This window comes from Miscanthus floridulus, chromosome 11, assembly GCF_019320115.1.
Source record: "Miscanthus floridulus cultivar M001 chromosome 11, ASM1932011v1, whole genome shotgun sequence".
Taxonomy (NCBI): Eukaryota; Viridiplantae; Streptophyta; class Magnoliopsida; order Poales; family Poaceae; genus Miscanthus; species Miscanthus floridulus.
The window spans coordinates 77,367,922-77,438,799 of NC_089590.1; the positions used below are offsets into that span (position 1 = coordinate 77,367,922).

At 45.4% G+C, this 70,878-nt stretch overlaps 4 protein-coding genes and 1 pseudogene across 8 annotated transcripts; 4 read left to right on the forward strand and 1 right to left on the reverse strand.

Moving 5' to 3' along the window:
* The first annotated feature begins 19,948 nt into the window (after nucleotides 1-19,948).
* LOC136491283 (uncharacterized) lies at nucleotides 19,949-28,816 on the forward strand. Of its 5 annotated transcripts, none has more exons than XR_010768006.1 (14): nucleotides 19,949-20,265; nucleotides 20,362-20,422; nucleotides 20,518-20,624; nucleotides 21,126-21,194; nucleotides 21,276-21,330; nucleotides 21,407-21,454; nucleotides 21,578-21,735; nucleotides 21,858-22,096; nucleotides 22,285-22,375; nucleotides 22,454-22,634; nucleotides 22,716-22,817; nucleotides 23,107-23,201; nucleotides 23,281-23,548; nucleotides 28,682-28,816. XR_010768006.1 is itself a non-coding variant. In XM_066487545.1 (13 exons), the coding sequence occupies exons 1-13, from the start codon at nucleotides 20,074-20,076 to the stop codon at nucleotides 23,464-23,466; spliced, it is 1,581 nt and encodes a 526-aa protein (XP_066343642.1). In that variant the 5' UTR covers nucleotides 19,949-20,073. The 5 variants fall into 5 exon arrangements, 1 of the variants encoding a protein (XP_066343642.1); XR_010768005.1 differs by lacking the exon at nucleotides 28,682-28,816 and adding an exon at nucleotides 23,997-24,132; XR_010768004.1 differs by lacking the exon at nucleotides 28,682-28,816 and adding an exon at nucleotides 23,734-23,868.
* On the reverse strand, nucleotides 24,562-30,254 carry LOC136491282 (calcium-dependent protein kinase 12-like). The gene is made up of 8 exons (XM_066487544.1): nucleotides 29,298-30,254; nucleotides 28,844-28,987; nucleotides 28,604-28,756; nucleotides 28,380-28,489; nucleotides 25,327-25,494; nucleotides 25,122-25,249; nucleotides 24,767-24,866; nucleotides 24,562-24,696 (listed from the first exon to the last, which is right to left on the reverse strand). Exons 1-8 carry the CDS (start codon nucleotides 30,019-30,021, stop codon nucleotides 24,637-24,639), a joined length of 1,587 nt encoding a protein of 528 aa, XP_066343641.1. The 5' UTR covers nucleotides 30,022-30,254; the 3' UTR covers nucleotides 24,562-24,636.
* Nucleotides 30,255-35,278: 5,024 nt separating this feature from the next.
* LOC136494146 (uncharacterized) lies at nucleotides 35,279-37,144 on the forward strand. The gene is made up of 3 exons (XM_066490302.1): nucleotides 35,279-35,654; nucleotides 35,861-35,991; nucleotides 36,756-37,144. The coding sequence occupies exons 1-3, from the start codon at nucleotides 35,520-35,522 to the stop codon at nucleotides 36,916-36,918; spliced, it is 429 nt and encodes a 142-aa protein (XP_066346399.1). The 5' UTR covers nucleotides 35,279-35,519; the 3' UTR covers nucleotides 36,919-37,144.
* A 4,510-nt stretch (nucleotides 37,145-41,654) lies between these two features.
* LOC136493847 (mechanosensitive ion channel protein 6-like) lies at nucleotides 41,655-45,513 on the forward strand. The gene is made up of 5 exons (XM_066489980.1): nucleotides 41,655-43,930; nucleotides 44,072-44,195; nucleotides 44,307-44,600; nucleotides 44,691-44,893; nucleotides 45,029-45,513. Exons 1-5 carry the CDS (start codon nucleotides 42,030-42,032, stop codon nucleotides 45,312-45,314), a joined length of 2,808 nt encoding a protein of 935 aa, XP_066346077.1. The 5' UTR covers nucleotides 41,655-42,029; the 3' UTR covers nucleotides 45,315-45,513.
* A 20,049-nt stretch (nucleotides 45,514-65,562) lies between these two features.
* LOC136493654 (uncharacterized) overlaps nucleotides 65,563-70,878 on the forward strand; it is a 9,819-nt pseudogene continuing 4,503 nt past the window's right edge.

The following is a 70,878-nucleotide window of genomic DNA, read 5'->3' on the forward strand; positions in this document are numbered from 1 at the left end:
TTCGTTTGGTTTATAAGTTGTACTTTTTCAGCTAATGAATAGTATTTTTCTCTCACAATAAATCAGTCAACAGTACTTTTAGCCATGGCTTATCAACCAAACGAACAGGGCAGTTGTTTGGTTGCATATATGTATTTTTTCTTAGGTCTGGCCTTGCGTGTATCTCGCGTCCACAGCTTGGCTCGTGGGAAATAGATTTAGGGTGCCTTGGCTCGCGCAAACAACATGGGCTTACACGAGAGAGAGAGAGAGCGGCAATGTGCGCTGCCACAGATTAAGGGGATGTTAGTTCACAACTAAACTTTAGTTATCTAAACTTTAGGTGTAGACATTCAACACATGTGAACTAAAAAGCATTGTTTAAAACCAGGCAATAGCAAGCTATAGAGGGCTAAAGGAGCTAAATTCAACGTGAGTACAAATAGTGATACACTGTATAAAATGGACATAACGGACTATAGAGGCAACTATAGTCGGCTATTTGTTACCTTGACTAAAAGTAAACTAATTTTAAGTTTCTAACTCAACTAGCCACTGGTCTATTAATGTGAACAAAAGATGACTATAAGTCCATGTACGAAGAATGTTTTTATTTTTAGTTTACTTTTAATTCATATTTCTAAATATACTCTCTCTGTTTTTTAATAAATAGATTCCTACAGTTGTCTTAAGTAAAAATAAATAAATTCTGACCGGGTTGATAGAAAACGCCGTGAATATTTATGGCATCAAATTAGCATCATTAGATATATCATAGAATATATTTTCATAATATGTCTATTTTATATCATAGATGTTGTTACTCTTTACTATAAAGTTAGTCAAACTCAGGATAGTTTGACTTACACGGATTCTATAAATTGATTTATTTAGGGACGGAAAAAAGTACTAAACTAAAAATGATATACCTAAATTTTAGTATAACTAAATTATAAGTTTTATTAGGTGATCCGAAAAGAACTAAGGTTCCGTTTGGAAGTAGATATTTGGACTTTGGATTTGGATTTGGCATTTGGTACCCTCAAATTCCATTGTTTGGATAATACTGGAATCGGTCCGAGGCATTGGCGCCCAATATCGCAGACCTTTCCCGCACAAAGGAAAGAGCCCGCCCACAATTCTGAGGTCTCCCGCTCTATATTGGCCCGAAATTGCTTCCCCTCGTTTCCCCGACCCCCGCGTGTACCCCTTCGCAACCCATGGCTCTACGCACTCGGGGAAAAAGAAGAGCGAGCAACTCACAAGAGAGAGGCGGAGGCGACGGGAGGTTGACCCCCATGGTGAAAGCGCTATATCCCGGTGTCCTCTCTTGGCATCCTCGTTCTTGTGCATCTCCGACCATCATTCGTCATTGTTCCTCCCTATAGGTACGTCTTCTTGCTACTCTTATTTACTTCCCCTTTCCTGCTGAATCCTCCATCTTTAATCTGCGCCTTCCTCGCGGATTCATCCTTGTTCTCTTTCCCAATCACCTTGAAAGCGTCTAGGCCCCTAGTTGGGTTTTGGTGATTAATGACAATACGTGATTATTGTGACTAACGTATGTTTTGCAGAGGCAATTAAGTTAGGTCACGATAATGGAGATCGATTGGGCTATCATGGTGGTCATGCCCCTACGATGGAAATTATTTTGGTTTTCAAAGGATGAACAACAAAGTTAAGGATTGACTAGTTCTAAGTGTTGTTTGGAGTTAAAAAGACACTTAGAGTAGTTTAGGACTTTGTTTTTCCTTTGGTCGTCCTATTAAGGGGGGTATGGACACGTAGCTTGACCTAGGTGAGTCTAGTGAGTTAGGTGTGGTGCACACTTACTAAATCTAGCACTAGGTAGCTCCTAAAAAGCCCTTAGATCCATTGGAGCAAACTTCATTCACGTATGATTGAGAGTTGAAAGTAAATGGAGGGTCAAATACTAATCGAACGCTGATTCTGATGTGACCGGATGCTGGCGCAGAGTCCGATCAATTCATTTGATCAAGGTAAAATCGTCTGGTGCGACCGGACGCTGAGAGGTGAGTGACCGAATGCTGAGTCCCGGTGTCCGGTTGACTCTAGTAAGGTTCCAGAGAGATCATAACTTAAACACTGGAAGTCGGGGAGAACTGACCAGAGCGTCCGGTCAACATGACCGGAGTGTCTGGTCACCCGCAGAGGCACATAACGGTTCATTTTGAACACGGGTGTATAAATACTTTCTTCATTCGTGTGAGGGGGTACTTTTGCTCATTTCAATAGCTAAGAAACACCCTTGAGAGTGCCAAGAAGAGCAAGATCCTAGTGAGGTGATTGAGATTTGAGAATCCCAAAGAGAGCCCTCATTGGTGAAAGCAAGAGTAGCAAAGTGTGCATCCACCTTTCTCATTAGGCTTGTCATGGTCAAGTGAGAGTTCATGCTTGTTACTCTTGGTGATCGCCATCACCTAGATGGCTTGGTGGTGATTGGGAGCTTGGTGATCATTCGACGGAGCTTGTGGATGGCCCAACTTAAGTTGTGAGCTATTGTGGGTGATTCACCGCAATAGAGTGTTAAAGAATTAACCCGTAGAGAGCACTTGATCCTTGCGTGGATCAAGCAGGAGCTACACCCTTGCGCGAATGCTCCAATGAGGACTAGTAGAGAGTGGTGACTCTCCGATACCTTGGCAAAATATCATCGTGTTCCTCCTTCTCTGTTTACTTTGAGCATTTACTTTGAGCAATTCAATTCTTGTCATTTACATTTATAGAATTGCCATGCTAGAGTAGGATTAGAACATAGGTTGCTAAACTTTTGTGTGGTACATTAATAGAAACACTTTCTAGGCATAAGGGGTTAATTGGGCTAACCGTAGGACTTAATTTTTGCAAAGAAATTTAGAATTAGCCCAATTCACCCCCTCCCTCTTAGACATCTTGATCCTTTCAATTAGTATCGGAGCCTCGTGCTCATGTTTTTAGACTTAACCATCTAGAGAAAGATGTCTCACGGGGATGGTCCTCCTCCTATCTTTAAGGGGGATAATTTTCCTTATTGGAAAATCCGCATAGAGACGTATTTAGAAGCTCTAGATGTTGGAATACTTAGAGCCACCTCACAAGGTTTCCAAAAACCTTGGGATGCTACACACCTACAAGGCGATGAGGTGAATTATGAGAAATGGAATGCAAAGGCTCGAAACATCATCTTTAGAGGACTTTGCAAAGATGTGTTTAACCGGGTGAGGAACCACAAAGATGTCCATGCACTATAGTCGAATATTTATGTGCTCTATGAGGAAACAAAGAGCGAGCGTGAGAAACACTATCATCTTATCATGAAAAAGCTAAATTCATTTGAGATGCTTCCCAAAGAGAGTGCTAATGAAATGTACTCACGCTTGAATGTTCTTATAGAGGAAGTCAATGGGCTTGGACTTACTCAAATACAATCATCCGACGTTGTAAGAAAGATTTTGAGTGTCCTTCCCATTAATAAATATGGGCATATTGTGACCGTGCTTCATCAAGGTGATCTTTTCACCGCTACACTGACACAAATCTTGGGAAAGATCAATGCTCATTAGATGTATATGCACATCATACCTCAAGATGGCTCATCCTCTACAAAGAAGAAAAAAAGACTTAGCATTCAAAGCTAGCCAAGAGAAGGGCAAAGCAAGGCTTGAGTATAAGAGCTCAAGTGATGATGGAGTTGATGATGCTAGTCTTGCTCTCATGGTGAGAAGAACTGCCAAGATACTAAAGAAGCTCAATAAGAGTGGCATCAAATTTGATGGGAAGAAAAAAAAGTTCTTCACTAGCTCTAGAAGGAAGCCAATCTCAGAGATGGATTGCTACAATTGTAGAGAACTTGGTCATCTAGCACACCAATGCACAAAGCCCAAGAAAGACAAGTACAAGGGCAAGAAAGATGACTCAAGTAATGAAGAAGAAGATGAGAAAAAGAAAAACAAGCCATTCAAAAAGAAAGATGGCAAGAAGGACTTCCATAAGAAGAAGAAGAATGAGAAGGCCTACATTGTTGGTGATTGGCTCATGGACATTGATTCATCAAGTTGCTCATCTGATGATGATAGTGATAATGAGAAGGTGGCCGCCATTATGATTGACTCTTCATCATCTTCACCAACACCACCGCTATCATTCTCTACACACCTATGCCTTATGGCCAAGGATGAACAAAAGGTATCAAATGATGATGATAGTAGTAGTGATGATCATGCTAACAATGATGATTGTGATAGTGATAGTGATGATGATGAATTTAAATCAACTTCATATGATGAACTTGTCAAATTGCTAAACAAATATACTAGGATCATTATAAAGACTAGAACTAAGAATGACAAGCTAGAAGCTAAGAATGATTCTCTTTTAGCTAAATATGGTATAGCCAAAAATACCAGTGTTGAGCTTAGAGAAGTAAATAATGTTATATCATCCAAACTCAAGGAGCTCAAATCTTCTAAGAAAGAGCTTAAAGAAAAACATAATAAACTTGAGAGGATACATAATGAGCTCATCACTAGCAATAACATGCTAAAAGAAGAATATACTACTCTTAAGATTAATTATAATAATTTTATCATTGCTCAAGAATATTTATCCAATGAGCCACATGATGCTACTAACAATGTTGTTAAGATTGATATAGCTACATCATATGATGATTTGATCATTGAGAGCATTGAGCAAAGTTCTAGTAGCAAGGGCAAGCAAGTGGTTGAGACCGATAATTATGATGAGTATGTCAAGCTCAAGAATGACAATGAAAGCTAAAGAAAGATCTTGAAGAGCTCAAAACCACCAACACTATAGTGCTAGAAACTCTTGATCATGATGGTGACTTGATTCTTAAGAATGAGAAGCTCAAAGAAGAAAATAAGAAACTCAAGGAAGAGAAAAACAATGATGCACTCAAGGAAGAGAATAGGAAGCTCAAGTTGGAGAAAGAGCATCTCAAGATTGAATTGAGCAAGTTCACAAGAGGCAAGCATTTTCAAAGTGAGATACTAATAAACATCATCATGAAGATGGATAGAAGTGGTATTGGGTACTTGGCAAACCAAGAGAAGAAGGCTCAAGCTCAACAATAACACAAGTCAAAGGCAAAGTCAAAGAGATATTTTGAGTGTGGACAAGAAGGCTACTTTGTCCATGAGTGTCAAACTCCACCACCACAACCCTTGTCCAAGCATGCTAGACCTTTTGCTTTCAATGCTCATTACATGTTTAGAAAGGATTCAAGTGGAAAGATGAAAGTCATGTTCTTATGACCTCCCAACAAGAATAGGCCTAAGAAAATTTAGGTAGCAAAGTCACTTGTTAAGAAGGTAAAGGGCCCTCAATAAGTTTGGGTTCCTAAAGCTTGATCTCTTGTGTGTAGGTGAACTATAAGACCGGTGGAAGTCATTGGGTTATTGATAGTGGCTGCACACAACATATGACCGGTGATCCTCGTATGTTCACCTCACTAGATGAAGAAGTAGATGGATAAGAAAGAATCACATTTGAAGATAATTCAAAAGGCAAGGTTAAAGGATTAGGCAAAGTGGCAATATCAAATGATCATTCTATCTCAAATGTGTTATATATTGTTTCATTGAGCTTCAACTTGCTATCCATTGGACAATTATGTGATCTTGGCTTCCAATACTTGTTTGCCATGAAGGAAGTTGTTGTATCTAAGAAGGATGATGATCAAGTGATATTCAAAGGATTTAGATATAACAACCTATATCTAGTGGACTTCACATTCGAAGATGCTAATTTGAAGACTTGCCTATTCACCAAAATAACACTTGGGTAGCTATGGCATAGAAGACTTGCTCATATTGGGATGAGCTCACTCAAGAAGTTAATGAAGAATGATTTGGTGAGAGGGTTGAAGGATGTGAAGTTTGAGAAGGACAAGCTTTGTAGTGCATGTCAAGTCGGCAAGCAAGTTGTAAATACTCATTCAATAAAAGCTTTCATGTCAACCATAAGAGTGCTAGAACTCCTTCACATGGACTTATTTGGACCAATAGCATACAAGAGTTTGGGAGGAAATCTTTATTATCTTGTGATTGTTGATGACTATTCAAGATATACATGGGTATTCTTCCTTCATGACAAATCCAAAGTTGCATCATGCTTCAAGAAGTTTGCTAAGAGAGCACAAAATGAGTTTGAAGTGAAGCTTAAGAAGATAGGAAGTGACAACGGTAAAGAATTTGACAACACAAACATAGAAGCCTATTGTGATAAAGCTGGGATCAAGCATGAGGTCTCCGTAACATATACTCCTCAATAAAATAGTGTAGTTGAGAGAAAGAACCAGACATTGATCACACTAGTACGAATAATGTTTAATGAGTACAACACTCCCAAAGCTCTATGGGCAGAAGCTATCAACACCACATGCTATGCATCCAACCGCATATTCCTTTAAAAGTTTCTTAGCAATACACCTTATGAGTTGCTCAATGGAAAGAAGCCAGACGCCTCCTTCTTTAGGGTGTTTGGATGAAAATGCTATATCTACAAGAAGCGGCAACACCTAGGGAAGTTTTAAAGACGTTGTGATATTGGTTTTCTTGTTGCTTACTCATCAAAGTCCAAAGCATATAGAGTATTTAATCATACCACCGGCTTGGTTGAAAAAATATATGATGTAGAATTTGATGAATCTAATGGCTCCCAAGGAGCACATGAGAATCTTGATGATGTATGTGCTGAACCATTGAGGGAGGCCATAAAGAATATTCTGGTTGGAGACATCAAGCCTAATGATGATGATGATGTGCAAGTGATCAATCCACCTTCTTCAACAAATGTGCCACAAGATGGTGATAAAGAAAGGAGAGTAGAAAATGAAGACACTCATGTCTCCCATGAGCAAATGGTGGTACAAGCACAAGATATTGATGCTCTACAACCTTGCCCTCAAGCGATTGATAGAAGAAATTCACCTCTACTATAAGCTCATCCATAAGATCTTATCATATGGAGTCCATCAAAGGGAGTAATAACTCGATCTCAAAAGCTTGCTTTATTTATTAAACATCACTCTTTTGTCTCTTGCTTTGAGCCTACTAAGATAGAAGCTCTTCAAGATCCGGATTGGATAAATGTCATGCATAAAGAGTTGAACAACTTCACCCGCAATGAAGTTTGGACTCTTAAAGAGCGACCACAAGGCGCAAGAGTCATTGGAACAAAGTGGGTGTTCCGCAACAAGTAAGATGATCAAGGCATTGTTGTGAGGAACAAGGCAAGACTAGTTGCAAAGGGGTTCTCTTAAGTTAAAGGTTTAGATTTTGGAGAGACTTTTGCACCGGTTGCAAGACTAGAATCCATTCGTATCCTCCTTGCATATGTATCACATCATGAAATGAAACTATATCAAATGGATGTGAAAAGTGTATTTTTAAATGGCTTTATTAATAAACTAGTCTATGTTGATCAACCTCCCAAGTTTGAAGACCCTAGATATCCTAATCATGTTTATAGGTTGTCCAATGCGTTATATGGGCTTAAGTAAGCCCCAAGAGCTTGGTATGAGCGCCTTTGGGACTTCCTTATTGAGAAGAGCTTCACCATTAGGAAGGTCGACACTACACTATTCACCAAGAAGCTTGATGGACATATCTTCATTTGCCAAGTGTATGTTGATGATATCATTTTTGGATCATCAAATGAAGATTCTTGCAAAGAGTTTGGTGAATTGATGTCGAAGGAGTTCGAGATGTCAATGATTGAAGAGCTTACATTCTTTCTTGGTTTTCAAGTCAAGCAAATGAGAGAAGGGATTTTCATCTCTCAAGAGAAATATACAAATGATCTTCTCAAGAGATTCAAGATAGATGAATGTAAGCCAATCAAGATACCAATGCCAACTAATGGACATCTCGACCTAGATGAGGGAGGTAACACGGTTAATCAAACTCTCTACCGCTCTATGATTAGTAGCTTGTTATATTTAACCGCATCTAGGCCCGACATCATATTTAGTGTATATATGTGTGCTAGATTTCAAGCTAATCCTAAGGAAACTCATTTGATTGCCGTTAAAAGAATCCTTAGGTATCTTAAGCACACACCAAGCACTGGCCTTTGGTATCCCAAAGGAGCTATATTTGAATTAGTTGGCTATTCGGATTCGGATTATGCCGGTTGCAAAGTTGATAGAAAAAGCACATCCAGAGGGTGCCATTTGCTTGGTAGATCACTTGTGTCTTGGTCCTCTAAGAAACAAAATAGTGTGGCTTTGTCCACCATCGAAGTGGAATACATTGCCATGGGTGCTTGTTGTGCACAAATACTTCATATGAAATAAACTTTGCTAGACTCGGTGTAGTTCTAGAAAAAATACCTCTTTTGTGCGATAATGAAAGTACGGTAAAACTTGTAAATAATCCGGTTCAACACTCTCGCACCAAGCACATAGATATCTGCCATCACTTTCTTAGAGATCATGTTGCAAAGAATGATATTTCATTAGACGGTGTAAGGACCGAGGATCAATTGGCGGATATCTTTACTAAACAGCTAGATGAGGTGACTTTTTGTCGATTGCGAAATGAGCTCAATGTTCTTGTTTTTAGCAACTTCTCTAGAAAATGAGCTTGTGTTGTCCTTGCATTGCATTGTAATATACAACATGCTTATTTTATGGTAATGCACTTAGGGCTTGTCACATGGTTAAGATAACCGCCGTAAAGAGTATGAAGAAGCTTAACCTTGGATCAAACTTGACAAGCAACTAGATTTACTTTCAAGTATTGCATTGCATATGCATGAATGTTGCTTTGTCATTTATCTTCAATTGCCCTCTTATTATCTATTTTCTTAAAAAGAATTATAGCCTAAGGCAAAGTATTTTTGAAAATTTTGAGGGTTTGAGAGAGGTCACTCACATCAGTCCCAATTGGTGTTTATTTGGATCTTATTGAAGTTGGGACTTGATTGGGAATAGGCAGCATAAAGGACTTTGAAGATTTGCTGGAAAAAGAGTGACCGGATGATGACCGGACTCTGATGTCCAGCGTCTGGTCAGTTCAGAGGAGGTGAACCTGCTGTGATGGAGTGATCGGACTCTACCGTTCAGCGTTCGGTCAGATGGTGGTTCAGCGTCCGATCAAGCAAAGGCCATCAAGGCAGTGAGGACTGGACTCTGGCTGCGTCCGGTTGGGGTTCATCGAACGCGTCCGGCCGCGATTCCAAGGGTTTTGGACCTCTCTGGAATCGACCGGACTCTGGGTGGTAGCGTCCGGTTGTTGCCACTGGAGCATCTAGTCAGTAGAAATCATGTGGGTTCAGGACCCTTTCTTCTTTCCTAATCCAATCCGTCAGGGGCCCCATATAATGCCATCGTCGGCTGACCTAATCTACATCCACTGTGAATCCGCCGCCCCCACACCAACTTTGTCGCTCCTAAGCCGAGCTACCATGCCGCATTACGCCTCCGCGCTGCTTCCACACCACTGCTCGCCTCCAGCACCACCGCACCGCGTCGCGCCTTCTCGTGCCCACGCACTGCCGCACGCCCACAGTGTTAGGGCCACCGCACAACCACGCCTCCCCGTGCTCCCGAGCCGTCGTGCCCTGCTCCCACACAAGCGCTGCCCGCGCGCCACCATGCTGCACCACCACGTGCCACAGCTTCACCCTACACCTGCACCGTCGCGCCCGCGTCGCCCGTGCCCTTCACCAGAGACACCTCTATGCTAGTAAGAAACACTGTTGGTGCCCTAGCCACTGCTCACCGCGCCTCTTCACCGCAGTGCACCGCCGATCCACGCCACATTGCTTCAGTGCAACCCTAACCCTAGGATTCCCGGTGGTTCCCTGATTGTCATTTGTCTTCTTTTTCGGATCACTAGTTTGTCAGGTAGCAAGCCCTCGATTCTAATTTCGTACCTATTGCTTGCTTCTAAGGGTTTCGCATCTCTAGATATATTGTAATTATTTATATATCCTATAACACCCCGGTGTTACATTGTAATGTTTTGCTAAAACATTTCTTAAGCATCTGAATTATGTGCATATGTGTATGACATGAAGTATAATTCGATGTTCAGCACTTGAAACAATCATACGAAACATGAGACAAGGGTTATGTTTCATATAATACCGTTCTAATCGAATTGTTCTGGAAATGAAAAGGGCTAAGGAACATTTTGTGAACGATGATAGTTAGCTAGTCGTGGGCAAGGATAGTTAGATAGTGTGTTCAAAGGTCGAAATGGGGATTCGACGTGAAATCGTTCAGAGCGACGTCATTTCACGTAGGTTTACAACTGGGTCGACGAAGCCACCTTGGGTGACGGTTGTAGAGCGATCGGCTTAGGATGTGGTATGATATCTTGGCTCCATTAGATAGCCCAACATACCCTCTTGTGCATCAAGTAGTTAGTTTGGCTTTTGGAGCATCATGTACAAGTGTTCTGCTTGCTTTAAAAAGCATGCACGTCACTTTAGTTGGCACTAGGCGCGGTCACCGCTGGCCTGGCATGCTGCTGGCTTGCTAGCGCTCTGCCATGCTGGCCATGTTCATGCGTGCGCCGCGTTCCACCATCCTGCCGGGCACGTGCACGGCTCTGGCGCTGCATGCCAAGGCCGCCTGCCACCGCGCTGTTTGCAACCACCGTTGCTGCTCGCCTGTCGTCGCTGCTGACCCGCACTACGCGCCGAGGCACAGTCCTCATCCTCATGCCGCCATGATGCTAATGCATGCTGACCCTGTGCCTTGCCTTGGCCATTGCTGCCCCGCTGGTGTGCGCCACCTCACCGGCTGTTGCGCTGCGCCTAGTCCACCGACCAACCTTGCCATGCCATGCCCTTCTCTGCACTGCCTTGGCCGGGAGCACGCCGAGCCCGCGCTACACGCTGCCTATTGCCCCGCCAGTTCTGTGTCTGTTGACATCATGTTGGCTGCTCATGCACTGGGCGACAGCCTGCCTCGTCGTCACCTCGGCGTTGCTTTCACGCTGCCTCATTTGTCTGGCGCTGCCCGATGCGATGGTGCCATACCACGCTCGTCGCCTTGCCACAGTGACCATGCAGATAGCCATCTAGGGCACATCCCACCTATCCCGCTGTTCCGTAGTGGTGATGTTGGCCCGTGCGTTGATGCCGCAGATGAACCAAGCCAAGCCATGACCTCCCCTTCCCCGCTGTCTCCATGGCCGCCGAGACGATTCTTCTCAATTCACCGTGACCGTAGCATTAGACTCCAATTCGGCTTAGGCTCGGCTTTGTTAGGTATCTAGCCATGTCCCATCCCCACCTTGCTATGTATGCCATTGCACAGGGCCGCAATTTTGTAATCCCGCGTCACTGGGTCTATAAGACCGCATGGACGCTTCCCGATGGCAAGCCATCCACACCGAGCACCCCGTAGTAATTCAGTGCACCCGTAGCTTAGCCTTACCCTCCTAAGCACCCAGCGCACCTTAGCCGTAGCTTCGTGGTAGGCCAGCCACCATCGTCGTGGTCGTGCCATCGCCGAGCACTGTCACCTCGTCGGTGCGCACATGGCCAGCACTACTTGGGTTTCCTCCGGCCAGACCATCATTGCAAGGGTCTTCGTGGGTGGTTACTCGAGCTCGTTAGCTGTTTGGTTTGCTTTGTTGTCGCTGTGGCTTATGGGAACACCTCCACCATTGTAGGTCTAGGCTCATCACTGGGGAGGGATTCTAGGACGACGCCTCTGCTCGTCGAACCGCTTCCAGACACCGTGTGCTGCCTTAGAGGTACTCATCGGCCCCTTAGTTAGGTCTTGGGGACTCGAGTGTTGTCGGCATGGCAGCTCAGTGCTCGTGCCATCGCGCCAGTGCGCGCACTAGTGCCGAGGGGCACCGCCATGGTAAAGAAGGAGGAAGGGGAGGACGTAACCGTAAAAGCGTAGACTGGGTAAATAGTGTCTTAGCGCTCGTGGTAAATGTCAAGTAGTTTGGGGGTGCCTGTGCATAATTGCCATCGCGCGCAGGCCCTCCCCCGCTGTGGGCCGTTGGCCGTCTGGGCCATGTAGTGGCCTGCTATTGCGTGTGGGTAGGATGGCGCACGGGGCTAGGCCAGCGCGAGTGGGCTGGAGAAGTGGGAATCGATTTTGTCATTTCCAGTAAATAAGAGAAGTTTATTTATTTTAGTTATGGGTCCAACTTTGATACATCGTAGTAAATTGCATGGTTGTCCAAAAATAGTAAAACTAAGTTTGTTAGGTTCACAAAGATGCCTTCTATCTATTAGTGTAGTTAGTTCATAGTTAGTTGTTATGATGATAGGCTCATAAGATTTAAGTAGAAAGCTTAGCGTTATATCGATCAATAATTTTAGGAATTATTGTGGTAACCCGGCAATAGCTTTAGCTTTGAAATTGTTACAGTAGGTTTCTTAGGACTTTATATATTTGCTGTAAAATTGGTAGCCATAGAACGAGTTGCTTAATAGCGTAGTTATTATCCTTGCTCTATTGTGTGTATCATAAATCGGCATTAGGAGTAGGAATATTCGTAGTCGCCATAGGAATGTATGTCATGTTCATACTTGTTAGTGGTGGTGGTATGTAGCTTAGCCTTAGTGGGTAGACCTCACTTAGTAGTTTAATAGATGTACTTTTAGGTTAAGAGTTGTTGTTGCCAGCTTATTAAGCAATGCATCATCATTTCATGTAGATCGCGAACAGGTAGACTTCGTACCCGTTAGTGAGCCGGAGTACAACGAGGTGATCAAGGAGTATGAGGAGGAGCTCTTCGCACAGGAGGGAGCCTAGGAGCCCGTTGATACTAACCTTGCTGACCCAGCACCTGCCCAAGGCAAGCCCCAGTGCATAACCCCTATTTTTAAAGGATCACTAAATATATTTATATGATATGCATTTACGTTACAGGCATTTTATGGAAACTACATGCATAAGTATATCTACCCATGAGTCCTACTAGTTCAGGTCGAGTAGTTGCTATGCTCAGGATGACGGTAGCATGAGTAACCTGCCGTTACTCGCAAATAGGTGATTAAACTATGATATCATGATGAAATAATAGAAAGAAAAATGATGACTGGGCAGGGATGTGGATTTGGTACTAGTGGGTGTGAGGGGTTGTGTCCTGTGGCCAACAGGGTATAGCCCGGTTACACTTTTTCCCTGTCTGTGTTGATTAAGGACCAGTCATTGCATATGACTCTAAGCAGGTCACAGATTATTGTCCCAAGCACATACTTGGGTATGGGTGTAGGGAAGACTTGCTGCTCTCTTGTCGTGGATCCGGCTCTTTCTGGACCGACTGATGGGAAGAGGAGGTGATGGAGGTCCTTGCACTGCACTGAGTCTAGAACTCAGGGGCGGGGGCTTAGAGTCCAAGTTTGGACGGGGACCTAGACACCCAAGACAGGAGAGTGGTGGGTTAGTCCTGCTTGTGCCTAAGGTACAAGCGGGGCATGTGTCTTTGGAGAACCCAGCTGGGCACATTGATTCACGAATCGCCAGGCTTATCCGGTACGGCTTATCTTCGGTTTAGCACCGTAGTAAGAACTAGAAGTGGAAAAGGAGAAGGAACATCATCGATTGCTCAACTCTTGCTTGAAAGTAGAACATGTGCTTATATAGATTGACTAGATGAAAACTTAATATGGCTGATGATAATAATGTATCAATAAGGACTCATTATTAGTATTGCTTTTTGCTAAAAGAGAACCAGCAACCATAAAGCCTAGCATATCCCTTAGAGTCGGGAAAGTATTCCCACTAGTCAGATAAGTCTTGCGAGTATATTGTGTACTCAGGATTTATTTACCCCTGTTGCAGGTGATGCTTGAGGAGTACCTTGTGTGGAGGATTCTTCTGATGGGCTCAGATGGAATCCTCGTTATCTTATCGCTAGATGCTATCTTTTAATATTCCGTTGTTTATTATTCCGCACTCTGTACTTGGTATTGTAATAATGTACTTTTTAAGAAACTCTAATGTATGAAATGGACTTGTGTTGTAACTCGTTTTCATTATTGGATCCTTGGGAAAAATGTGGATCTTTCAGGTTCTCCCTCAGGGTGTGCCCGATGGACACTGCCCGCTGTAGTTGCTTTTGGGGTGCTTAGTGTCTGGTGGAAGATGAGTGCCTCCATAAGTATGCTATTTTGGGTGGTTCTGCCACATATCCGATCTATTCTAATGTGTAGTGAGTCAGTGTTTCTGAGGTCACTTTGGTAGTTGACAGTTAACTCAAGACCAAGCTCGCGAGTATGGATCGAGGCCAAGTCTCGGAAGTGACAGTTGGCAGTTGATCTTTGTTAGTGGCAGTTATTCTTTTTAGATCCATCGAATGGCTTGTGTCAAGAATGTTGGAGGAGGTCTCGGTGATGAGGATCTGAGGCTCCCGCCTCGCCAGCCTATAGATGCAAAAGGCAAGATGACAAAAAAGCTAGCGATGAAGAAGCGTAAGTACCCTAATGCAGATACAGCGAGAGCAATCATAGTTGTAGAGGCCATAGAGCACGTAGAGAGAGGAGGTACTAGGAGTGGTGTTGTTATTACAGATCAGCTTTCACCAACACAGAGGGCTACACTTGAGCAGGTTGAGCGCCATCATAGTGGTCTAGCTAGAACTGTCATGGTTGGAGGACGACGTATCGCTATTGATGAGAGTCAGTCTCAGGCAGTGCCATAGCAGCAGGCATAGCTAGCAGAGCAGACTCTAGAGGGAGAGCAGGCTGAGGAGATAGAGCAGGCACCTTAGCCACAGTTATGCCGCTCTGGTCATACCCATGCTCCAGTCACACCAAGGCTAGAGACATGGTGGAGGGGTTCTCGTCCACCACCTAGACCACAGGGTTTGCCTTCAGTGACTCACTTGGATTTGAGGGCCGCCATGGCCAAGCAGGTGCAACAACTCAGATTTGTGGACTTTGAGCAGTGGTTCCTGCCGAGGAGGGATGACCGAGCTTTAGAGGGCTTCTACACACCACTATAGAAAGATTTTTATAATGCATATCTTAACAATAGGGTAGTATTCAGATCTCAGAGGATGTGCAACATTGGGTCTATTGTAGCAACAATAGGAGAGCATATTTGCTCTTATCTATCTTACTTGTCAGGGCTGACAGACTTACTCAGACGGACAGGCTTATATGTTCCATCTTGGGTCCGTGAGTTTTATGCTACACTCTGGATTGACCCACAACATAGATTTATACACTTTGCATTTAGAGGCAGAGATTATATGCTGATGAGCTCTAAGGTCAGAGAGATACTCGGGCTTTAGGAGCAGCCCATTTGGCTACATGAGGTTTGCTATGGATAGACAGCGCCTCCTAGATGCCCTCATGGTGGTTTGGTACCTCTTACAGATTTGGTCCATCATTGCTTCATAGAGCCTTTCGGAGAGGGGTCGAGTAGGACACCCAGTGATCTCACTCCTATTGCTAGAGTGCTTGATGCTATTATGAGAAGGACACTACTTCTGAGGATGGGGTATCGCGAGGGCTTGACTTGCATACAGCTATAGCTACTGAACTCTCTGATGTAGCAGACTATGTTTGACATTTAGGATCTCCTTCTATCAGAGATGGAGGATACCATTATAGAGGGGTTCAGGGGTCACAGACAGCTACCATATGCTCACTGGATTACATTCTTGATCCACAGGGTAGTTATTGTGAGGTCACCTAAGATGGTGGTAGAGTATAGTGGTGCTACTATAGAGTTCTCCACATACAACATGACTCAGATGCTCCACCACAGTGTAGTGAGGACATCTAGCCAGCCATGCCATCGTCCAGAGGTGCTAGAGACTGTAGCTCAGCAGGATGAGACCATCAGAGGCATAGCAGCTATAGAGAAGGAGCAGTTAGATGCTCAGCAGGAGGGGATGGTCGCGAGCGACCCTAGTGATAGCTCAGATGATGACTACCAGCCTACCCCTTAGATGCCTCCACGACGACATGACCATGAGGCTGGTAGCTCTAGTTTAGTTCCACCTGTACCATAGATAAACCCCGCTCTACTTGCTATACTTGAGCAGATGAGGCAAGATCAGGCTCACCAGGCTCAGGAGACCGCTGCTACATTTGCTCAGTTTTAGACTAGGCAGGATGAGTTTCAGCGACAACAGCAGATGATCCAGCAGCAGCAGCAGGCCATGCATTAGCAGTAGCTACTTGGGTATATGCAGCATGTTGTAACAACTATTGGGGCTCCACCACCACAGCCTTCACCCTAGCTTGGTCATCCTGCCACCACTTCTATGACTTCAGCTTTCTAGCTCAGTGGGCTTTAGAGTCAGGGATAGTCAGCACCATAGTTTCCTTCACCTACAGAGTAGGTGTCCTAGTGGTTTGCTTCGCCAGTGCCAGCCCCATAGTTCACACCTCTTCATACGGGCTTTACTCCACCTTAGAGTTTGTCATTGCTCACCCCAGTTTCTAGGAGCCTTGGTGCTTCATTCAGTGAGTTAATAGGGCAGCCTACATCGCCAGAGCTATATGTCCTAGGTCGTTCCACAGTTGCACCTATTACTGGGACTACAGAGACGCTCCATTCATCAGTTGCATCATCAGAGCAGGCAACACCAGATATAGATCCAACCTAGACTACTTCAGCATCGCTTCTAGCTATAGAGGATTAGACTGCTCAGAGCTCAGGATCAGATGATGATGGCACATAGTTCCAGCTCGCTCCTCGTACCTTAGCGCCTGACTCGTTTGCTGTAGCCCCACTGACCGACCCTTAGGTTTTGGTGTTTGACGCCAAAGGGGAAGAGGGATCGACTTAGGGGGAGCGATACATTTAGAGGGAGTCTATCTATTAGCTTATAGCTTATCTATTACATTTGGAGTTTTATATGTGATACATTATGCATTCATGTTTACTATTATGCATTGAACTACTTAAGTGTGATCGTAATTGTGATATTAATATGATTGTGATATTTATGTGATATATGACATGTGTGCTCTCTATTTTGGATTACTTATATGTTATATCACTTATGTTATGCTCATTTGCTTTGCTTTCGTGTTTTACTCTGATGCAAATAAGCTTTATTACTTGTACTCATGCTTATTTCATATCTATTGAGTACATCATGTTGGCTTGGGTCATATAAGCTTGCCTAACTCTTTTGTTCTTATTGACAAAGGCTTATATGAACCAAGCATGTTAAAAACCTCATCTCTTTCACATACTCGAGGTGGTATTGTCATCAATCACTAAAAAATGGAGATTGAAAGCATCTAGGCCCCTAGTTGGGTTTCGATGATTAATAATAATACATAATTACTGTGACTAATGTGTATTTTGCAGAGGCAATTAAATTAGGTCATGGTAATAGAGATCGATTGGGCTATCATGGTGGTCATGCCCCTACGATAGAAATTGTTTCGGTTTTCGAAGGATGGACAACAAGGTTAAGGATGGACTAGTTCTAAGTATCGTTTGAAGTTGAAGAGACACTTAGAGTAGTTTAGGACTTTATTTTTCCTTTGACCATACTATTAAGGGGGGTATGGACGCGTAGCTTGACCTAGGTAAGTATAGTGAGTTAGGTGTGGTGCACACTTGCTAAATCTAGCACTAGGTAGCTCCTAAAAAGTCCTTAGATCCATTAGAGCAAACTTCATTCATATATGATTAAGAGTTGGAAGTGAATGGAGGGTCAAATACTGACTGGACACTGGTTCCGGTGTGATCGAACGCTGGCACAGAGTCTGGTCAGTTTATTTGATCAAGGTGAAATCGTTTGGTGCGACCGGACGCTGAGAGGGAGTGACCGGACGCTAAGTCCCAGCGTCTGGTTGACTCCAGTAAGGTTCTAGAGAGAGAAAATCGTGATCGGACGCGTCCGGTCAGTGCTAACCGGACGCTGACCGGAGCATCCGGTCAGCCCGTAGAGGCACATAACGGTTCATTTTAAACGCGGGTATATAGATACTTCATCCATTCATGTGAGGGGGTACTTTTACTTATTTCAACAGCTGAGAAACACCCATGAGAGTGCCAAGAAGAGCTAGGTCCTAGTGAGGTGATTGAGATTTGAGAATCCCAAAGAGAGCCCTCTTTAGTGAAAGCAAGAGTAGAAAAGTGTGCATCCACCCTTCTTATTTGGCTTGTCGTAGTTAAGTGAGAGTTCGTGCTTGTTACTCTTGGTGATCGCCATCACCTAGAGGGCTTGGTGGTGATTGGGAACTTGGTGATCATCCAGTGGAGCTTGTGGATGACCCAACTTAAGTTATGAGCGGTTGTGGGTGATTCACCGTGACAGAGTGTCAAAGAATCAACCCGTAGAGAGCACTTGACCCTTGCGCGGATCAAGGGAGAGCTACACCCTTGCGTGGGTGCTCCAACGAGAACTAGTGGGGAGTGACGACTCTTCAATACCTCGACAAAATATCACCGCGTTCCTCCTTCTCTCTTTACTTTGAGCAATTCAATTCTTATCATTTACATTCATAGAATTGCCATGCTAGAGTAGGATTGAAACATAGGTTGCTAAACTTTTGTGCGGTAGATCAATAGAAACACTTTCTAGGCACAAGGGGTTAATTGGGCTAACCGTAGGACATAATTTTTGTAAAGAAATTTAGAATTAGCCCAATTCACATCTCTTCTTGGGCATCTTGATCCTTTCACACCTGTCAGCATCAGATCGATTGAGGCTTCTTTTCTTCTCCCTCCATCGATTCACTCTTTTCAAACCCTAACCCCTTTTCTCTGGATTTAGCAGGTTACTTCTGTCAAGTGTTCGTTGTTCCTCATTCCGATTGAAGTATGTAGTGCCTAAAATTGATATGTTGTTGGTGTTCCTAAATGATTTTTTTTCATGCCGCGCTCTTTGAAAATCATGTGTGTGCCTGCCCGTGTGCATTGTAGCTACATTATGTCAGATCTTGAGTTGGTTTCCTTCATTAATGAAGGAAACAAAAGGAGAAAGAGGAGGAGGATTATATTTACAGAATCATGCTTTGAGGCAGTTGTTCTTGGGCTTGCATATCTTAGTTCGCAGCAAGACCCAAGGGATTTAAGACAATAAAAAAACCGAGATCATGCCAACCAACCAATGTCTTGCAAGCAGCATGGGACTCGCCATGCCCAAAGCTGTGGTGACTGGTGGCAATCGGTTTAAACCAAAACTTCAGTTCGGTTTATTCGGTTTTTTAAAATTTTGGTTTTCAAGAAACAAGAACCGTTCGGTTTATCAAAGAGTCCAAAACCGATGATTTCGGTCTCGGTTCTTTACTTCGGTTTTTGGTTTAAAACCGTAAGAACCGAGGTCTCCCTCGACTCCGACTTCGTCGAGCCTAGCAGATACGCGCGATGCGCCGCGCTGTCTCCACACAGATGCGTCGCGCGCCACCTCCCAGTCGCACTGCTAAGCGTCGCGCTGCCGGCTGCGCTCGCTCCCTGCTCGGCGGCAGCGCAGGTCGCACGCGCTCGCTCCCTGCTCGGCGGCGGCGAAGGTCGCACGCGCCTGCTCCTTCGCAGCTCGGCCGACGCACCGTCCGCCGCAGCCTCGCTCGCAGCTCGCCTACCTCGTTGTCCCCTGCTCCGGTGCGACAACGCTCCCTGCTCCATGCTCGGGTGCTTGCGCCGGTGCCGCCCCCGCGCGCTCCTACCACGCGCCGCTCCTAGTCCTAGATAGGGTTTGGCGTGGGTGTGCCGTGTGTGGCTGGGGCTGGCTGTCTGATTGAGTGGGGGTGAGTGGTGGGCTGGTGGGGGTGGTGGCCGTGGGCCGACACGGTTGTGGCTGGGCTTTGAGCCTGTGAGGGGAAAGTTCACATGTCTGTGTACTGCGAATAGCTTCGACGCTTCGCGGTTTGAGGCAGAAACCGAACACCGAGCCGATAACCGAAGTCAGCAGATACGGAAACTGAAGCCGAACAAAAAAAACCGATATTTCTGTTCAGTTTCGATTCGGTTCGGTTCGGCGATCGGTTCTTGGTTTAATGGTGACCTGTGAGCCGATAACCGAAGTCAGCAGATACTGGCGTTCGAGTTCGACTTGGACACTCCGCTCGTGCGTGGGGCATACAGACGAACACCTCACGAGGAGGGAAACCAGGCGTCCAGGCCACTCGTCGCTCCCCTCCGCTCTACTCCGGAAGCTTCCCGCGGAAAGAATGTGCGGGTGCGCGGCCCTCGTCGCCGGAGGCCGGCTGCCACTGCCCGCCCTCCCCCGCCGGCTCCGCCGCCGCCGAGGGAGCTCCGTCCGGGCAGAGGTCTCGCCAGGTGGCGAGTCCCAGAAGAAGAAGGTCGCCGTCGCGGGCGCCGGCTGGGCCGGCCTTGCCGCCGCGCACCACCTCGTCAAACAGGTTGGCCTCGCGTGAATTGTAGCTCGTGCATTCGTGTACTTGTAAGCGTGGCGACTATGTGCAACTTTACGAATTACAACTTGTTCTGATGCTCAGGGGTACGATGTCACGCTTCTCGCCGCGGAGAGCGGCCCAACCGAGGAGGTTGGCCTCAGAGGTATTGTCAACCTTCAGTATACGATATCCGTTTATATGTTTCGATTCGGTGCCAGTTTTGTTCCAGTAATTCGCTCATCGTGGCGCTGCACATAGGATTCTGGCATCCGTACCGCAACATCTTCGCTTTAGTCGATGAGCTGGGGATTTCGCCTTTCACAGGCTGGAATAAAGCAGCCTACTATTCTGCCGAGGGCCTTGCTGTAATTTCTCTGCTTTTATTTTTGTGCGCTCACATGCATTTGTGCATTGATGCAATGGGTTATCGAATGAATGTTTTTTTCTATATTTTTTTCGATTTCTTTTTTGGTGGATTTATTACTTAAAATGGGTCTAGCTGGAAGTTTCTCAGTCTATAGCAAGTGTCATATTGTTTTGCACGGGTCTATTGTGTCTGGATTTAATTGTTGTCCCAGTGGTGACAAGCATCTGAGAAGAGCTTCTTTTAACTGCTCTGATGAAATCAATATTCTGCTGGTGTGATGATCGACAAGGCCTCGGTCTTTTGTTTCTGTTTCTATCTTGTGATCTTGTTTTGTAATCGTGCTCTTTGGGGTGTGGGGTGTTTCTAGGCTTCTAGCTGAGTAGGGTGAGCGGTTGTGGAGAGGTATGGATGCTGGTTTATGGTTGACTGTAAGCTGGTGTCCCCAGGCGTGGTCTAAAAAAAATCCCGATTAACTTAAATTGTTATCATCACCTTGTAGGTCGAATTTCCCATATTTCATAACCAGCCCCGATTACCAGCTCCCTTTGGAGTCTTTGCATATCCAGAAGTAAGTTGTCCTTAGATCTTATATTGGTTATCAGTTTATCCGATTCTAAATTAGTAATAATAGCCTGAATTATCTTTGCAGTTCCCTAATCTTCCTTTGATTGATAGGCTGACATCAATTCCAGTCATAGCTGCAGGTACGGGTGTTCAACTGTTAACCTTCTGTTAAAAATCAGCTCACTCGCTAACCACTTCCGTGTTGCTTTGGTCCAGTCATTGACTTTGACAACACTGACACTGCCTGGAGGAAATATGATGCAAGTAAGGAAGTTCCATTGTCTATCCAGTTAGTTCAGAGTTCAGACTAGTGTACGTGTCACTTGTACTACATGTCTTCATAATGAGTTATCTTTCTCAAATTATTGTTGGTATCTTCCTCTGTAGTGACTGCAAAAGAGCTTTTTAAGATGTATGGTTGCTCTCAAGGGCTCTACAAGGAAGTCTTTGAGCCAGCTATTCAGGCTGCCCTGTTTGCTCCTGGTGAGCAATGTAGTGCAGCTGCAACACTGGGGATGCTGTACTATTATATGCTGTCTCATCAGGTTCTATGCTCTTGTACATTATAAATGATCATTTTTCTCCAGATACTTTCTTAAATGAACATTTATCATCTTATTGTCTCTTTGTAGGTTTAATTTTTATAAATGCATGCCCTATCTTGCAGGAAAGTTCTGACTTCTTGTTGTGCCGTGGTGAAGTAGAAGAAAAAATTCTCTCTCCTTGGCTGCAATCGTTGGAGCTTAAAGGCTTAAAATTTGTAGAAAACAAAGTTCCAACAAGTTTGACTACAGATGCGGATACTGGATGCATCTCTGCTATTGTCTGTGGTGACGATGTATATGAGGCAGATGCATTTGTTTCAGCCATGGGACTCTCTTCTCTACAATCCATCGTCAAAAACAGGTAACACTGTATATGGTCACGCATGAGTCCTGGGTCAGTTTTGCCTTACCTTACCTTACTACATTCAAGTAACGTTGGAAGTCAAGATGGTAAGAAAATATAATCTTGTAGCAGTAGCACTTAAAGGAGCCATAAGTTTCACAGCCTGAATTCTGCAATTAATATATGTGCTTTTCTGACATGTATAGTCCATTCCTACGATCTGATCGGGAATTCAGGAATCTTCTTCACTTATCTACAGTCGACGTGATCTCTATAAAATTATGGTTTGATAAAAAGGTAAGCCAGTATGCATTCCGTCTGATTATTGTTCACACATTGTGCCCCCCAATATAATTTTATGAAATCCATTTACAGATCACAATTCCAAAGGTTGCCAATGTATGTTCTGGTTTTGATGATTCGTCTGGCTGGGCATTCTTTGACCTTACCTCAATACATGATGATTATTATGAAGAATCAACAATTGTGGAGGCTGAATTTGTATGTTCAGACCACCTTTATCAATTTGAAAATATACAACATTTTCAGCCAGGATGTACTTACTCTTGTAACTTATTTTCCCAGTATAATGCTAGCCATTTGGTACTTGTAAATGATGATGATATTGTCTCTGAAGCTTCATCACATCTTATCAAATGCATACAAGATTTTGAGGGTGCTACTGTGATAAGATATTCAATCAGAAGATCTCCTAATTCTGTAATCAACTTTCTTCCAGGTGAATGCTTAAAGGACGACTATTCTTGATAGCTTCCTGTCTATAGTAATAATCGAGTTATTGTTAACCGTTATGGATGATTGATAATGCTATACTCTAGATCATTTCAGTGCATATTGTCCTATTGAAAGGTAGTTGTAAATCAATGCTGTGAATCTGTGATAAGGATCAAGAATCATAACAATAAAATTATACTTTTTTAGCATATGTACATATCAGTGCTAGTTTAGAAATATGTTGTTTCAGAGGAATATTTAAGTTGATACATGGGAAAATGCATTACTTGCAGGCTCCTACAAGTACACACTGAGAGGATCAACTTCCTTTCCAAATTTGTTTATTGCTGGTGATTGGATTGTCAACCGACATGGGTCCTTTTCTAAAGTGAGACATAACATTTCAAAAAACGATTCAGAGTGATGATAAAAAGTTGTATTTATGGGTTCATATTTTCCTATGCTAGGAAAAAGCATATGTGACTGGACTTGAAGCTGCTAATAGGGTGGTAGACTATTTTGACACCGGGGACTTTGCCAAAATAATTGCAGTTGAAGGAGATGAGCCCCATATAGAGACATTGCGTAGTCTCAACAGAAGAGTCAATGAACTGAAGTCACAAATTCCATTCTCAGAATTCTTTCTCCAGTAATTTGGTTGGGCCAATAATTTGGCTGGGATTTTCCTATGTCTGTTGACCAATGCCCATTGTTGTAGGGCCCATATGTAAAAAGGTCAGCCAGTTCTCATTTTATTTGCTTTATATATTTAAAACAAAATACTCTCTTCAATCGAAATGTATGTCATTTAGCCTTTTCAACTTTCCTCTAAATCTAAGTTACCCTAGAACTTCTATGCATCTTTTACCCTTTTCCTCCCTCTTTGCCCTGAAATAAATTAGTCATCTTTTACAATGCAGTATAAATGAAGGGCACTGCGGTCATTTAATCTACTTTCTTAATCCTTGTGCACAAATCTAAAACGATCTACATTTGGAATTTGAGGGAGTATTTCTTCTGCTGTGTGCATTGGCCAGCCAGTGGCCAACTTTTGGCCTGAGATCATGTGTTCCTGGTTACTTTTGTGAAAGACTGAATGAATAGTCTAAAAAAGGCTATATAACATTCTATTAAAAAAGAAGAAAATGTGGGTTGAGGGCACCAATAACTTTTTTATATGCAGCAGCAAAGGTTAGTTTGCAATTTACATGGGAAAAAGGATACAGTATCTCCCCAGCAGTGCAACTTATATGGATTCAATGGAAATATGGATGGATATGTAAACTTATGTGATGTTACTGGTGTTAGCTACTTTTCCAATGGCTTTCAACTGCTTCAGGTGAACAATACCTAACAGAAATTATGTCGTCATATTGCTGTATTTGTTATTATCTGCTGACCCTGCAATAGCATTTCTGAGCTCATATGCTGCACCCATTATGGTTTATCATGAACTTTGTAATTTTGTTCAAGCATGAGTTTTCCTTTCCTCATCCTAATTTTGAACATACTTATTTTAAATAAAGATTCACAAAATGTACCATTAGTGAAATTTACTTTCAGCAGGATTAGTGCCAGTTTTCTGGTAGGCTATATGTCTTTTGCATATGTGTGATTCCATGAAGTCTGAACATTATTTTTTGAAGTAAACTGAACATTTTCTCTCTTGTTGCATATTCGGTTAATAATAGCTGTACATACTTGTCTTGGACCATAGCTGCAGAAGCAACTTGTTCTAAGTTAAACTTGCATTGTTGCTTGTACTTGCCATATTTGCTGAAACATATATATACAACCTCTTCCATCATGAGAACAGAGTTTTCTCAGGTATAACTTCCCTTCCTCATCATTTCTACAAACTCTTCATAGTCGATTCTCCCATCCTGTGAATTCAGAGGGGGGCGATTGTTAAATCTATGCAAATGGATTGGTTAGCAGCAAGAATGTGCTCACCTTGTCTTTATCAACTTCATCCAGTACTTCTTTAATGCTTGCTTCATCACTCACTCCATACTCCGCCATGGCTTGTTGCAGTTCATCTCTTGTTATGTACCTGTGGTTGTTATGTATGTTATCTCGGTTTAATTATATTAAACCTTTTTGTTTTTCGTAATTGAGTTTAACCAAGCAAAACGATGTAATGTGGCAGTATCATGTATTGAGCATTGTTAGTTTGTTATATTATGAACAATTTGAGCAGCGTGTAATTTTATTTTACAAGTTCTGGCATTGTTCAACTGTGTAGGTCTTTGTTTTGGTGATGCATGGAGAGTATACTGCTTTCTTGGTTAGGCAGAATTAATTTTACCCGCTGTCATCTTTGTCAAAGTGTTGAAATGCACGGATCAAATCCTCCTCCTTTTCCAGTTTATGTTTATTCATCATGGCAGTAAGGAACTCCGCGTAATCAATGCTGCCACTCTTGTCCACGTCAACCTGCATCGAAGCATGATTAGTGAAGTATTTCATACACTGAACTTAGTGTGAAAGTGAAATGGAATAAGCAATCTTACTGCTTCCATAAGCTTCTGAACCTCTGCTTCACTAATCTTTGACCCTAGTTTTGTCAGTCCTTCCTTCAGTTCTTCGACCGTGATCGTGCCACTCTTGTCTGTATCCATGTTGTTGAACATCTGCTTCAGTCCCTTGATCTCGTCTTCTGTTAGGTTCTCTGCGATTACCTTACAATGACAGGAGACAATTTGTCAACTTAAACTGACATAGGCGAACATGGAGACAATCATCCTGATGTGTTGGACCATATGGAAATGAGTTAATCTTCAAAGCAAATCAAATCAGTTTGCATGATTGCAGGCACATTTTCTTCAGAGAAGGGAAACTCGTGGGGCTGAGAATGAAGTCTAGTCTCTCTTTACAGTTTGATCAAATCTTTAGAAATGATCTAAGTCCTCGCTTTTGTTTTATTTTCTTTCTCTCTTTTTTTGTCTCCTAGTTGCTCCCTGTGTGGTGCTGTTCTGTCTTGCTTGTAAAGACCTGTGTTTTTTTACTATCAATATGTAGGTACTACAAGCGCAGGTTTCGAGGCAGTTCATGGAGGTTTTGGGTATGGTAGTAGGAATCAGGAGGGAGAGGAAGTTCTGGACTTCGCGGTAGCTTTTGACCTGATGATAGCCAACACTTTCTTTAGAAAGAGAGAATCTCATCTAGTGACCTTCAGTAGCGGACAACACTGTAGCCAGATTGACTTTGTCCTCGCAAGAAGAAAGGACAAACGAGCATGCTTGGATTGCAAGGTGATACCAGGGGAGTGTGTTGTTTCTCAACATAAGCTTTTGGTGGCAGATTTTCGTTTTTAGGTGCGTGCCCGTAGGGATAAACAAGCTAAGATTGAAAGAACAAAGTGGTGGAAACTGAAAGGGAAGACGTCAGAGGTATTTAGGGAAAGGGTTATCAAAGAGGGCTCTTGGAAGGAAGAAGACGACATAAACAATATGTGGGACAAGATGGCAACCAACATTCGGAAGGTAGCCTCAGAGGTGTGTGGAGTAACCAAAGGAAGGGGATGCGAGGCTAAAGATACTTGGTGGTAGAACGAGGAAGTCCAAAGGGCTATTAAGGAGAAGAAAGAATGCTATAGACGCTTGTACCATAACAGGAGTGTGGACAACATAGAGAAGTACAAGGTGGCAAAGAAGACTGCAAAGCGAGCTGTAAGTGTGGCAAAGGGTAGAGCGTACGGGGATCTTTACCAACATTTGAGTACGAAGGAAGGAGAGAATGGCATTTATAGGATGGCTAGGGTTCGTGAGAGAAAGACACGGGACTTCAACCAAGTTAAGTGCATTAAAGATGAAAGGGAGCATCTCTTGGTAAAGGAGGATGAGATCCGACATCGATGGCAAGAGTATTTTGACAAATTGTTCAATGGTGAGAATATGGACACAACCTTTCAGTTGGATGACTCTTTTGATGACACCAATAGGCGCTTTGTGCGGAGAATCCAAGAATCTGAGATCAGAGAGGCGTTGAAAAGGATGAAAGGAGGTAAGGCGATGGGACCGGATGGTATCCCAATCGAGGTGTGGAGATGCCTCGGGGACATAGCTGTAGTATGGTTAACCAAGCTGTTCAACCATATTTTTCGATCGAACAAGATGCCTGATGAGTGGAGAAGAAGTATACTGGTACCGATCTACAAGAATAAAGGGGATATTCAAAGTTGTACAAATTACCGGGGAATTAAGTTGATGAGCCATACTATGAAGCTATGGGAGAGAGTTATCGAGCATCGCTTAAGAGCAATAACGCGGGTCTCTATGAACCAATTTGGTTTCATGCCCGGAAGGTCAACCATGGAAGCCATTTTCTTAATAAGACAAGTTATGGAGCGGTATAGGGAGAAGAAGAAGGACCTACATATGGTTTTTATTGACTTGGGGAAGGCTTATGATAAAATACCAAGGAATGTTATGTGGTGGGCTTTGGACAAACATAAAGTCCCAACGAAGTACGTCGGGCTCATTAAGGACATGTACAGCAATGTTGTGACTAGAGTTCGAACAAGCGATGGAGACACAGATGACTTCCTGATTAGGATAGGACTACATCAAGGGTCAGCTTTGAGCCCTTATTTGTTTGCTTTAGTGATGGATGAGGTCACAAGGGACATACAAGGGGACATCCCTTGGTGTATGCTTTTCGCGGACGATGTAGTGCTAGTTGATGAAAGCCGGACAGGAGTGAATCAGAAACTGGAGTTATGGCGGGAGACTTTGGAGTCCAAATGTTTTAGACTTAGTAGAACTAAAATTGAGTATATGAGATGTGACTTCGGCACTACTACTCGGGAGGAGGAAGATGTTAGTTTGGAAGGTCAAGTAGTGTCTAGGAAGGATACCTTTCGATATTTAGGATCAATGCTACAGAGGGACGGGGATATTGATGAAGATGTTAGCCATAGAATCAAAGCAGGGTGGATGAAGTGGCGGCAAGCGTCTGGTGTCCTATGTGACAAAAGGGTACCACAGAAGCTAAAAGGCAAGTTTTATAGGACGGCGATTAGACCTGCTATGTTGTATGGTGTAGAATGTTGGCCTACGAAAAGACGACATATTCAACAGCTAAGTGTCGCGGAAATGCGTATGTTGCGTTGGATTTGCGGTCATACAAGAAGGGATCGAGTTCGGAACGATGATATACGTGAGAGATTAGGGGTAGCACCAATTGAAGAAAAGCTTGTCCAACACCGGTTGAGATGGTTTGAACATGTGCAACGGAGACCTCCAGATGCACCGGTGCGTAGTGGAATCCTAAGTCAGGATAGTAACGTGAAGAGAGGCAGAGGAAGACCGAAGTTGACTTGGGTAGAGGCAATAAAAGGAGACTTGAAAGGATGGAATATACCTAAAGACTTAGCCTTAGATAGGAGTGCTTGAAAGACTGTGTCTGAACCTTGATTGCTTCTGTTGGGTTTCAACTCTAGCCTACCCTAACTTGTTTGGGACTTAAAGGCTTTGTTGTTGTTGTTGTTGTTGTAATAAATCTTGCGGCACCTCCAGTTTCGTCAAAAAAAAAAGTAGCAGTTATTCTTGTTAAGGAGGTTCACCTTGAGTGCAAGTTGCTTTAGCTTGTTCATTGCCTTGAATTGCTTCATTCTTGATAGGACTGCGCTATCAATAGGTCTGTCAGGTGCACCACCTTTGAGCCATGGATGTTCTGCACATGGAGTCATCCATTTATTTGGGATGAAGTATAAAACGTGGAAATGCAGATGAACTTTACATTCATAATAACTCAAGTGATGTAGGAAAAGTCAGTTAAGAGTGCTACCTAGGGCCTGTACTGCAGTAATGCGCCTCTGAGCATCCCTGTTCAACATTCTTCTAATGAGATCCTTTGCACTTTCAGATATGGAGGGCCACGGGGAGGAGCTTAAATCAAGTTCGCCAGCCAATATTGCATCAAATATGCCTTTCTCCGTTTCTGCTCATCAGATAAGCAAATTCTGTCATCAGCCAATCATACTGGAGGCAATGTAGTCTGTCAGGATGAAGATGATTGGATCTTCACCTGCCCAGAAAGGCGGTGACCCGCATAGAAGAATGTATAGGATCACGCCAGCACTCCAGACATCGATTTCTTTGCCGTAATTCCGGTGCAATACCTCTGGCGCCACATAGTATGCACTTCCCACGATTTCCTTGTAGACTTTACCTGCATTCGTTGGGGAAAATTGTCTAGTATTACCATTTTCCATGGAACAGTTGCATTTTACTTGAATGAATATAATGATGAGCAAAGGCCTATGGCGTTTGAATACTATTCCCTGATGTCTTGCAACATAGCAGTAGTATTTACTTGACTTTCAGCTGCAACTTTTTTGTTGTTGTTGAGGTTCAGCTGCAACTTTTGAGCCCAGCTTACTAAAGCCTTTGTTTTGTACCATGCGGTGGATATCATATCAATATCATGGAGAGAATCATCGTGCCTTGTCCACGCACGCATCACCATTCACCAAGCTAACCTTCTTCGATGAAGACAGAGAGGCCGAAGTCGATGGCCTTGAGCGGCGCGTCGTCGGCGCGGCTGGCGAGGAGGAAGTTCTCGGGCTTGAGGTCCCGGTGCATGACCCCCATGAAGTGGCAGACGTGCACGACTGTGAGGATGTCGCGGCACACGGCGGCTGCCTGGCGCTCGGAGTAGCTCCCCTTGGCCGTGATGCGGTCGAAGAGCTCCCCGCCGGAGCAGAACTCCATGACGACGTGCACGTCGTCGGTGTCCTCGAAGGCGCCCTTGAACTCCGCCACGTTGGGCTGGCCGCTGAGGTGCTGCAGGATGGTGATCTCCCGGCGCATGTCGTCGATGTCGGCGCGGCGCACCAGCTTGCTCTTGGACACGGACTTGCACGCGTACTTCCTCCCCGTCGCGCGCTCCGTGCACAGGTACGTGGTCCCGAACTGCCCGCTCCCCAGCTTCCGCTCCAGGTGGAACAGCGTGCGCACGTCCACCATGGGCCGCTGCAGGATCGGGCCGATCTGGCCGGTGGGCGCCCGCCGGCCGCCCATCGACCCCGTGCCCAACGACGGGAAGGCCGGAAGCCGCGGCGGCGGCGGCGCCCGGAAGAACGGCGGCCGGCGCGAGCCCGAGCCCGACGACAGCGGCACCTCCAGCGCCGTGTGATCGTGGGTCGGCCGGTCCGTGGTGATTGGTATCTCCTGCTCGTACGTCTTGGTGAAGCAGTTGCCCATTATTTCCTTGCTGCTTCTTTCGTTTCTCTGTGTTCCTGCGGACGACGGCGTCGAGCCGCCGTCGAGGTGGTGGGAGATCGACGACGACGAGCGAGGCAGTTTGAGGGGGAGTTTCCTTGTAGTGCTCCTTTTGTGAGCAAGGATGGAGGACGAGGATATGATGGCTGCCGGCAAAGCTTGACGTGATGCTCAGCTGCTTTTGAATCCTTTTGCTAGCTGTTTGCTTTTGGTCCACGGTTTTGAGCGGCTTTATGCCTTGTTTGGCTGCCTCCAGATGGTAAAGAAGATTCGGTCCTTGTTTAGTTTGCGAAAAGTTCTCCTAAAAAGTGCTGCAGTACCCATCATATTGAATCTTGCGATATGTGCATGGAGCATTAAACGTAGACGAAAAAAAACTAATTACACAGTTTGGTTGGAAATTGCGAGACGAACGTTTTGAACCTAATTAGTCCATAATTGAACACTAATTTCTAAATAAAAACGAAAGTGCTATAGTAGCCAAATTTTCAACTTTTCGCGAACTAAACAGGGCTCAATGAACGCCTGAGAATCACGCTATCTTATACGCTAACAGTGCGGCTCAGGTGATTTTTATTCGGTGCCGGAGATGGAGAAACAGCTGGTGTGCACAGCAAGTCCGCCCCCCCCCCCCCCCCCCCCCCGCCGTTTTTTTTAACTTGCTAGCGCCCACGTCTGATCCGGCGCTACAGTCGGACGGTGGGAGCTTGTCGGACTCATGAGCGAGTGCACCAGTGCGTCCGCATCGTCCCGGACGTCGTCTGCGCTGCTTCGAACGTCACCTGCGTTGCCAGTCACTTCCCACACGTATTTTATGTGCAACATATGATATATTTATGAAATATTCAGATGCAACTATTACAACAAAAAAGACATGAAACACTTGAAAAAAACACCTAAAAAATATTTGAAAACCATTGTAAACATATGTAACATCTAGCTGAAACACTTGCAAACATACATATGAAACATCTGAAAACACTTGAAAACGTATGCTTGCAACATGCATATATATGCAACATCCAGATAAAACACTTGTAACATATGTCTGGAACTGATGAAACATTTAAAACATACACTTAAAACACGGTGTATAGCCATTACAACATATGGAACATCTCGATCTAATTTTGCAACATCGATATACAACACTTGCAACATACCTCTGAACACTTGAAACATACTCTTGCAGCATATGCTAGTTAGAGGGGACGTCAACGGCCCAACGTACACCCAAGCGTAGGCCTCCCCTTCCTGCTGATGTGCGAGGTTGATGGAGGTGCAGGCGCATGCCTCCCCGGCTTCCCTTTCCACCATGGGCGATACAACATATGGAACATCTCGATTTAATTTTGCAACATCGATATACAACACTTGCAACATACCTCTGAACACTTCATACTCTTGTAGCATGTGCTAGTCAGAGGGGGCGTCAACGGCCAGCGTACACCCAAGCGTAGGCCTCCCCTTCCTGCTGATGTGCGAGCATGGGCGGATACAGAGGGTATTCCTAGGAATACCCAACTATTTTAGCACACTTCTATGTATATATGTGTATATACTTGTATATGTATATGTATATGTATAATGTCATATTTTGTAGTATTTTCACTCATTGAAGTCCAAAACAGTAAAAAAACAGCCTCTCAAATTGGCTCATATTTTATAGTATTTTTCACTCATTGCAGTTAAAAACAACTGATTTTTTTTTATTGACGTGGAAGTAGGAATACCCAAGTTTGGAATCCTGGCTTCGCCACTGTGTGCGAGGTTGATGGAGTTGCGGGCGCATGGAGGTGCAGTAGCCAGCGATGGCGCGTGAGCAGCTAGGAATGGGCACGGGTGCAGCTAGAGAAGGCCACAACGGGAGGGTGCGCTCCCTGCGATAAGCGGCCCAGCGCAGCTACGCTAGAGAAGACGGGCGACGCTGTCTTTTTTTTAAGACACGGAGGTGAGGTGTGAGCGCGCTCTGAAGTAGTGAGCATAGTGCGAGGCGTCCGGAGGGACGTACGTCCACGTCGTATAATTACCGTTTTTTCTAAATAATCCAACGAGTTCAGAGTTCAGAGTTCAGAGTATCAGACCTTAGCGTGAGCGTGACCTTGAAAAGGAAGGGGCAAGGGAGTAAAAGGAAAACTGGGCTTGCAAGTTCAATCTGGGCTTGTAGTACCCCGTTGCACGCCGGGCCTAACGATTCGGCGCAGGACCTTATGTCTCAGCCTAGGCCCCCGTCGACACGCCCCTGGCTTGGGGCGTCATAGGGTCCGCCCGTTCGGACGGTGAGCTCCGTCCGGCAGCAGCTTTCCCGCCAATTAAATTACACGCTAATTAATTTCCACGCTCGGACGGACGGCTGAACGCGCCGGATTCTGCTGAAGCAAACTGCCAGCGAGGCAATTTTTTTCCTTCCGCTTGATTTGCCCTCCACTTTTTGCATGCAGTGATGTCATATTTTTTACAAATTAAAAAAAGCTATAACTACTAAACCGGGTATCCAAATTAAATTTCGATTAGACAGTTATGTTTCTTATAATAAATCCTTCAAAACAAGACCCCACATGAATAAATTTAGATAAAATTTTATTAATGAACATTTATTCTATAACGATAAAATATTTTTCTTTTATTATTGAACAAAGGCGATGTTCTAGGTTCAAAAAATAATGTTCCACCTTCACAATAAAAATATTCAATATTATAGTTTTTGGTTCATGAAATTGGTATTATAATATACATAAAAATAAATACATAACATAAATAAAAAAAACAATACAATTTAGAGCAAAGCATAAGAAAAAAATAAAAACATGTAATAAAAAAATTAAAAGAACATCAAATGCATACTTTTCAAACATCCTAAAATATACTATAGAACATCACATGTGTACTAAGTGAACATCACTAAATACACCATAGAGCATCACTGGATACATTATAAAACATCGCATATATATTACGTGAACATCACTAAATGCATCATAGAACACCACATGTGTACTGAAGTGAACATCACTAAATAAACCATAGAATATCACTAAATACATTATAGAACATCGCATATATGTTACGTAAACATCACTAAATACATCATATATAGAACATCACAAGTATACTAAATGAGCATCACTAAATACACCATAGAATATCACCAAATACATTTTAGAACATTGCATATATATTACGAGAACATCACTAAATATATCGTAGAACATCACATGTATACCGTGCGAACATCACAAAAAACACCATAGAACATCACATTTATACTACAAGAACATCATATGTATACTACGCGAACATCGTAAAATACATTATAGAAGATTATATGTACACCACATGAACATAAAAAAATATCACATGTATAACACGTGAATACTACATGAACATAAAAAAAAACAACATAGAACATCATAAAAAATAATAAGAAAAAAAGAAAAAGCAAAAAGTAATAAACACATAAAACAGAAAAATAAAATAAAAAATGAATGATGCATGAAAAGAAAAAGAAAAAGAAAAAGAAAAGAAAAAAGGAAAAGAAAAAAAATAAAAGAATGATAAAAAAAAATATAAAACATGAATAAAAAACATAATTACAAAAAGAAAAAAAGAAAATAGAAACAAATGATAAAAACATAATTAACAAATGATAAATATATATAACAAATAAAATAAATGAATAACTAAAATAAGGATGAAAAAAAGAAAATTAAAAAGAAGGAAAAAATAAAATAAGAATGAAAACATAGAAAACTTAAAAAGGAAAATAAATAGAAGCAAGGAAAAACAATAAAAGAAAATCAAATGAAAAAAGTAAATAAAAGGTAAAAATAAATAAGAAAAGAATTAGAAAAGAAAAGGAAATAATATAAGAATGAAAACATAGAAAACTAAAAAGAAAAGAAAAAGGAAGACTAAATAGAAGCAAGGAAATAAAACAAATAAAAAGAAGACAAAAGAAAAAAGAAAGGAAAGAAAAAATAAATAAGAAAAGGAAACAAAATCATTAGGTACCTGTTCCCGCGCGATGGCCTTCTACGCATCGCCTCCCGCGCTTCCCGCGCGTGCACTGTTCGGCTCGTGTCTACGGTCCGGCCGTTCGGAGCGGATGATATCCGCCCCGGCTCTGGCTTCTTTTTTTTCTCTCCTTGTAAGGAGCTCTACGTATCAAAATATAAAAAACGATTTTACCCAGTACAGTTTTAATAACATATTTTAAACTATAATTTGTCTAGTAGCATAGAATTTATAAGAACAAAAACTTGATCATGGGAAAGTATTTCTAAATACATATATAATATAACTACTTTTGTAGTATAAATTTTTTATATAATTAGGCTAGTTGTTAGTCAAAGATAACAAAGTTTGAATTTTGAAATACGTGTATGTCTTTTATTTCAAGACAGAGGGAGTAAAAAACAGCTCCTTGCAAGGAGTCTCCTGTGGGCCTAGTATTCCATCCGTTTAATGTACTCTCTTTGATAAAAAAAACTTAAAATATTTGATTTTGTATTTTACCACTATTTTTAAAAATATATATTTGAAACCCAAAAATGCTAAGAAATTTTGCAAATTTTTTGAATACAAATGTACACATATAACTTACATGTTCTATTGAGGTTTATAGTTTTTTAAGGTTTAATTAACTAAATCTTGTCTTAAAAGACAAGTTTTTGTGACCGCGCATGGAGTATGACACGTAGGACACGGCTAATTAGTTGTATTTAAGAATGGAGGTGGAAGCATTTTTGTGATATAGACCTTAGCTTCATTCTTTTCTGACTTTTGACATTAACAGCTAGTGATCGGGACTATACACACTGATATGCAAAACGCTAAAGTGGTGTGAAGGGGTTCATCTTGATTCTTGAAGCATACTCACCTTCACTAATGTTTCTTTTGACGAAAGTGATGAAGCAGTACATGGTGATTCCTGTCGAAGTCAAGGATAGAATCACATGTATTTCCTATGACCTGCTTTAGTTTGGTCCTGCGAAGCCTCAACTACTAAAACTTGTGGGGAACCAATTGAAAACATAGTGATGAGAAGTGATGTGAGGGGTGCACACACACTAGCCTTTATCTAGTCGTTTTTATTAAATACCCCAACCACCTTTCTCTTCATTTGTTCCTTCACCTTCATTTTTAAGTCACTTGCTCTACCAAGGACAAGTGATGAAGAAACAAAAGTTGCACAACTGATGGTTGAGAAGAGTAGACGGAACGGGACCCAACCCAACCTATCATTCTCCACTAGAAAGCACGGGTTACGGCAGCCATGACCTGTAGGTGGTGATGCAAGATACTGCAGATAAAGATGCAGTACTATATATATATATGAGGTGACCCGGCAACGCCTCAATCTAGCCGGGAAGAACAGCTACAAGGAAGAAAGCAGGCGGTAGAGTGCTAGACCGGCCGTCCAGTCCGTGCCCTCTGCAGCCACCGAATCCTGCTTCCCAGAGGCTACATCTCCAACGAACATGGCAGCAGTCCCGGTGTACAGCATCACAAGAGCGGAGATCGACGAGTTCTGGAGGAGGAAGGAGGTGGAAGCAGAGGAGCGGCGACTCGCTGCCGAGAAGGAGGCTGCAAGAATCAAGGCCAAGACACTCAAGGTTAGTCCATGCAGTTGATCAACTGTATATCTTTGCGTTATCTATCAGTACAGCCAAAGGCAACTGATGTTTTCGCATGATGCCTAACATATCAGAAAAATCATCAGATGAACAGAACAGGAAATAATGGTATACCATATCATGATCATGTTTTTCAAGTCATATTACGGTCATGTGACTTGGTGAATCGAGTTTTTTGGAAGCAGATGGAAGATTACGTGCTCTTCGAGCAAATGATCAGTGAGATTCTCAAGGAGGGGAACAAAGGAGACGGAGCAACCATGGCGCCAGCTGCCACCGGTGGCACTGAGGCACGGATGGTTGGTATCAAACACTGGTAAATTCTTCGAAGGATCATGCTATCCATTCTTCATTTTTTTGAACGAAAGCCGTCCATTCTTTCTGCCTGCTTTCTGTAGTTGCGCTATCGCTAGTGCGCACCTTTCTAATAGCACGCTCCAACATCCATCCTTTGGAAGTCGGATAGTGCTGGCCCAGTGACCCACTCCAATACTGCATCCAATTCCTTAGTTGGATTCCCTATCAGAATGCCATACAAGCTACGGTCCTGGGCACTATCTTATAAAGAGAGAGAGAGAGAGAGAGAGAGAGAGAGAGAGAGAGAGAGAGACTAGCAAGAATATACATGCTTTTTCCCTCAAAAAAGAATATACATGCTTATCAACTAGACTAAGGAACCAAGAGTCAATACACTATGTAGAGCATACTTTAAGCAGCAAGCACATATAAGGGCGTACCCAGTGCAGTGTGAGGGATCTGGGGAAGGGTGTCAGTGGCAAGCTTTACCCTCGCCTGTGCAATGCGAGGAGACCGCGACTCGAACCCGGGACCTTCCGGTCACAGGCGGTAAGACTCTACCGCTTGTACCAGGCCCGCCCTTCAAGCAGTAAGCACATATGTTAAAGAAAATATTTCTGGTGATGTGGTACCAACATGGTTATTTTCATATGCATATAAAATAAACTTTGTGCCATGGTTATTGCTTATATATCCTGGTGCTTACGTCCTTGGAGAAGAATCTTAATTATCCAAGTGCATTTGAGATATGACAGACCACCATCTTTCTCCAACTGGGTGCAGGTGGACAAGAAGTGCTTATGCTTATCTGAATTCACCTGCCTTGTCCATGGATGGGAATGGCAGAAGCAAACATGTTGCCTCATATGTTCCGCAGGAGAGATGTATCATTTTCTGCTCATCAACTCCATGCCAGACAAATGTCAATGCTCTTGCCATCTTTTAGGTGTTCCTGCCAAGGATAAGCTGGGGGCGTGGGGAAATATCAGGAAATGTGGATGTGATTCATGTGTCTGTTATACTTTGGGTTGAATAAGCTGCAACTTATTTCCCATATGGAATTTAATTGTATGCCTATCTTCTAGTACTGCTTGAGAGATCAAGTAATAAGTATGGATAACCATGTTGCTTCACGTATGAAGCAAGATACTAATGAGAAATTGTCATTACAACATTGCTTGCCACTACGTTCTGTCATGTGAAACCTTGACTTCTTGAAGTACACAAGTCGGAATATTGCTTGTATTCAGGTTTCAAAGTATATTCGTGTTGGAAATCCATAAAAAGCTATTAGCGCTAACAAAATGTTTATCAAGCTTGTGAGTCTGAGGGATCAATAACAAAACAAAAAAGAAAGAGTAAAACACATGTACGCTAATGATTCCATTCCTTTTTTTTAAAAAAAAAGGTAAACTGGCGGAAGGGGATGTAACTGTCAGCAAGAACATTTCTTCACGTTAGCATCATCCTAAATATAGTTTTGTTGTTGAGCAAGGTTTAGGTACATGGTACACGGAGAAGTCAATAAAATTGTTTTAAAAAGGTATCAATAAAGTGTCCAGATTCTTAGTCTATTTGCAATATCAAATGTCCCATCACAACTCCTCCCTTTGTTTTCCATCCTTTCCTGTCTCTTCTCTCTATGGTTTCTGTCTTCCTAGGCACTTCGGGGGTGCTGGTCTGTTTCCTGTCTTTCTTTACTATATATTTTTGTGGGTTGTTTCCTCTTCTCTTAATAAAACATGTGCATACCATGTTCTATAAAAAAAAAAAACTTCTCCCTTTGTTTTATTTGCAGTGCCTATACCTTTACATCTATCAATGACGGAATAATTTAACATTTGAAAGTCAGAGAGTTATTGCATTTTAATTCTAGTGGCCCATGAACTTACCATCAAAGTGTTTTTTTTTTTTTGGCAGACTGAGTGTCTCATTCGCTAACAGTGAACCTAGCTACACAATTGTACAGAGGAAATACAATGAAATTTTCATAGGAATGAGAAGTAATCTCTTGCACAACACATAATTTTACCTTGGTCTTGTTTGCTCAGAAAGCTGCATAGTTCACCGCAAAGAAATAGGGTGAGGCTCAAGTGAATGATACGGTAAAACAATCATAAGTACAGGTCAATTGATTGTCTCAAAAGATATCGACATGGTACAAGTAAAGGCAAACCATGAAAACCTAGAAGATGTGGAGCTTACTTTACTCTACAACAAGAAGTCAGCGCCCACCAAACCCCTCTCTCTAAAAAAGGAGGAAAAATTCCACCGAAGTTTCATTTTTTTTAGACAAAACCACCGAAGTTTCATGGGGAATGCAAAATGCAGAGATAAAAATTATGGGGTGATCCAGACAGCGAACCTAGCCACGGTTTGCAGGGGCGAGCAAGCAGCCGCGCCAAGCTTCTTCGAACGAGTCGACGCGCGGAGCGTAGTCCTCGATTCCATTTCCGCCGATCCGACGATCGCCAAGGCCCCCAGCGGCTCGGCTCTGTATGCTCCGGCGTCCCTTCGGCAGTCGGCGGCGGTAGGGAACTTATGCTTTTCTGTGCCGTAGGTCCACGTCAACGTAACGTTTTGTGGCCTTTGGGTGGTAGTAGTTTGGGCTTATGGGCCGTAGTCGTCAACGTGCACCGAAGAAAATCGGCCCGGTCTAATCTGTAAGGCCGAGCGACATGGATTCATCCCTCTCTTTCCTCAAAAAAAAAAAGAAGAGAGAGAGAGAGAGAGAGAAAGAAAAAAAAGAAAAGAATTCATCTCCTCTCTAGCAAAGTAGCAAATGGCAATGAATTCATCTCCTCTCTAGCAAATGGCAATCACGATTCTCGTAGCAGTATTCGCAGTGATAAAAAAGTAGCTATATTCGGAAGGAAAAAAATATTTTACTTTTTCTAAATTATAGTTGTAGTCTGTTTTTACTACTTGAACGGTAAAACCAGACACCTTATCTTTTGAACTCTCGAAACCATTCAAATTATCTACATGCCTTAGTTTGAAGTAGTTTTGAAGATGGTTTTATCTTTTTTTAGTTCAAAAAATTTAGTAAATAGTTGATAAGTGTTTTAAACCACATAAAATATCTCTATCCTTCGCAAAATTGCAATAAATATCATAATATAACATTGGGATAAAATAATACAAATTAAATATTTAGAGCTTGTGAAAATATATATAGAAACTTTAAAAATTAGATTTAGCTCTAGAAAAATAAGAAAAGTATCCATAAAAATCTAGAAAGTTTTAAAACACTCTAATCAATGTCTTAACATGTTTTTAGAAAAAAATCACTACAAAATATGAGATGTGTCCATTATAAATGCAACAAACATTAATATATGATGTGTTCATACTATGCATTAGTGCTGATTGTGTCTTATGTTTATCTATTGCAAAAAGGTTCCAAAACATGTTTAGACATAAATTAGAATGTTTTGAGAATTTTCTATAATTTTCAAAATATTTTCCCATTTTCCCATAGCTAAATCTAATTTTGAGAAGCTTCTAGAGATATATTCACCGGCTCTAAATTTTTATTTGGATTCTTTGCTTCCTAATCTATTTATAGGATTTTTAAAAAATTTTCTAGAAGCTTAGAGACATTTTCCATGATTTAATAACCTTGTCAAGTATTTTATTTATCGTAGCTTTTGAATAGAGAGGGGACGAAAATCATCTTCAAAACCACTTTAAAATAGGACGAGGAGGTAGTTTGAACAATTTTGAAAGTTTAGGAGGATAATATGTCTAGTTTTAGAGCTCGATGTGAAAAAATCATACTACAAGAACAATTCATGAGGTAAAATGCACATTTTTCTATTTGTATTCAAATTCATGCCTTACTAGACTGTGGGCTATATGTGGGCCAGAAAATAATAAAAAGAAAATCAGTCGTGTTATCTATACCTAATAATAAAGAGGCAAAATTTTTATCACTTTTTTTTCTTTCATCTAGTCTATCCGTGTCTAATATGTTCATGGCCTGAGATCGAGGAGTTCTGTGGTTTGGGGAAGAGGATGAGAAAAAGGAAATAGAAGAGAAGGAAGGGTTCTAGGTGCAAAAGTGCAAAGGGAAAGAAAAGGTGGAAGGATCTAAATTGAATTTGAAAAACTCAAGGATTCCTGATGTAAAAGTTCAGTCCACATTGGGTCTTTTGCTGCAGGGCTGAAATCCGTCTCATGGTCTTTTGCGCCAGTAGACTGGGGCGAGCCGTGGCCTTGCTCATTTTCTTTTTTTTCTGTTTTTCTTTGTTCCAGTAAAACAGCAAACTTGTAAATTACGTGGATATTATAAAAATAAAAAAATAAAAAAATAACTCCTCTTGACTAGGTCTACACTCTAGAATAAAATATTTGGTGTAGCTATAGATCTATGTTTTTTTCATAAGCTGATAGAGGATGTTTCCTTAATCCTTTTGCAGTGAAATTTTTATGGTAACATTTTCTATTGATGTGTAATCTATGGTAAAAATTTCATATGGAATGAACGCATATTGACTGAGTTAAAGTTTAAAAGAAAAAAACAATCCAAATAAAATACAACGTAGGAGCACAAAGCATTCGAGCCCACACCACCACAGGTGACAAGTCTATCTCCCAGCAAATAGTGATGCAAGCGGGCTTAATACTCCTACAGGCGGCCCGCACGATGCCGCATTAGCCGCTTACAAAAGTTGTGTATCTGCATGGCTAGGCCCTACGCCTGGTCTTGTCGCCACCGCACAGAAGCGTCTCATTGCATCCGCGTTAGAAATAAGAATTGATAGGAAGATCAAGATTCCATAGCTCGAAGGCCACAACGGCGAGGCGGCCGTGTGGTGTTCACGGAGTGCGATGCAGAGCCAAACTCGACAACTGGGGCTCCAATCTCTACAAGCTCAGTGGTCCTAATATATGTGAAGCATCTCATTGGGCTAATATATGTGAAGCATCTCATTGGGCTAATATATGTGAAGCATCTCATTGGGGGCCAACGCCCACGATGAGGCTATATCAAGGACACTGCTCGTTAGCGGTAGATTAATTGCGGTGCTGGCGTTCCGACCACGCCTCCCCCTATCCTGCATCATGCATTATGCTGAAAACAACAACGTACTGGCACACTTCAAAAAGTAAGGAGGAAGGATGACGTGCCCTGCATGGGCAAGCTAGAGGTGATAGTGGCGGTGCTTGAGGAGAGGTCGATGAGGTGGAGGAGATGAACCACAACTGCAATGGGTGTTCACACACTAAACAAAATTCGATCTTTTGACATAAACAATTATTTCTTTTACACCTAAATCTTTAGTTGAATAAAAGTTAGTATAAGTTTTTTATTAACCCGTTGCAAGGCACGGACAATTTTTCTAGTCAAAGAAAGCAACCGAACATAGGAGGCATGACACGTTGCTAAAGCTTTAAAGGCAACGGGTATCAGGAGGATTGCCGGAGCAAAGGCGACTAGGCGAGAGCAAGATGCAAACCGACAGTTGAATCAAACACACGTGAGAGACCAAGACGAGCATAAAAGGAGGCCAAAAATAGCCACTGCTAGATGCTAGCCCACCCGAGCTGAGCGCCGGGATCGCATAGCCCCAACTAAACTCCGCCCGCCGGTGGTTGCGGAGGGCACCGCGTTCGAATGCTCGCCGCCAGCCACGGTTCCAGTGCATGCCCGCCGTTCCCCGGTATATAGTACTCCCCCGAGGCTCCCCAGCGCTCCCGTAAACGCGTGTCGCGCCCGTCGCCAAGCAAACACCGCCTGGCACCACGACGCGCACGCCGTGCTCCCCGGCGAGCCAAGGGCCACTGCATTTTGTTCGCCCCCGATCGCGAGGCCGGGGCAGCGCGCTCGCCGCAGGTGCATGCGTGCGTGTGCGCCTTCGCGTCCTGGCCCGCAGCTAGCTCCAAAGCAGCAGGCGCGCCCCCGCCCCCCCGCACCAGCGCGGCGCGCATGCATGAGCGTCCGCGCATGCCTGCCTGCCGCCCCGCGTCCCGAGCCGAGTTCCCCAGCTAATATCCAGCGAGCCGGCCTGTTCCCGAGCGGCTGATTCGTTTGCGTTGCCCACTGCCGGGGCCATGGATCAGCACCGGAAGAGCAGCCTCAGGTCGTACGCGTCCAACGCCTCGTCCCGGTCGGGGTCCTTCGACTTCGATCACGACCAGGACAAGGAACGCGCCGGCCTGACCGGCGACGGCGACCGCCGGGAGGTCGTCGTCAAGATCGACGCCGAGCCGCACTCGCCGGTCTCCCTCCACGCGCCCGGCGGCGTGTCCAGGCACAGCTCCGCGGTCAGCACGCCGCGGGCCGGCGGCTCGGTGAGCATTCTCGCGCCGTCTGCGTCCGGGTCGAGCGCGTCGACCTCCAGCGCCGGGGGCGACGCGTCCCGCTCAGGCGACTCGTTCAGTTTCAAGAACCGCCCGCCGCAGTCTCCGGCCAGCGGGGAGTCCAGCGAGGATCCGCCGAGCCGCCTCATTGGCAGCTTCCTCCGGAAGCAGGCGGCGGCTGGCGGCGAGCTGTCCATCGACCCCGACTTCGATGTGGACGAGATGAGAAGGCCACCACGCGCGTCGACATCTGCCAACGCCTCCAGGGAGCTGCGCGTCTCGTTCCAGGACCCCCGGAAACGGTTCTCCCCGTCCACGTCGACGGCGTCCTCCTCCTCCTACGACGCCGGCGACAACCGGAACCAGAGCACCATCGACTTGGACACTGCCGAGGTGCTACGCTGCACGTCGACGTCCACCGGTTCCTCCCTGCTGGCGCGCAGCAAGACGCGATCGAGGCTAATGGACCCCCCGCCGCCGTCGACGTCGAGCGCCCCCGCCGGCGAGGGGGATCCCCGAAAGTCATTTGTCTCAAAGGGGCTGCCGCCCAAGTCCGGTCAGCTCCGGTCGGGTCTTATCGGCAAGTCGGGGCTCATTGGCAAGTCGGGGCCCATCGGCAAGTCAGGTGGCTTCGACGATGAGGACGACGACCCGTTCGTGGACGAGGGCATGACCTCGGACTTCAAGCGCGACACCATGGACTGCCTCCTCATCATGGAGTGGGTCAGCCTGGTGGTCATCGTGGGCGCGCTCATCTGCAGCGTCACCATACCCAGCCTGTCCAGAAAGAAGCTCTCGGGGCTCCACCTCTGGAAGTGGGAGCTCCTCGTGCTCGTGCTCATCTGCGGCCGCCTCGTCTCAGGCTGGGTGATCCGCATCGCCGTCTTCTTCGTCGAGCGCAACTTCCTCCTGCGGAAGAAGGTGCTCTACTTCGTCTACGGCGTGCGCCGCGCCGTGCGGAACGTGCTCTGGCTCGGGATCGCGCTCGTGTCCTGGCACCTCCTGTTCGACAAGGACGCCAAGCGGGAGACGCACACGCTGGTGCTGACCTACGTCACCAAGGTGCTGTGCTGCCTGCTCGTGGCCACCGTGATCCGCCTCATCAAGACGCTGCTGCTCAAGGTGCTCGCCTCGTCCTTCCACGTCTCCACCTACTTCGACAGGATCCAGGAAGCGCTCTTCAACCAGTACGTCATCGAGACCCTCTCCGGCCCGCCGCTAGTGGACGAGAGCCGGATGATGGCTGAGGTGCAGAGGCTCCAGAGCGCGGGAGCATCCATCCCCAGTGAGCTCGAAGCGACAGCGATGCCGGGCAAGTCTGGGCCACCCAAGAGTGGGCGCCTCACGACGGTCGCGTCCAAACGAGGAGGAGCAGGAGGGATCAGCAAGCAGCTGCATAGGCAGAAGACCGAGCTCCATCTGGATGACGGCATCTCGATTGACCAGCTTCACAGGCTCAGCCAGAAGAACATCTCTGCGTGGAGCATGAAGAGGCTGATGAAGATCGTCCGGTACGGGGCGCTGACAACGATGGACGAGCAGCTCAAGCATGCAACGGGCGAGGACGAGCTGGCGACAGAGATACACAGCGAGTACGAGGCCAAGGTTGCTGCCAAGAGAATCTTCCAGAACGTCGCCAAGCCTGGATCCAAGTGAGAATTCGACCACTTACTAGCACATCTCTTTGAAATTTAAATCTTTGGCGGACATTTGTATATCCAAGTAATTAACATACTGTTTGGAGCATCATGGCAGCCTTTGTGATTCAGTTCTGAATTCTGAACCTATTGCAGGCACATATACCTGTCAGACTTGATGCGTTTCATGAGGCAGGAAGAAGCTTTAAAGGCGATGGATCTTTTCGAAGGAGCGCAGGAGCACAACAGGGTCAGCAAGAGGTCACTCAAGAACTGGGTGGTAACGATCTTAGACTCAAGAACTCCTCTTATCGATGCATCTCTCAGGGGGGAAAATAAAATTCGTGGTGCTTACTGAAGATTTCGAATCGCTGTCGTCTGAATGCTGTAGGTAAACGCGTTCAGAGAGCGCAAAGCTCTTGCCCTGACGCTCAACGACACGAAGACGGCAGTGAACAAGCTGCACCAGATGGCCAACGTTGTGGTCGCGGTGATCGTGCTTGCGCTCTGGCTTCTCATCCTGGGGATCGCGACGTCCAAGTTCTTCGTCTTGCTCAGCTCGCAACTTCTCGTGGCGGTGTTCATGTTTGGGAACACTCTCAGGACCATCTTCGAGGCGATCGTGTTCCTCTTCGTGATGCATCCTTTCGATGTCGGCGACCGATGCGAAGTTGATGGAATGCAGGTTACTACTAATTCTCGTTAACGCACTATCTTATCTGCAATATAAGAAGGAATTGCTTGGCACCAGCTGATGAGGAATTTGCATCGTCAGGTGGTGGTGGAGGAGATGAACATCATGACAACGATCTTCCTCCGATATGACAATCTCAAGGTGTATTATCCAAACAGTCAGCTAGCCCAGTTACCGATCATGAATTACTACAGGAGTCCTGACATGGGAGATGCGGTGGACTTCACAGTTCATGTCGCAACACCAGTGGAGAAATTGACCCTAATGAAGGAGAGACTAATGCAGTAAGTACTACTAATGCCTTTTAATTAACCTTATATATATGAATTTCTCGAAATTAGAAAACGTTCGTTCTGCTATTACGGCTGCTGTAATGTACTAGTAATAATCATGCCATTATTTATTTAAAAAAAATTCAGTTACCTTGACAACAAGAAGGAGCATTGGTACCCTGGCTCCATGGTGGTCCTGCGCGACGTGGACGACACGAACAAGCTTAAGGCCTCCATCTGGTGCCGCCACACGATCAACTTCCACGACATGGGGCTGAGGTTCGAGCGGAGAGAGCTGCTGCTCCAGGAGATGATCAAGATCTTGAGAGACCTCGAGATCGAGTACCGGATGCTGCCGCTCGACGTCAACGTCCGGAACGCGCCTACCATCCAGTCCTCGAGGATGCCGTCGACATGGACGTTTAATTACTGAGATGAGATTTTTTGCTGGATACACATCAGATTTTGTTATGAGATTGTTTTGCTAGAGGTAGTAGTTCCTGAGTGAGTTGAGCTGTGACAGCGTGCTGAGACGAGAGGCAACAGGTCTTGCTGTCGCTGCAGCCATCACTTGTGCTTTCCCTGTAGTTATTGTGTTGGTTCCTACTCCATAGTTTAATTTGGTGCTTATGATAAGTGAACTTCTTCTGCTACAGAGAATAATGTTGATTATCTAGCTTATTTAAAATACTGAATTTCTGAAGTTATTACATCAAAATATGCCATGCCTGTTCTCGAAACAAAGGTATTGGTTTCTGTCAGTCGAATATGGCAACTGTTCTGCAGAAACAGACCTGACGGAGTGACGGGAACGCAATGTTGAACACAACTGAAAACACAACAATCATCAGATATGGCGCCTTTTATGTCACCTATTGTTGCTCTCCCTTGGCCGGCCGTGTCCGGAGCAGCAGCTGCCGGGAGCGCACGCGCACCTGCAGCCTCACGAGCACCTTCATGCACCGGATGGCGACGTTGGCCTGTTTCCGCACGTACGCCTGCAGCTTCACCAGGCTCCTCAGGGCGCGGAACGCCTGCCTCGCCTGATCAAACCAAACGGATCGATCGACTTCAGAGCCTCAAGTTTTAAGCAAGCAGAACAGCATGTTTAGCGTGCGCTGCGTACCAGGTGGCCGCGGAAGTAGGCCTGGAGCCCTGGATGGTGGCGGCCGCAGCGCGCTCCCAGAGAACTCCTGGTTGGCAGCTCCGGGTGCCTGGATGGGGGCGGCATCTGTATCTTTTGCAGGCCTCGGTTCGACAGCCCTGGTCGTCATTCCGCAGGGGGAAGACCGCGCGAAGACACGGTTCATCCCTCGCAGGCGCAGCCACCGGCGACGGCGAGGCGGTGGCGTCTCGTGCAGCTCCACGTTTGCGCCGCGACTAAACCGCGCGGCGCCGGATGGCCTGGTGCGGTGGAAGAAGCTCTGCTTATTAGCGCCGTCCGTACCACCGTGGAGGCTGTCATGGCGGTGCCGAGGTTACCCTTTGCGATGGCGCGTGCCGAAGCGCCAAAGAAGGCGTCGGAGGAGCGTTTCCATGTGGCTATCGATATGGTGGCGGTGCCTGTAATACAAGACACTTAACCCATCGTACTTGAGTTCATATAAATTTGGTAGTCCATCGAGTATTATGAAGGATCTCGAATCAATCAATATATAAGCTAAGATCGTATATAATTCAACGTACAAGCCACATGTTACACAAGTTCACAAATAATTTGTCATACATCAAAGTTCCGACACAGTTATTACAACATCAGTTTAGCAATAGCGGAAGCAACATAGTTCTGAACGACATCAACAATAGTTTAGACACATAGCCAGTTTCACAGTCATCTTCAACAAAAGCACAAGGATGAGATGATATATAGAATGACCATGCCCATGGTCCTATTCCTCATCCACTGCAGGAACAAAATAGTTCTTACAGTAGCCGTGGTACATCACGTTATCTGCAACAATAGGAAAATAAACCTTGAGTACGAGAAGGTACTTAGCTAAGTTAGACTTACCCGTTATAAACCAAAAATAAGAGACACCAATGATCATGCAAGGCTTATAAGTGGAGGTGGTTGACATCCTTTGCCTACAATCCCATATTTATCTAGTATCTTTTAACTTTTGAATGATATGTTTATTATTCTTGTTCTATTCTAGATTAGTATCTATCCAATGTCAAACATGTTGTATACCATTAAATCATCACAATAGTAATCATATCAAGTTGAGCATTTTCATAATCCACATAACCAACACTTTCATTAATTACTACGATGAGGGAGCTCATGTTAGGTTCTCACTATCCGGAAGAGACGACGATTCGAATCGATTCCTATCCAGCTGGGGAATTATTCCTAACACACACCCATACTCCCCCGTCAAGGTCGCATCGGGTCACCTTTGGTATAACTCAGATCCAAATCACGGGTAAGACCAGCGCCGCACCCTCAAAGATACTACCAATCTACCAACAAGCTCGGGACTCGAACCCGCCCTTGGACTTACGCCATTGGCTCTCCGCACATCCTTACTGTCTCTAGGGTGCGCACTTTAATTGCTCGTGTCCCCGGCCTGAGTTGAGCTACTCGGCTTCGCGGTCGAAATGACTTATCCGGCTAACTATGTGAGAGGCATGCGTTCAACATGACAAGAGGGCCTACAATGACCGGTCCTTAAACGACACAGACAGAATCACTATAAGTCACCACACCTAACATATAAGATTCCATCCGTCTCCAATGGTTCAACATCATCAGATTATATTCCACGATAGCACAATATAGCCAACCGTGATTAAGTCACCACCTATAGCTCGCAGGTGATAGAAAATCACCGACTTCATCGGTCTAAGCATGGCTAAGTATAATAGTCGATCCTGGACCTACATGGGGTTCAAGATAGATATTTCTAGATAAGGAAAGTACATACAACAAGTGGTTCCTTTCAACTCTTATAACATAATGCATCAAACATAAATGACTTAAGTAATATCTTGTAAAGCATGGGAGACTTAGAATACTCCGGGGCTTGTCTTTTACAAACGTGGTCAGCTAGTGGTCAGGGCACTCTAGGAGATGATCAACTTCAGGCTCACCTTCACCTGGAGCTTCTTGGTTCTGAGCTTCCTGGTTCTCTTCTTGTGGATTAATTTCGAGTTCCACCAACGTGATTTCTTCCGCTGCACCTATTGCATGCATATGAATAAAGTAAGTATCATGAATGCATAAAAAGAATTGTGAATGATATGACATTAGAACATGCATGATTCTATGCTGATGATTATATCAAGTTACTTAGATGATAACCAAGTGATATTCTTATTTACTGAGTAGGTGCATATCTCTTCTCTAGAAATTTCAAGAATCCGTACTAAGTCCATTTCTGGATCATAACACAGCAGCTACAAGTTTAGATCAAAACTAGAGTTTTACTCAACCAAATATTGTGATCTAGGACTTTCTAGAAAGCTTACAAAATTTCCTATAACTTTCATTTAATCACCAAAAGCTTATTCAACCTCTATCCTAGTTAAAATAGGTAAACTTTCTAGCTCTATCCAGAAATTCCAGAGTGTAAGCATTTCGGGAGACCAACTTTTAACAGCCATAACTCATAAACCATTTGGCCTATTGCCCTAAAATTTTGACACAAGCAAGATAAATAAGTTCTCTACACCTTTGTTATTAACTATTTTTACAACAAATCTCATCTTGCCAATGCAATTCACCAAGTGACAGAATCTGTCCAAAACAACCTCTATGATGGAATTATAGAGCAATAATATTTTCACTGCAAATAAGCATTCAACATTGGACATCACCAATTGCACCAACAGTTTATAGACCTCAAATACACTCTAGAAAACATAATGGTCAAGCCCGATTTATTTATTTAAATGTCTTTATTAATTTAATTAGATAATTAGGTGAAATAACAAACATATATCAAATATGCACAGTAATTTCTCACAAAATTACAGTAGCTTCTAAGTGCTCCCAATAGGTTACTATATAAATTTTATATCATTTGAACATGTATAACATCCTCTATAAAAATGACAAGCTAGCAAGGTTTATTTTAATAAAAATAGTTACCCCTATAGAAAATTGTCAAGCAACAGATTTTATATTTTTCTTAGCTTCATCCTAGTACCATAACACTGTACAAAAATTTGCATTGCAATATGTTACATGTTTTTATCCTTATGAATTTCCTCATAAAACATTATTTATTAAAAGATAAATAGAAATATCCTACTCCAATCAAGTTTACTGTCAGTTTAATATTTTTCCTAGCTAGATCATGTCAATACAAACTCAACAAAATTGGAATCACAATTTTTGCATATAACAAACTCAAGTTATGTATTTTTCAAGATAGAAACCATTTAAAAAGTATTTATCTAGCTACATTTTATTCACCTTGAAAAATACCAGAAATAGTGCATTTAATATTTTTATAAAATACTACACTTCATGAAGAATCCAATAAAATTTGGTTCACCAAAATTGGACACTCTAGATATGAATTTTTGAAACATGCACTCAAATCTGAAAACATAAATCAGAAATTCAAACCATCACAGACTGACAGTTGGGGCCCGCACGTCAGACACACAAAAACAGAGCACGGCGGTTGATCGGCGAGAGTTCGCCGTCGGTGAGGTTTCCAACGGTAGCATCTACACCACTGCACTCTACATGTCGAGCCGCGTCGGTAAGTGTGCTCGGTTTGCCCAGAAGCTCACCAGAAGTAGCTCGTCGGCGGTAATGGCGGACAACAGTGGTCGCGCGGTGGTACACTGGTGTCCTTCGGCCACCATATGCTCTGGTGAGGTGCTCTACAACTTCACAGTAACCTATCGGAGCTAACCTAGGTGGCTAGAGTTTTGGTGATGTGACAGCGAGCTTGGTCCGTGTGCGTGGCCACGCGGCGGCGCACGGTGCATGACCGTGCTCTCACCGTCTTAGCGAGATGGCGGTGGGAGAGAGGTCTCCATCATGCCGTTAACTAGACCTAGGGTTACCCTACCAAAGATGCGAGAGGATAGAGGGATACGGTCGACTAGCTCGACGGCGACGAGCTCCTGTGCCACGACGACAATGGCGGCCGTGCATAGAGCGGTGACCCGTTCCGGCACCGACACACGGCGACGTCATCCCCAGATTTAGCCTAAGCTACAAGACTCTAATAGGGTGCTGGAACAAAGGAGATGGGTGTGCGGGACAATGGAATGTCCAGGCCACAGTGTGCCACAAGTGCGGCAGTGCTTCGGTGATGGCGTGGTGGCGGCGAAGCGAAATGCAACCTTACCAAGGCATGATGTGAGGTAGTAGTGGTTCGGGGAGGTAGAGGTGGAGGTGGTGAAGCTGCTGGCGAGCAAGATTGGATGGTGGTGCAGCAACGGCGGCAAGCGGGCATGGCAGAGCGACGGTGATGGCGCGGCAGCGCTGTGCTCCACTTTGCTCAGGCGTGGGCGAGAGACGAGCACGGTGCGAGAGTGAAATGGAGCGAGCAGCAGAGGCACGCGACTTATCTTTCTGTGTTGGCCTAACCAGCCAGGCCAGCACCGGTGTACGACCGCCACGCGATGCGCCTAGCCTACCCTTAGTCGGCCACTGACAGCGGCGTCAAAACGGCATCAGGTCCGGATGAACATGACTAACAGAGCTAATTCACGCGATTGTCACTCCTAAACCATTCGTCTTTTGCAAAAACTTCTTTAACATGAAGCATAGAGCTACACGAGATCTACAACTTTGATTAAATTAGTTCAGTCTAGATCAGTCTAGTTTATAAACTATAGTGCGTCAAACATAGGTTCATTGAAACGGTAAACCACCTCAAGACTTGGAAAATTTCCATGTCAAAAACAATAATTCTATTGCTACTTGTGGACTGCTTTTGAGTATGCTATGCACCGAATTAGGTCTTGATCCAAAAATAAAAGTTGTTACTCTAGTTAAGTACTACAACTTTGCTTAAGGGTGCACTTCCATGCAAAGTCTCTAGCGTATAGTTCAACTTAGATCAAACATGCAACTTGAAAATGATAACTTAAACTATAACCATGACTTAGAGGTCAAATTGGTCCAAGTCATGAATACAAAAGTTATTCCATATGACATTCTAAGCATGTTAAAAGTACTCCTAGGGTCCCACACACATTTTATACATTGGTTAGTTACATGTAAACCCTAGCATATGTAAAGTATTTAGTGACAAACAGATGAGATATAAGCAATTATAGAGATAATATTTGAGATGCTCATGCTCATGAATGATTAATGATGCTTGTGCTCATGCAATCCTAATGCCAAATGCATACTTAACACCTAGGGTGTTACAGTGCCAGTGCCTCAAGGCAGAGATACGAGTCGACGTGGGGCTTTTCAATTTCAAATAGTACGCCACGGATTTGGCTGCAAGGGAACGTGGCAGGATGAAACATAGCGATGAGTTGTGCTATATCTTAAATTGATTGATGATGTACCATTTTTTATACACATTTACTCGTCTGTAGGTATCTAAAATTTTGTGTTTCCACCAGTCGACGTTCTCGGGCGTTGTCGATCGAATATTGATGATCCGGATTGTCCATCTTCTTCCTGGGTTTAGCCTTACTATTCATCTTCTTCCGTGGTTCAGGGTTCAGGGATTCCAATGGCGGTGGCTAGGGTTCTGGCTGCCCACACCCCACTCTTCTTCCTTAACTCTGGTGGGCTTAGAAGGGGGTTGGGGGAGGCAGTCCGGTTAGATAGTGGAGATGGTGGGAGGGAGGCTTAGGATCCTAGTGGCGTCGGAGATGGCCGGACTAGGTCGGGGTGGGGGCATCCATGGCCGGAGCTTGCCACAGAAGGAGGGAGAGGAGAAGAAAGCGGCCGCCACTGGCCCGCTAGGGTTTCGCCGGAGCTCCACGTCCGTGGGAGGACATTGCGATGAGAACGAGCGGAGCGTGACAGGAGTTAAAGGTGATTAACATTTTATCAAAGCATCACTAACTTGTGAGAGTGATGTACCCTTTTTATAAGAAAAACCCCGACATACAAGCCAGGAGTTTCAATTACTCTCCCCTTCCTAGAAATCAACTTCAAAGTTATATAATTTAAAAGTATTTTAAATTTAATTATTTTATAAAAACTAGCAAATATGTTTATATGTTGTGACAGAAGGGGAAGAATTATCAAACGTTCAAAAATGATAACAAAAATGGTACGTATTATATATTTATATTTAATCCTTTCAATAAAATTCAGAAGTTATGATTTATTGTATAATGACCACGCCATCTATAATATGTATAATCTGGGGTTTATTTGCTTTAGTTGTGAGAAGTAAAAAAAGCTGTTGTGAGCTATATTGTGGAAATGACGTAAGCTATTTGGCTATCTCCTGTCTCTAGCTCAATTAAAATAGTTGTGAAATAGCTCTCCATTTTCACCCATTTTGAAAGGCAGAAAGCCAAAAGTAAGGTCCAAGGTGCTTTCAAAACCGTACTACATGAAATTGACTTTTCTAAAAAAGCAGGTTTAGGTTTCACATGTTTGGTTGGTTGTTTATTTTTTTGGCAGCATAAGCACTTTTCATAAGCTCAACCAAACACAACCTTAATATTGGCAATACTAGGACAATGTACTATTAAGCTTTCAAATTAAAATGCAACCTTAAAACATTTTTTTCTTCCATAGCAAACCACAAAAATATTTATTCATAAATATAGCATAACTTTAATTTTTACAATTTAATATTGAGTTTTGTAATCTCATTTGAGGACTCATAAAAATATGTGTCGGGTTCATAAACCCGGGGTCCCTCATGGACCGGCTTCCCAACAAAGGCTCGGCCCAGCAGGCAACGTTGCAAATGACGCACAACTCATGGGCTGACCCAAATACCTAAACAACAGGTCAGAAGGGTGATCCAATCACTAACCGGAAGGCCTGGCCGAGGAGGAACAATGCCCGTTTTTGACTCCAGCCCACCTCTCCAACCGGAGCGCTCATTTCGGTCTCTAGCCCGCCTCCGGACGACCTCTCCGACCGGAAGGCCTGGCCGAAGCACTAGTTTCGACTTCGACCTACGTCTCCAACTGGGGATGCACCAAACCCCTGCTCACTGCTCTTCTCCAACTGACGCATTCAGAGCCAACTGGGACCAACCGACCGGGAACGCCCGCTCGGTAAGGACCAGGAAACAGACGAAGAAAGTAGGGTAGGGCGCACAAGTCAAACCAGAATACCAGGGACCGTACCATGTACACCTACAGAAAATAGTACTCTATGACCTCCCTGGTGCGACAGAACCCAAGCAGTGTTGTAGGGGCCGACATTTTCCCCTACAGTATTGTGGGCGCCATTAACTCCCATACGGTAAGGCTCCCCCCACATGCCTCTAGGCATCGATAGTGTTGTGGACGCCGGCATTGACCATACCGGGTGAACATGGTAAAACCCCTTGCATGCCTCCAAGTATCAATAATGTGGGAGATGTCGATGTCTGCCATACCCGAAGAAGACAACACAACCTCCCATGTGCATCTGACATTCAACAGTATTGTGGGCGCCTACCATCATCTTGTACCCGCCGACGTGGGCAGCAAGACTTAGCAGCATACATACTTTCTCCCTCTCACTTGTAAGGTCATCCCATTCATCTATAAAAGGGGATGAGCTCTCTTCCAATAGGTTGATTAGATCGATCAAGTTCACTTGTACACAACAGCAGAACCACCAGGTTCAAACCACGAGCAAATGCTCGAACACTTAGCACATAGCAAGGCTCCCATCGCTCTTGGTCCTTCTAACCAGAGTCCGACCAAACCTCTTGTACCCCCCATCTTTCTCCCTCTCGTTTGTAACCCCACTGCAAACTTCGAGCACCTAGGCTCAGGAATAACGTCACCGACCAAATCAAACTGGACGTAGGGCACATTGCTTGAACCAGTATAAACCCTATTTCATTGAGTGCTAGGCCACCTCCGATCATAATATACAGCAAAACTATAAATATTTATGTATTGGTCACTTTATGCACTGATAGTTGGCGCCGTCCGTGGGGAAGATGATGTACGTTCAACACTTTTGGTCATCGAATGGCCCACTTTTCTACCACCTTTGCCATGGCGGGCTCAAGCGATATGACTCGCTTCGGCTCACTGGAGTTTTCCGCACTCCCACCTATTGGGATGTGGGTTCCACCCATCTTCAAGCTATCCTAGGCCTTCCTCTTTGGAAGCCTAGACTTTGTCGCCGACCGGCTCGGCGTACTACACCTCCGCGAGGAGGCACTCGTTCCAGCACCTGTTGGAGGGGCATCCTCCATCGGCTTCGGGATGCACGATGACTTCAACGATGAGGCACCTGCGCTTCATTCTGAGGAAACTCTCTGCTCAAACCCCGTTGTGAGTAATGTACATGCTATTATTTACTTGCTATTCTCTATCTTCTACCGATTATTCAGAGGGACCCTATTGTCCGTGCCACGACCTCCATGTGACCGGTTCCCCTACGACCTCACGTCCCCCATGGATGCATACGCCCGAGGGCTCCAAAGGGTGCCGGTGCTGCCCCCTCTCACGTTCAAATTCGTGGGGATGGCGAGCTATGCTCCCACCTGTTTCCTCGACCTCATGGATGACGATGTCGAGAGTGACGGCTCTAGCATTGGCTATGTGGCACCTAGCCACCGTCCATCTCGGGAGTGCACTATGGCGGATGCTCTAGGATAGCCACTGGTGGTAACGGAGTCCTTACAGACTCACACCCCTCTAGACCCTCGTGCAGAGACCCTCACGCTCACATGGGAGCATGACGAGGAGCTACGACAACAGCGGCTGAACTAGCCGCTAACTACGCCAGCATGCTCGGCGCACCACACTATGCCCTGTGCACATAAACCAATGAGCGGCACCTGGGGTCATGCCCGTCGGGTCTAGCGCAACACCATAGACAGGGGGAACAATCCCCCATAGTTTGCTCGAGTCAATCAGAACATCGCCGCTGTGGCAATGCTTCAGCGTGGCCTTCCCAAGTCGAATGACCCCTAGGAATAGTTGATCCACCAGAAGCTCTGGGCACTAGTGAAGACCATCGCCATTCAATAGGCAGAGAGCTCTGCATCGCACACCGACTCGTGGCCTCTCTCCCCACCAGGGGAGTGGGGACACACCAGATGAATCGCTCCACTCGCTCACCGCTATAGCCACTGAGCGCGGCACAGGAGGCCACATCTGTGCCTCGTCTTGACATGGCAACCGCTCTACACCGACCGCCTATACACAAGCAGCTCGAGATAAACCATGACGCTCACATTAGCAACTAGAGTCCTAGCCCAGATGGCCTGGGACCACGAACCTTTGTTCGACGCATCTAGAGAGCACCGCTCTCACAGTGCTCCAATGGAGGCCGAGGCAAAGGCTAGGCCAAGCACCAGGATCAGGACAAGGGCCCCTCCATATAGAGGGGAAAAAGAACAGAAAAGATCACCACCGACCGGCCAACTTCGTGTTGGTCGCCATGGCTGATCACATGGGCAAGCAACCCTAGCAGGACCTTCTAGGCCACTTCCGCAAGCTCATGGAGAGCCTATGCACCAACCATGCCTACCCCATCAAACACCTCTACAAGGACTGCGAGCTCCTCAAGCGCCTTCTACGACAGGCCAGCGGGCCAAAGGAAGAAAAAGGTGAAGAAGCAACGGCCAAGAAAGGGAGCGTAGCGGGCAAGGATCCGGATGACTAAAGGTCGAGGTGATCCAACCAGACGCCTACCGACTGAAGGACAACAACGACAACGTTCTCACCAGCACTTGGAATAGCTATGTTGTTTCTTCCCATAAAATTCAGTCTTATCATTGTTTACTTAATGTTTGCTTCTATAAAAGCGCCTCGACCTGAACACTTTCGGCCCGAGTCACTCAGGGGATCCACGAGGGTGCACTACTACCTCTCTTTTCATTTACTGTCATATGGTAAAAATCCTTCGTACCCGAACAGAAGGGTAGTTCGTTCCTTTAAATTGCCTTACATAGCTTTGCTTTAAAATATTCCGACCGATCGCACCCCGTCTCTACCTACGGTTACAAGCAGCTGAGCCTCGCGGGCCACGCCTAGGCTCCTAAGGTTGCAACCTATGGGATGAACGGGCAAGTACAAAAAAGAAAGAATAAAAAATAAAATTATGCTAAGGTAAAACTAAGGAATGAAAGGGACAAGCTTCCCCAAACGGAGTGACTTCATCACAAAAAACAAAACCGATTGTAGTCATTGAGTACACAAGAACGTTTACATGAGGGCTCTCCCATGAACTTAAACTTTTTACATCTGCTAAACTACTTATATTTTCTAAGCTATTGGGGCTGCTCGGCGGCATCTGCTGTTAGTGCGACCGGCGAAGGCACGGGCTGCTCACTCCCTGGCTGGACGACATTCGGCTCAGTTGAAGGTGGGGCAATGTCCTCTTCTGACCTAGGCTCTACGCCATCCGTAGGCTGAGCGACGTCCCCCTGATGCACGCTTTCGACCATGTCCTCACGGCGGGCATCCATCACCCACTGCGTAGAGACTTGCTCTGCCACCAACCTTGTGTGCGGCAGCAAGCTCTCAGCGAGCGATTGGATGTCCTCTGTGCTCAAGTCGTCGGCATACCCGCTGCAGATAGTGGCAAAGTCCAGGTTCAGGTGGTAGGTCGCCACCAAAGTCAACACCCCTGACACTCCATAGAATTGTCCGTATGTGATGAGGGCCTAGACTTGATCTGGAACCTCCTCCAGCTGGATGGTGGGCGCGCTAGTACATGGTGCCGACCCGAAGACCTCCAAGATGACAAGCAGGGCAACATTGCGGATCTGGTCAAGTTCCCCCTTGAGAGCACGTCGCTCCTCAAGGGACTTGGCTAGTGCCTCCGCATTCTAGCCAAACGTCACCTTGGCCGTCTCTAGGTCCCGCTCCAACGACTCCACCTTTTCGCCTAGCTCTGGAAGAAGGGCGATAAGCTCAGAAACAAGCTAAAGGAAGAAACCAACATGACAAAAAATAGAAAAGGTACATACCAAGGTAGAAGTTCTCGAGGGCGGAGAGTCCCTCTACCTACCGAGCCACCTGCTCACGTAGCCAGGTGTTCGCCACCTCTGTCCCCATCACCTGGCTCCGAAGCGTGAGCACTTCCTGGTCTACCTCTGACCGGGCCTTTTGCTCTGACTCCAGGGCCTTTTGCATCGACTCTAGGGCGTTCCGCTCTGACTCCAGGGCGTTCCACTCTAACTCAAGGGTCTCTAGGGATTTTTGGAGCGCCACCTCGGTGTTCGCTAGGGATTTCCATAGCATCACCTTAGTCTTTGCCTGGTGGGCCTTCGCCGCCTTAAGCCCCCACTCGACGGTGGTCGCCTACTCCACTGCACACTGCTCCTCCACCCGCACCGTAGTCACCTCAGTTGCCCGGTCCTAGGACTCGCGGCAGGCTAACTCCAGCTAATGCTCAAGCTCGGCCATCCGGGCATGCTCCATCTAGAGGGAACAGGACTTGTGGGACGACATCTCCTACAGACCCTGTGAAAATGAGAAGTAAGCATGATGAGGCAACCAACATGAGACTAAGAGGTCAAGGATAAGCATGGGAAAACTCACCTTCATGGTGAGCTATAGGTTGACCTTGACCAACTGCTGGATGGACTTAACCTGCTCCTAGGCATCCTCAAGCTTCACCGATAGCTTGGTGAGATCGGACTCCATGGTGAGTCCTCTCCCTCTAAGGACATCCAAGAGCTGACACTCCTAGGAATCCTAAAGGACGAATCGAACCTTTGATGGATCCTCAGGGAAGGGCCACTCTAGGTCACCCTCCTCTAGCCTATCGGAGGGCCCAACCTCCGACCGAACCACCGCTAGCTCCCGTGATGGCATCAGTAGCTCCACCACATCGTCCGCTTCATCATCGGAAGGGATCTCCATTACCTCAGTTCCACGGGCCACCGACGGGCGTTTTGACTCTGTCTCAGCCGCATCTTCCTCTGGTGCATTCACCTCCGACCGTGAGGGTGAGCTATGCAGTCCTCCGCCCAGCAAGGCAGGGAGCTTGGTCTCCCTCTCCTCTTCCACCGTAGCTGGTGGATGAGGGGCCACATGGGACACCTTCGGTGAAGCCTCCACCATCACCAACGGGATTGCTGCTAGCACTAGCGCCGCCGTTGTTGCTGTACTAGCAACCGACCTAGGGAGCCCCACCCTCGGAAGGGAAGGACTCACCACCACCACCATGTTCCCCCCACCGGCCGCCGCTTGCCGCGGTGCGCTGTAGGGTGGGCCTCCAAACCTCCTGCACAAAACTTGGGGCGATGCTCAACCCCATCAGTGTCCAGCCATTGTAAAAAAGTATAAGTTAGTCATACTCCAAAAAGGACTCAATAGCAGGAACGAAAAGAAACAAAGAAAAATATATCAGGAGGTAAGCGGCACGACTCTGAAACCAAGACAAGACGTCGATGGGCCCGTAGGGCGAGGACCACTCCCGGGCTATGACCCGCGCCCCCTCACTTCAACCGAAGGTGGAGTCATCCCAACCGGCTCCTGTCCGGCCTGTGGGTCACCATGACCTTTGGCTCACGACACACCGATCAGAGCAGTAGGCGAGGGATCCTCCCGCTGTGAGTCACGTGCTGGCACTGGTCTCGGCAACACGTGGGTGCAAGCCCGCTCCTCTGACCACCTGGCTTGCTCAGCCATGCTTGTGGTAGGTGGGGATGAGACCGGCGATGCCACCGAGGGGTGCGGTGACCGCATCCGCTTCGCCTCCCGTTCACCGGAGGCGTCCACGCTCGCCGCATGCTTCCTCGGCACAGGAACCATGGTGCACCTCTCCACCTCCTACTCATTGCTAGTAGACATCGCTGTAGGGTCATGACGCTCCGTCGAGGTCACAATGATCTCCTGGCTTTCCTCCTCCTCAGAGAAAATTATGTCATCCACCTCTGTGGGATCCTCCGACTCAAGCTCTGACTCGACGTCGCTCTTATTTTCCCCGGCCTTCATGCGTCGAGTGATCTCCTTCTCCTTCTCATACTTCTACCGAGCCACCTTGGCTTTTTTCTTCTTCCTAGCATCTGTCGCCTCCTTCTAGGTGGCCTGTCGAGCCGCGCCCTCTGGCCCCTTCGGAAGGTGCGGACAGGAGTTGTAAGCTTCAAGTCCCTACAAAACAGGTGACTCAAAATAAAAAAGTAGGAAAGCAAAGGGGAAAAGAACACGTAGTAAAGAGAGGGGAGCATACCAGTTTGGACACCACCAAGGCATTGAGAGGTCCGGGCTTTCCATCAACCTTCTCTTTGGGCTTCAGCTGCAGCACCCAATCAAGGCGACTCCAGACCTCATCATTCGGCAGCTCCTCCAGCGACGCATGATCGAGGTCCAACGAGCCATCATACCTCCACATCGGTCATGCCCTCTCCACCAACGGAGTGACCCGATGGTGGTAGAGGGTGTGGAACACCCGCACCTCGTTAAGGCCGCACCACACGAGCTTCTGGAGCTCTGCCTCGATGATCTTCACCTTCTTCTTCTCCCAATGGGAAGGGCCCCATGACCAACTTTCCCGCCTCTCCAGCCTTCTACCGGTGAACGCTAGGAATGGAGCCTCCATCGGGTTCCTGATATAGAACCACTCCCTGTGCCATCCCCGATTGGAGTCACAAGGGAGGTACGCGGGATACGAGCCCCCCGTGCTTGATTTCTTTTGTAGGGCGAAGCCCCCCACCGACATGGCCTTAGACGGATCCCCCACCAACAAAGTTCGCCCAGAGAATAGCTGCCGGAAGAAGTCTGTGTGCGGCTCCATTCCGAGGAAGGCCTCGCAGACGGTGACGAAGCCAGCGATTTGCAACACCCCTGTTGGATTGAGGTGCTGCAGCTCAAGACCCCACTCATTGAGGAGCCTGCACAGGAACTAATGCACGGGGTATCCTAACCCTTGCTCATGGAAGGCTAGAAAGGAAACCACCTCGCCGAGCTGATGTTGCAGGAACTCCTCCCTCCCATGAGCCCTCCAGTGCACCACCAACTTCGGCGGTAGAAACCCCTTTATAGCGAAGGCCTCTAGCACCGACTCCCTCACAGCGGATGACCTCTAGTCCGACATTTCGCTTTGGGTTCGTGAATGAATTTGTGAGTTTTCTCCTCTCCCTCGCTCTCTCTCTTTTCTCTCCTAGGAACCGCCACGGCTCTCAAACGCTCTCGGCAAGAAGGAAGATGAGAAGAGGCGGCAGATGAGGAATAGGTAAAGGAATGGGGCAAAAAGCCTTCTCCCTTCTCCTACTTAAGGAAAAGGATGCAGTAGTTAGGGAAGGCACGCCGATCGGGGAAAGGCGAAACGACAGGCGAAAAAACCTCTCCCTTCCCCATTTAATGCAGATGGAATACAATGGGACGTGCCCTGACTGATGAGACGTGCCCTGCCCGACAGAATGGCGCCTGATCAGACGAGACGTGGCCTAGGTATGGCCCACCACTACTACACGCTGGGCGCAAGAATCAAAGCGCCACCACGCGCAGGCGGCTCTCCGCTTCCCCAAGTGAGACTTGGAAAAATCCAAACAACGAGATCTCCGCCAGGAGTAGTGTTTTCCTAAACGCTAAATGGTAAACAGTCGGTCACCTACCGTTTAGCCATTATTCGGGCAAAACGTCCCATTAAATGGGCTAAATGGCCAATTAAACGGGTGATTAAACGGAAACGGCGCACCACCGTGTAGCGTTTACACGGTGTTTAAACGGGCTAAACGACCGTTTAGGTGAACAGTGGCCAGGAGAGACAATCGGGCTTCCTAAAGTCGATCGAATGGCTTAGGTAAGGAGCAAAAGAACGCCCCATATAGGCCATGCCGACTCCATCATGAACGACGAGCACGGGTCCCGGTCGGATATTTCTGATTGGAGCTCTCCAAACCCCGTCACTCGAGTCATCAAGGTAACACTACCGACCCCCACTATTTCTTTATATAATCATTCTTACATTCATACACACAGTCATTCCATACGCCCATGCCCCCCGAATCATTCGGGCCCTGAATCGCCCGGGGGCTCAGGAACTAAAGCATCGCACATGCGGCGAAATGCATCACGACGCTCCGTGTTGCATCACAACGCTCTGTGTTGCATCACGAAGCGGCAGTTGCCTCATTCAACATGAGCAACGACCGACCAGGGTTCGAAGGTCGGTCCACGAAGGGCTTAAGGCCGCCCCACGTCAAACAGAGCCAGGGGAGAAAATGTAGATGAGTCCCGTGCAGCCGTCACCCAGTCTACCCCAAAGCAGACAGGGTCATCTCAACCTTCTCATTCGATCCTAAACCTCTCGCCAAACTCACATAATCTCCATCGAGGGGAGGCCAGCAGGCCACCCGGGTCGATCTCCGGAACGACCCAGTCATCTGCCGGGTTGCAGGTAAAGGAGTAGCGGAATGTCACAAGAGAGCTATGCCGACCCCGTCATGAACGACGAACCTAGATTCCACTCGATCATACCTGTTAGCGTGCTCACCGAGCGCGTCACTCGAGCCCGAGCGATCGAGGCAAGCGACAAAGCTCAGCCCTCCGGTTGTGAGAAACCGAGGACAGGGCAACGCACAAAACTCAAATTGACCCCTACCAAGCCCAACGGGGCTTGGGGGCTCAAAACACCAATGCCTAGGTCTGCGACCCCAAACTCGCCTCATCCTCCGGCTACGCTTCGACTGCACACCAAACGCTTGGGTTTGCAACCCTAAACTCGCCCCATCAGGATCCACAACTCCGACTCACCTGATCCCATGACGTGCATCGACGCCAGGATCCACGAGCTCTATCTCATCCAATCCCTAAACTAATTGCCTTGACTGCGCGGTACTGCAACAATGCTAGGATCCACAACTCTGACTCACCCAATCCCACGGTGCGCACCGACGCCAGGATCCACGAGCTCCGTCTCAACCGATCCCTAAACTAACTGCCTCGATCCCATAGCATGCACCGACGCCAGGATCCACGAGCTCTGTCTCACTCGATCTCTAAAACTAACCACCTTAGCTGTGCAATGACACCTTGGTTGACGACTCCGTCTCGACTAAAAAACACGCACACACGCCCGCTGACAAAACCCCCAGGCAATCCTACTCGAATCACCTGGGGGCTCAGGGGCTACACCTACGGGTGCGCTCACGCGCACCCACTGACAAAACAAAACCTCCCCCGCTGGCAACACGAAACCCCTCCAAACGATTCTACCTGAATCGCCCAAGGGCTACATCCACGGGTGCGCTCACGCGCACCCGTCGTCAAGACAAAAATCCCCCAAATGATTGTATCTAAATCGCCTCGGGGCTAGGGGGCTCATGTCGGGTTCATAAACCCAGGGTCCCTCATGGACCGGCTTCCCAATAAAGGCTCGGCCCAGCAGGCAATGTTGCAAACGACGCACAACTCATGGGGTGGCCCAAATACCTAAACGACAGACTAGAAGGGTGATCCAATCACCGACCAAAAGGCCTTGCCGAGGAGGAACAACGCCCATTTCTGACTCTAGCCCACCACTCCGACTAGAGCGCTCGCTTCGGTCTCTAGCCTGCCTCCGGACGACCTCTCCGACCGAAAGGCCTAGCCAAAGCACTACTTCCGACTCCGACCCGCGTCTCCGACTGGGGATGCACCAAACCTTTGCTCGCTGCTCTTCTCCAACTGGCGCATTCAGGGTCGACTGGGACCAACCGACCGGGGATGCCCGCTTGGTAAGGACAAGAAAACAGACGGAGAAAGTAGGGCAGGGCGCATAAGTCAAACCGGAATACCAGGGACCGTACCCTGTACACCTGCAGAAATAGTACTCTACGACCTCCCTGGTACGACAGAACCCATGCAGTGTTGTAGGCGCCGATATTTTCCCCTACAGTATTATGGGCGTCATTAACTCCCATACGGTAAGACTCTCCCCACATGCCTCTGGGCATCGATAGTGTTGTGGGCGCCGGCATTTACCGTATCGGGCGAACATGGTAAAACCCCTTGCATGCCTCTAGGTATCTACAGTGTGGCAGGCGTCGTGTCTGCTATACCCGAAGAAGACAACACAACCTCCCACGTGCATCTGACATTCAATAGTATTGTAGACGCCTACCATCATCTTGTACTCGCCGGTGTGGGCAGCAAGACTTAACAGCATACGTATTCTCTCCCTCTCACTTGTAAAGCCATCCCATTCATCTATAAAAGGGATGAACTCTCTTCCAACAGGTTGATTAGATCAATCAAGTTCACTTGTACACAACAGCAGAACCACCAGGTTCAAACCACGAGCACACGCTCGAACAATTAGCACATAGCGGGGCTCCCGTCGCTCTCGATCCCTCTAACCAGAGTCCGACCAGACCTCTTGTACCCCTATCTTTCTCCCTCTCGTTTGTAACCCCACTGCAAACTTCGAGCACCTGAGCTCAGGAATAAAATCACCGACCGACTCAAACTGGACGTAGAGCACGTTGCCTGAACCAGTATAAACTCTGTGTCATTGAGTGCTAGGCCACCTCCGATCACAACGTACGGCAAAACTATAAATATTTACGTGTTGGTCACTTTCTGCACTGACAATATGTAATTTTAATCACTAATTAAAGTCAATAGGAACTTAGTTGTTGACTTGGCAAGAACCAGTCCGTGAGCTAATGATTATGGCAGTAGAGTCGTTGATGATTACGACAGTAGGCCTCTCTCAATTTTTCGCCAGTATATACAACATGGAGACATATTTACTTAAATTGGATTGAACAACAACCTGATTAAGATTTTTTTATCTCAAACCTGCTTAAGATTTTACTTTACTAATAGTACGAAAAACGGAAGAGTACTATATCGATGATATGAAATAAATACACTACAAACATATATTTCACGGTATATCTAATAAACCTATTTTGATGTTCATGTTTTTCTATAAATTGAGTCAAAATTAAGATAATTTAACTTAGATAATTCTATGAGTTATTTTTTTCGAACAAAGTACCACATGTTGTACTCTTTTCTGCTTTGCAATTCTAGAGTGTGTCTTGTCATATGTTGGTATGTGATCTACTCCCTCTGTCCTCACTTATGTGTCCATTGGACGTCCTCCTAAGAAGATAAATGAATCTCTAAATCAGGACACGTGTAACATCTAGATTCGTAAAAAGTGCTCTGAATCTAGACAGCAAGAACCATATCCAAAACGAGTAATAAATAGGGAAGGAAGGAGTAGATAATTAGAAGAGATGTATTTTAGGTTCGGACTGGGATATAGGCTAATTTTTTTGCAGAGAATTTTGATTGGTTCTCATTTACTCTCTCTAATAACTGTTTCGGCATAATTTATCGTACTGGTACTGTACTTCCATGCTTTAACGTATACATATTTATTGAAAAAGTTTTACTCTGCTCGAAAAAAAGTTTTACTCCCACAACGAGCGAGTACAAGGGGGGCCAGTGCACTAGGAGTCTAGGACACTGAGCAAACCCTGTTCTTTACTGCAAGAGAAAAAAAAAATGCATATCACCACACAGGAACGCACAGTGCAGAGCGCGTAGGTGCTTGTTTAGTTGCAAAAAGTTTAAAAAAAGTGCTACAGTAGCTATTACATCGAATTTTACGATACGTGTATGGAGCATTAAATATAGATGAAAAAAACTAATTGAACAGTTTGGTTGGAAATCGCGAGACGAACGTTTTGAGCCTAATTAGTCCGTGATTGAACACTAATTGTCAAATAAAAACAAAAGTTCTACAGTAGCCAAATTCCCAAAATTCATAAACTAAACACGCACTAGGCAAAGAATCTCGAACTGTCTCAAAGAACGAAGCGGGTATCTAAACCAAAATAGGTAGCCAGAGATCTAAAATTAGTCTTTAATAGAGTACTTATACGAGAGACCTATTTTAGATTGTTTGAGAGGCACAATCCAAATATGGACATCCTCTCTTCTGGAAACCAATTTGCAGAAATGATTCTCTTTTGAGTCTTGTTGTTGGAGAAGATGTCGAATATATATTGAACCTTTTGTCTGTAGCGTTATCCAGAGAAGGAATAAGTTTTGTATTTTGGATGTTATTGGCGAAGATAGCCTAAAAAAAAGAAATTCTGAAAGAACACATAATCCTTGCAACAGATTCGATGCCATGGCTCGTGAGCCCTGCCCCTGCGCCCCTGCCCATGGCTGATGGCTCTCGCGTGAGGCGTGACAGGGACGCATGCATCCTCGGTCCTCATGCATGGCAACATTCTTACACCCCCATGGCGACATCGTCCTCGTTTCTAGCAGATCAATGTGTCCTCACAAGATTATTCGGTGCGCTGGGATTATCTACGTTTTTTTTTCTCTTTCGATACGAGAACAAATAAGAAATAAAATCCATTGATTTTTCTGCTCACACAGACTTGCGCTGGCGCAAAGCAAATTGTCATATAAATTATCAGGAACCTTTATGTTTATATTTTCTCTGCCTGTCGACAGTTTTAATTGCGTAAACTTTTTTTTAAAAAGAATGGGAAGGAATGCCCGCGGCATGATGACATCCTGGGTGCGCTCTATAAAACCGCGGAGAGTTGTGCACTGTGTTGTCATCTCCCGCGCCGTCTTGTTTGTGTGCTTCCGCGCTTAACGCGTACGCGTGAGTGTTGCTTCTTCTGTGTTCTGTCGCTATGGGCTCCCTGACCACCGCGGACGAGCCGTTATTGCCGCCGCTCAAGTACCCTTAGGCTCGCCGGGACGACGACATTGTCGACGCCTACCATGGCGTCCTTGTGCCGGACCCCTACAGATGGTGAGTCTTAAATATTTATGTGTGTTCCTGCTATTTCTTGCTATCTTTCTTCCCTATATTCCTTCGAGGCATTTTTGCATTTGCTTGCGCCTTCAGCCCTTCAGCGTTTTGGAGATTATGGTGGTGTTCCTAGCACTTTGTCCGTAAAATTTGCTTCAATAACAATTTGCATGCCTAGGGTGTAGAGAAACGCATTTTGCACGTTCAATATCCGGTTCTTAGTGTAAAGTGAACGCCACATAGCTTTTCTTCGGGAAAAAGCAGTTACTTTGCTATATTTTCGTGTTCCAATCTACCGTTTTTACTATAAACACGCTTTGAGATGCTACCGAAATGACGACTTTAATGGATAATCCAAGAAGACAACCTGTGCCTTACCTAATTAAATGGTGGTAATTTATTTTATTTTGCTCTTCAAAAAAAAACTCGGGCTGCGGGGGCAGTCCCCGAGCTATTTTAGCTTAAGGTAGAGGACTCTCATCTTAACCCGAGAAAACCCCCGAACCCCATGTCTAGCCCGCACACAGGGCCCGTTACACGGTGAGTGGGTCAGTCCTTGTAACTGTGCTTTGGAAACGCGGGAAAGGCGAGGGCATTTTTTTAAACCTCCGACCCCGAGATCGCCCCCGAGGGGGTTCGAACCTAGGTTGGCAGGGTGGGAGCCGGACATCCTCTCCATCTGGACTAGGTCTAACATCTAGAAGTTTTGCTCCATCTTTGAATAGCGAGAAATTTGGAATATATGATGGCAATATTCAAAGATTTAATTGAAAACATTGTTGGGTTTTTCCCCCTCACCAAAATCGCTATTTCAATCAATACAGAAGGATATAAAAAAGACTCTTGTAGTTACTTTAAGGAACATCCAAGATATAGAGAAATAGTTAGAGTACAAAAAGATATAGAAAACGGTTTTATTTAAATAGTTCTATAATGGTTTTCTCAATCCTTAGAGCGTCTTCTTGACAAACGTTAAAGCTGCACCAACAGGTAATAGTGAAAGTACATTCTATATTAAGAGCAAGTATAACAATAATTCAAGCTATTTAGTATTTTTACTAATGTAGAGGAGAGAATAAAAAAGAGAGAACCTACTCTGATATAAACAATAAGTTGGTATGGAAGCCTATAATAATAGGTTTAGATAACAAGTGAATGTAAGGAGGACTAAAAAAAGTAAAGGTGAGAAATGGATAAAATATTAATAAAAATAAAATAAAAACAGCTATCATATAACTTGGTTTTTATAGCTCAATTTATACTTCAACACTTAGCTTTATTATTGGACTTGTTCTTATAAATACTTCCCCGTGCTAATCATCGTTTCTCGAAAAGATTGCTGATTTCTCACCATGGTGGCCGCATCTCGGAGTACACGACTACACGTGCACAGTGCACAGTGCACAGCGCACTAGCTACTCTGTGTACATTGGTCACTACCGCAGAAAGGGGCACGGTTTACACTGCCGGTGCCGGATCGCCACCCTGACCCAAACCACGCCAAAACTGACAACCTATTTGATTAGAATAGATTGGAGTACAAGCAAACAAATCCTAAAATAAATTATTACTTATAGTGTCACAAATTTTTGAATTAGTTATGTCTGTAACAAAACTTGGTATTGGCTCTGACGTATCGCCCTAACGCACCATCTTTAACATAGATTTACAGTTATCGAGTGAGCTATAAAAAAATTTCGAGCTCAAATATTGCCGCCTCCTAGAGTGACATATGGAGCCCACTCATGAGTGTGACAATTTATCTTTTTCATTTTTCCTTCTTTTTTTCTCCGCCTTCCTACTCACCGAAAAAAGTCTAGTAGAGACGGTCCCCATGAATATATCATGGGCACCACCGTGGATTTGAGACCTTATCCATACACATACATCTAATTCATGAAGTTGTTGCTTAAATTTGGAAGAAATAATTAGAAAAAAAATTATATCCCTCTCATAGATTGGATGCATGCGTGTGGACACCCCCTGAGTAGGTGGCGTGGACAGGCCTCTTGGTGTTGTCATCTTGAGGCATCTCTCGAGCTCCTCTGGCGTGAGTTCTCCGCACAAGTGGTTGGGCCACCTACCAAAAATAGGTGAAAAAGAAGACCAGATCGGGTGAAGGTTTCCCTCTATGGGTTGGGAGGCCGAGGTTATTGCTCTTTTTTTTTTTGGCATGTCTCCGATCCTATTTCCAATAATAACCTTTTTTAAAAAAAATTGGGTTCTGAGTTTAAGTATTCTAAGTACCAATTTGTAGTACACAGATACCAAGTCTCATAGTTTAAATTTGATATCTCTTAACACCTTCGCAATATGAATTTCCTAAAAAAAGAGAATAAGGCTTAGTATGAAATGAATGCAAAAGTTTGGAAAACAATTAATTAGTCATGCGTAGCTTGTTCATTCATTCTCAACTCGTCAAATTTTAGTCCTTAGTAGGTACCATCAATTTATAATTCGTCAGATTTTAGTCCATTGGAGATACCAATTTTTATACCTCCCTATGTACAATTTTATTTTTTTGGTACCCTCTACTGACGGTAGAAGTAGAACCAACCTCGCCAGAAACATAAACGAAACTTAATCCTTCTTTCTTTTTTCAAACTAAACTTAGTGAACCTTTTTGTTCCCTTTGGTTTAAAAGAGTCTTTAGACATATCGTGCTGACACACTGTTCTGCACCGTGAATCCGTGATTAAATAAACGTACGTCATTAGGATGGAGGAGCTGGATTCGAAGGAGGTGAAGGAGTTCGTGGACGCGCAGGCGGCCGTGGCCAGCGCCGTGCTGTCCACCTGCGACCACCGCGGCCGCCTGCGCGGTCAGCTCACCGCGCTCTTCGACCACCCGCGCTTCCGCGCGCCCTTCAAGCGCCGGGGCAGCTACTTCTACTTCTACTTCCACACCCCGGGCCTCCGTCCGCACAGCGCCCTCTACGTGCAGCGCGGGCTGGGCGGCGAGCCCGACGTGCTCCTGGACCCCAACACGTTCAGCGAGGATGGCACGGTGTCGCTCGGCATGGTCGGCGTGAGCGACGACGGCGAGCACCTGGTCTACGGCACCAGCGCCAGCGCCAGCGACTGGGTCACCATCAGGGTCATGCGCGTGCGCGACAAGGAGCACCTGCCCGATACGCTGTCCTGGGTGAGCAACTCATCAAGCCTGACGAGACGAGCTCTCTGTTGTTGAGAGTTCCATGTTTTTCATTAATAATACAAAAATGAATTTTGCTATATTTCATAAAAAATCACGATGCAGGTGAAATTCTCGCGCATCGCGTGGACTCGTGACGGCCGAGGTTTCTTCTACTCGCGTTTTCCGGCTCCAAGGTTAGTGCCGAAATTTGTAGTTTTATTTACATTGCTCGTTCTGAAGAAATGGCAATTGTGTTCCAAGCTTCAGTTGGCAATGTTGGTGCTGGTGAGCAGGGAAGGTGGTGGAGCGATGGATTCTGGGATCAAGACTGACGTCAATCTCAACCACGAAGTCTACTACCATTTTCTTGGAACAGAGCAGTCACCGGACGTGTTGTGCTGGAGAGACCCTGACCATCCCAAGTACATATACGTCCCTGAAGTCACAGAAGACGGCAAGGTATGTATGCTGGGCCAGCTGATTTTTTTTTTAAATTTTGGTGCAAAAAAGGTTCTGCACCTATGCTGTGTTATCACTGACAGCATGGAAGATAATCGTAGTCTGATGATATCTGTTGTTACCTGCCGCAGTACGTGATCCTTTCAGTTTCGGAAACGTCAGAGCCGGTGAACAAGCTCTACTACTGCGACCTCTCAGCTCTAGCTCACGGGCTGGGCGGCACGAAGAGCACCCATGGCAACGGCATGCTCCCCTTCGTCAAGCTCGTGGACAGATTCGAGGCCTACTACGGACTCATCGCCAACAACGGCACCGAGTTCACGTTCCTCACAAACAAGGACGCTCCAAGGTACAAACTGGCGAGGGTCGACGTCGACGACGAACCCGAGTCGTGGACCGACGTCGTTCCTGAACACGAGAAGGCAGTCCTGGAATCGGCATGCGCCGTCCATGGCCACAAGCTGTTGGTGAACTACCTGTCGGATGTCAAGTACGTCCTGCAGATGAGGAGCTTGGTCACTGGGGAGTTGCTTCATGACATACCCATCGACACTGGCAGTGTCAACGGGATCTCCGGCAGACGATCCGACTCCGAGGTGTTCATCGAGTTTGCGAGCTTCCTTACCCCCGGAATCATTTTTAGGTGCGATGTCAGCGCTGAGATCCCAGAGATGGACGTATACAGAGAAATCTCAGTTCCGGGCTTCGATCGAAACGAGTTTGAAGCAAAGCAGGTAACTAGTCTCTAACTGTACGTAAACAATGTTTTCACTGCTGTCGCATGACATGATCATGTTGGGATAAAAGGGCAAATACAATGCACAATTAATCCCTCATCTTACGATGAATCATGAGGAGAATATCTACCATCAGATCAGCAGCGGAAATAAACAATCACATGCACAATAGACACAACGATTTACGTGGAAAACCTCCTCAAGGTGAGGAGTAAAAAACACGGGACCAATCGGTCCACTCCAAGCTTTTCCAGTATAATCAATAATGGGTACAATGAGTCTTCTCTAGAGCATCTAGAGGATTACACCAGTAGCAACACATTAATCAAGTTACAAACTTGGCCTCAGCTACAACCACAACCTTTTAGCAAAGAGGAATAACAGTAGCCAAACAGAGAAGTCACAGATTATGTCCTCCTCGGTAATCAGTTCATATCTCACAAACTACAGCTCCACTGTGCACGAATTTTGGTAGACAAGTAGATCCACGAGTCCCCTAACTACTAACCAAATTTTAACTTAATCGGACACCGTTTGACCACCCAAACAAATCATCTACCAAAAACTACTCTGTTCTAAAACTGCAGTGACCCGAACTGACAAAACCCCTATCAAATCTGGTACTCTACTCAACCAATCCTCAAACCAACTTAAAAGATCGAAGTACTCTAAGTGAGGAACGATCTCACCAAGTTTGGTGCCAATCCAACCATGTTTGAGCCACCAATCACCGGTTTAAAGTTGACCGGTTCAGAGCCACGAGATCTGGACAGATTTTCCTTCTTCTTCTTCCTCTCTTCTCACGTTGTGGTGTGTGTGTTCTGCTCTCTCCTTTTTCTCAGAAGCAACAGCTCTCTCTCTCT

Coding starts and splice junctions, on each gene's coding strand:
- LOC136491283 (XM_066487545.1), top strand. CDS start 20,074: ATGTGCGGGTGCGCGGCCCTCGTCGCCGGAGGCCGGCTGCCACTGCCC. Junction 21,736..21,857: donor ATTATATGCTGTCTCATCAG/GTTCTATGCTCT, acceptor CCTATCTTGCAG/GAAAGTTCTGACTTCTTGTT. Junction 22,818..23,106: donor TGTAATCAACTTTCTTCCAG/GTGAATGCTTAA, acceptor CATTACTTGCAG/GCTCCTACAAGTACACACTG.
- LOC136491282 (XM_066487544.1), bottom strand. CDS start 30,021: ATGGGCAACTGCTTCACCAAGACGTACGAGCAGGAGATACCAATCACC. Junction 25,495..28,379: donor TAAAGCAACTTGCACTCAAG/GTGAACCTCCTT, acceptor TGTCATTGTAAG/GTAATCGCAGAGAACCTAAC. Junction 24,867..25,121: donor TTTGACAAAGATGACAGCGG/GTAAAATTAATT, acceptor TAACAACCACAG/GTACATAACAAGAGATGAAC.
- LOC136494146 (XM_066490302.1), top strand. CDS start 35,520: ATGGCAGCAGTCCCGGTGTACAGCATCACAAGAGCGGAGATCGACGAG. Junction 35,655..35,860: donor TCAAGGCCAAGACACTCAAG/GTTAGTCCATGC, acceptor TTTTGGAAGCAG/ATGGAAGATTACGTGCTCTT. Junction 35,992..36,755: donor ATGGTTGGTATCAAACACTG/GTAAATTCTTCG, acceptor AACTGGGTGCAG/GTGGACAAGAAGTGCTTATG.
- LOC136493847 (XM_066489980.1), top strand. CDS start 42,030: ATGGATCAGCACCGGAAGAGCAGCCTCAGGTCGTACGCGTCCAACGCC. Junction 44,196..44,306: donor GGTCACTCAAGAACTGGGTG/GTAACGATCTTA, acceptor TGAATGCTGTAG/GTAAACGCGTTCAGAGAGCG. Junction 44,894..45,028: donor ATGAAGGAGAGACTAATGCA/GTAAGTACTACT, acceptor AAAAAAATTCAG/TTACCTTGACAACAAGAAGG.